Source organism: Cupressus sempervirens, chromosome 2 (assembly GCF_028749045.1).
Source record: "Cupressus sempervirens isolate cs-2001-9-10 chromosome 2, ASM2874904v1, whole genome shotgun sequence".
Lineage (NCBI taxonomy): Eukaryota > Viridiplantae > Streptophyta > Pinopsida > Cupressales > Cupressaceae > Cupressus > Cupressus sempervirens.
In genome coordinates this window covers 429200716-429272804 of record NC_143119.1, presented here as the reverse complement: position 1 = coordinate 429272804, position 72089 = coordinate 429200716, and the positions used below count along the sequence as shown (strand labels likewise).

At 33.7% G+C, this 72089-nt stretch overlaps 1 pseudogene; it reads left to right on the top strand.

The window, feature by feature from the left end:
• Nucleotides 1–35313: 35313 nt before the first annotated feature.
• LOC149572921 (ABC transporter G family member 11-like) lies at nucleotides 35314–63918 on the top strand (annotated as a pseudogene).
• The last annotated feature ends 8171 nt before the right edge of the window (nucleotides 63919–72089 follow it).

The following is a 72089-nucleotide window of genomic DNA, read 5'->3' as shown; positions in this document are numbered from 1 at the left end:
CACTACATTGGTAGATGCTCATGATATTCTAAAAGAACTTATTAAAGGAGAATCCTACATTGAGGATGATGATATGATTATCCAAATCAAAGATGTTATAGGACATCTCCACGAGAAGGCAGGAGATCTTCCAATGATAGTAGAACAACAAGTTCGAATGAGACCTCTTGAAGAGGAAAATAAACTCATCTAGAGAAGAAAGGAGAACTAATGACACTCAAGGATGAGATGTTGAAAGCTTTGAAGGAAACAACTCCAATAATTTAGATACTAGGCACGTAATTCACCTTAGCATGTGATCTTGAGTAGAAAAGGATAATGACTTGAGAAGAACATGGTGAAGCTTCCCAAGCCTATGATTCACTCTCTAGATCAGCAACAAAACATATCACAAAATCTAGAATACTATCTATCTAGTACATTAGCTATGAGTAGAAGAAGAGAAAAGAGCTATCTGACTGATGGAACTTCAATGTTTCTTAACTCCAATTATTGGAATCATCAATGCATATTTGAAGGAAATAGAATCTTAGATTTCCATGCCACTGGAGAGAGATACATGACACAATCTACAAGCAATTGGCAGAACTCAAAGTGTAGTATTTGTACTCAATCACTTGAAAGAGTCATGGGAGACTCTTTTGAATTTAGCTCGAGAAAAATACAAAGATATTTTGAAAGTTGTAGAGAATATGAAAAAATAGAGATCAACATCACAAGGGTCGCATGAAACTAAAAAAAAACTCTCGCTGATACCCCAGATCTACCCATTATCATTCATGACAAAAAGGGGGAAATATACATGAATACATAGTATATAAATGAGATGAAAAGGGGGAGTAGAATTGAACACAAAGAGGGAGAAGTAGAAGAACAAAAAAAGGGAAGAACAAAGATGAATAAGGCACTCAAGAAAAAAGGAGAAGGAGAGTAAAGATAATAAATCAATTTGATAGAGGGAGTGTACTTGAAAAAGTCTAAAGCCACAAGCATGCAACATGAAGAGGTAGCATGAAGACATGTTAAGTCTCAACCTAAAATTTTTGTTAACCTATGAGATTTATATCTAGAAGGTTTTTCCATCAATGCCAGAGGGGGACATTGTTGGACTAAGTTACATCAACTAGGCAAGAGGTGAGTGAAGAACTCAAACATTTAGTTAGTGGGATGAGTTGTCATTGATTGGCAATTGGTTAACAAGAAGTAATAAAGCATTGCAAGTGCAACCATCAATACACTGGCATATTGATCATGATAAAAGAATGAAGAAAGGCATAGAAGTACAATAGTCATAGATTTATCACCATTGATGTGATGATACAAGAGAAGGTTTGAATGCAACAAAATACACAACAAAGGAAATTGGCAAAATGCAACTAAAACATGCAAGGTTCTAGGTCTAGATGTATACTTACAAATGAGAAAGATGGCCTATGAGCATAAGAATCTACAGATACATAATCACGAGTGCCTTGTGACTCTATTCACCGTGTAATTCAAATTTTGAATTATAGTTTGAAAGGGATAACTTTTAGGGAACTTTGTATCTGTAATTAATGGCTATGATTTAAAAGATCACTTATAACTCATTTTAAAGAAGTTGGTTGAGAAAAAAGGAGAAAATTAAATTGTTATTTAGGGTAAGAGCCAAGATTGTTGTTGTAATTCGTTGAACCATAGAACATAAATAGACAAAGACAATTGTAAATAATGTGTGACAATAGACACGTGTGAAATGCATGAGAATAAGAAGAGTAGAGAGCAGAGGAAGCTAACCCAAGCCAAAGTAGTAGTGGAAGATCACAACATCCTCAAGAAGCCTCTCCAAAGGATCTACTTGGCAATGTGTGCCAGATACTTAGATATAATACTTTATTTTTCTTTCTAACCATAGAATATATCATAAGGCTTTGATAGGGTAGACTTGTAATAAGTCTTTGAAATCCTCTAACAAGGTGGCTCTTAGAAAGAGATCCAAATCCTCTAACAAGGTAGCCTTAACATGATGTTGTAATCCTAGCATGTTACTATCATTCCTAAAAAGATGCCTTCTCAGAAGGAACAAATGCAAGCCTTTAACAAGGCACCCTTTTTCTTGCAAGGAAAGACTAGTGGGTATATTACTCCCACCATGGTTTTCACCCTCACATCAGGGGTTTCCACATTAAAATATATGTGTCATTGATGTATGCTTCTGTGTGGGATATTGTGTTGTTTTATTACATAACTTTTATCATTTTATTAATAGTTAAAGAGGTTGTAACTAAGTGTGTGATAAAGCTTGCTACATTCACCGATAGATTTTGTAAAAGTGATTGCATTGATTTGCCCCACCTCTCAATATCAATTGGGACCAACATAATAGTCCTCTTTTGGATCCATACAAAGAAGCTAGATTCAATAATACATTTTTATCCATAAAATTAATCAAGCTTCGAGAAGACCAATAAATCATAATACAATAACATCATGATCACCATATACAAAGAAGATCAAGAAATACACATTTATCAACAAGTTGATATTCAACCAATTTCAACCATCAGATATCTAGGAACATTATTAGGACCAACATGTGACCTCAATTACTTAATTAGGTCCAAATCCAGTCCATATATATACAACATGAAACTGCATAATGAAAACATCAAATCATAAACCAATATCCATGAGACATTAAATTCAATAAACATATCAAACCCCCAAGCCTTTAGTATTTCTACAAATTACCATTCACTCTGATATGAGGGAAAATAATCTATCCAAACCAATTATAACATAGCGAGGAACTACAAGTCCAAAATAAACATTGAGCAATAAAATTGGGAGAAATGTCATATGAAGATGAATGGTCACTAGAGCCTAATCACATAATCGTACCATGGCAATAATAAACCAAAAATATCCAACATGACCATAAAAATTTGACAACTTGGCTTACAAGTCCAAGAAAATACACATGCCAACCCTCCAACCTCAAGCATCCACAAGATTGAACATTGAAATTCAAATACTTCTAACCCAAACAATAAAACATGAAAAGAAGAACATCTATAATAGGAAAAATATTCACACTACATTATCCACATTTTTATAAATGTAAAAGGACTATCAATAGGAAATAATGTCTGCTATTCTAAATAAAATAAGTTAAAAAAATCAAGATGCACCTTTTTTAGCATACAAATATTTCTCTAATTGATCTTCTTAAATTTCGGCCATGTGGAATATAACTCCTAACTAAGTTAGGCACAACCCCAATTGGATGAACACATTATAATTTTCTACCCAAGAAAATAAAGAGAATCATTTTTCCTTAATTGTTGTAGGATAATAATCTAGTCAATATATTCATAAACAAGCTAATTAATGTTTAACTACTATTATCACCATTAAAACTAATGGTGTTTTTTTTAAAGAATAGTCTCAACGAATCTTAAATTGAGATTACGATTAAATTAACTAAATAACAAAATTAATTATAACTAAATACACTCACTTTGAAATTCTTATAAACTTATGTTCAATTTCAACATATGGGAAGAAGAATTCACTTTTATTAGAATATACATAATAGCACAATTTATTTGTTTAGCTAACTTCTATCAATATTAATAATAATATCTATCGACAATAAATAATTAAAAAATATATTAAGCTCCTAAATAGTAATAAAATAATAGATCATTTTCATTAATATAACATAGATATATTATTATTTACTTTTTAGCATATTTCTTCAACAATTTTTCATAAAAGACAGAGATAATTAAATGTGACCATATAACACATTCCCAAGTTAAAGTTTTAGTATTTAAATTTTCTAATTTTAATCACCCCCAAAACATCTTAAATAAATTTACTTAATCAAATCCTTCTTTAAGTTATATGAAATACTTGTAAAATATAACATAGAAATTACCATCTGTAGCATGCAATTTCTATCCAACAAAGGTTTTATAAAATTTTAAACTAAATAACTTTAACCTCCTTTAATAGTCCTAAATAGTCAAATTTTCAAACTAATTTACCAACTACAAACCAAAGAATTTTTTTCAAAATATAAAAAATAAATAAATTAAGAAGAGACATTATTTTTGATAAAAGAACAATGCAAAATCTTTAAGTTTCTTAAGGAATCAATTCTCTTACATAGGAGGTGATTTCTATCCCAAGTGTTTTCTAAATGAAATGTTAATTCTTATCCACATAAGGAGATCACATTACCATTTTTAGCAAATTGATATAAAATCTAAGGTATTGCGTTGTTCAAAAATAGAATTTTCCCAAAACCAAAGACTTAAACAAGGAGTAGTTTCACTGGAAGAGGTCACTCGAGACCAAATTACTCTACAAGAATCCAATATGCATGCAAGAGGAAGGAATACAAATAAATAGCTTGGATAGCTAGTAAAATACATGCCAAGACATATGAATGGAAAAGTCCAACTGAATTTGGAGTTTAAAAAAGAAATGCCAGGGTAAGGAGTTATTCCAAAGAAGGTATAAGATCTCAAAATCCAGACCATAATGTTGATCATGCCAATGATTAGCTAGTACATGCACCTAAATTAAACATCCTAGAAAGAAATGATCTCTTGTTATTAGCAAGCACATTCTGGAAAATATCGTACACCTATAGAAATGACCAAAGTCAAAATGCAATAAGACATAGATATGCAAGGTAGATTAATGAGAATTGAAGCATTGTATAAGAATTTCAACTCACTACATAGGCCAAAGAACCCCACATGCATGATAAGACAACCCAAAATATAGAAAACTCATATTGTATTTGTCTAGAAAGAATGAGGTAACTGCAAGGAGGAACAATTTAGAAGTTCTATGCCAAAACAAATGAATATTCTATGTTATTCTGAGTTCTCATTTGAGAAGACAACACATGTTATAACTGTTGGCAATTTGGCTAAGTAGATATTAAATGTTGTCATTTGTGGAAAAATATCTTTAGTATGAAGAAGACAAACCTTGAAGATAAAGTTATGGTATTCATACTTAGAATTTTTTAAAAGTATTAGTTAGTTTATCTAGCAGAGAAGATACAATTTTGGTATGTATAGTTGATTGAGACATTATTGACATGTGCGTAGTTAGGTATGGACAAGACAAAGTGTTAGGATGATGTTTTCAAGTGCGTGAGTTAGTACAAAAGAAGATAAAACAATTTTACCAGTTGTGGTAGTATACAAACATAACAGAGCATGACAAGAAATAGTTAATTGTGAGTTAAGGAATTATTTTATTTACGAAATAACTACTTGACTAATTAGGGATGACATCCTAGATGTTAAATCTAAGAGGGAAAGAGTTAATTTTGTATTTTGCAAAGCGTGTGAAAGCTTGAAGACTGTCTAGATAAAGTTTTAAGAACTACAAAGGTATACAGGAAAGATTGTAAATGCAAAGTTAAGTGTGCTTCTAAGGAAGACTATGCAAACTTTATGTGATGTAAATTCTAATGTATGATCAGACAGCTGTAAGTTTTGTGAAGGTAATATATTAAAGATATCAACAATAAGCAAGAGGTTTTGTCTCTATCTTTTTGTATCAAGGAATTATATTGTAAGTTACATGTTTGGGCAGTGGTCTCAGCTTTTACAACATTTTGTATATGTATATGTACCAACTCCCAATAGTTGTTGAGGCTTATAACAAGGCCTAAGTCCTCTAACAAGGATTGAAATGCTATATGCATGTAATAGACTCCTAAGAGGGTCAATATCTTTAACTAGATACTTTTTATTAGTGGATCATTTTGTGGATACCATACCCACTGAGGTTTTCCCTTGGCTAGGGTTTCCCTAGTTAACAAATATGGTGTTATGAGTTCTCTTATTGCATGGTTATTTTTACTATTTAGTATAATTAGTTTGATTTCATATGCAAGTTATAAGGTAATTAATAATATGCAGTTTTGGGCTAAAGTTTGTAGATTATTGATTCAACCCCCCTCCTAGTATTCCCTATTTCTAACAATTGGTATCAGAGCATAGTTACTTAGAAGAAGCTTAACAACTTGAATAAGATCCTTATAGATATGGAATGGTTACAAAAGAACCTAGAAGAAGCTATTGAGCAGATTGATATTCTTACTGAAGAAAGAGATAACTTGAAAGTAAGATATGAAGATGCAAAAGACTACATGGGAAGTCGAAAGACAAGATTGATCATCTCAAATCCAAAAATGAACCTAAAGATCAGACAAAAGATAGTGATGAAGTATCAAGATTGATGAAAGAAAATGAGATCGCAAAACATGAGTTGAAAATCATCGAACAAAAGCTAAGCTTGAAGAAAGATGATAATCAAATCTGAAATCTGAGAATGTAGATCTAAGATTCCATCTTTCAAAAGTTATATCTAAATTTGAATTCACCAAATTAGAATATGCAAAACTTGAGAAATACAACACTACTGTGAAAGGAGAGATTTAACCCAGACTAAGCAACAATTAGAGAAGTTTTATTCTAGTAGTGATAAAATTGATGAACAATTATATTTTTAGAGACTTTCTTATGATAAGACTACTCTTGGATACTTTATTGGAGAAAAGTTAGTCGAGAAACCTAAAATAAGAAAGGAACTAGATCCAATTGTTGAGCATCCTGAACATAAGAAAGATGACCAGAATAAGATTGAATCAAGTCAATCTAAACATACATCAAAAGAAGTTGGTCAAGCAAATCAACTTGAGAAAATTGATGAACCTAAGAAAACTAAGCAAGATGAACCACCCAAGGAAGTGAGATATGAATTTAAAGTTAGATGCTTTGCATGTAATGAAATTGGTCATATGAAAAGGGATTGTACAGGTAAGTCTTTCAAACCTATTTCTAATTTTTATTGTTACAATTAAGTCTTTCAAACCTATTTCTAATTTTTATTGTTACAATTGCCATGGTTTAGGTCATAAAGTAATTGATTGTAAGAAACCTAAATTTGATAGTAATAATAATAATAGTAGAATGTTTAGAGGCATTAACCATGCAAGAGAAAGAAGGAGATCTAATGATGTAACCAATGGAGCAAGGAGCAATATCATATGTTACAAATGTAACAACTTTGGACACATTGCCAGAAATTGTAGAGTACCTCTTATCCAGGTTGGACCTAATTACAGATACAATGCACCAATATATGATGCAATGCAAGGCAAGAGAATCCCCAAAGGAGATGACCTAGCCCCCAACAATATAACCACATAGTGGAAACATGCCACAAGATAACAACAATGCAAGATCTGATACCAAACCACAAATCTTTAATTATAAAATAACTATTTAAATGCAATATGTCCAGCTGTAAGGCCTTCTAGGTTAGAGCCAAATACAATAGCAAATATAATAACATTGCTGCAAGATCCCACAAGATCCAACTCACAACACTAATCTCAATTAGTATAGATCTGCACTCTAGTAGAAACCTTGAAGGAAGATCTCAACTTGTGCTCGCAAGCCAACCAAGCATTCCCCTTGTTTTCCAAGCCACAACTACCAACTCTTCAAAGTTTGCTCCTACACTTTTTTCCTTTTCACCCAACTACTCTAACTCTAAGCCTAAACAACCTATTTATACTTGCCAAAATTGCTTACTAAACATTCTAGAACATTACAAAATAGAAAGGTCAACCCAAATATGGTTTGTACACATCCCAAGACAAGATCTAATCATAAATTCTGTAGTCAGAATTAATCTTGCAATTTGGCTCATGTTAAGAAATAAAACATAGAAAACGTGTCCAAAATGTTGACACTCGACATCAATAGGAACACTCGACACATGAAGGATCACTCGGCACATACTATGGAACTCAACACACACTGTGGAACTCAACACATACTATAGAGAGAGATGGGATAACACGCTAAGCTGAGTATTAACATAACGTGGGATAACTTCAACTTGGCTTATACTGCAAAATTATTGGCACTCGACAATTGCTACAACTTGGAAATGACTATAACTCAACAACAACTGGTAGAATGAACACAAATGAGAAGGATAACACGTCAACCCAGGATGCTCCTGCATCAGACACCCCAAGTTTGAAAAGATGTTCTAGAAGCTAGAAGAACATCTTTTGGGATTCAACACATAAATTACAAATTGGTTGTTCATATACATGTCCTCCAAGTCTTCAACTTGCACACACTTTCCCTTATTTTTCTTCTTCTTCTTCACATCCATCTCAAGTGTTCCATAGGTCTTCTTTCCATGTTGATCTCCAACCTTCTTAGAATCTACCAATTCAACTTGGCTGCCAATACTTAGGTTCCTCTAACTGAGCTTTTCATTTTGTAAAGGAATCAAGGAAAATGTCCTACCACCTTTTTCAATAGTAAACACATTCTTGACACAATCATGCATAGCCCTGCAATCATACTGCCAAGGTCTACCAAGTAACACATGACAACTGTTCATATCCACAATATCACACAATACTTGATCCTTATACTGCCTAATCTGGAAATCAACATGGCATTGCTCCCTCACTTCCAAAGCATGTTCACCTTACAATTAACCAATCCTATAAGGATAAGGATGTCTCACTCTCTTCAAGCCAAGTTTCTGAACCATCTCCTTAGCAACAAGGTTATCAGTACTACCACCATCCACAATCACCTTGTAGATTTTGCCACCAGACTTACAACAAGTCCTGAAAAAACTAGTCCTCTGATAAGAATCTAATGTTCGATGACCCACCAGTGCTCATCGAGCAAGCAAATTCTCTCCTTGCTTAGGCTGACTATCCTAGAATTCAACTCCATTCACAACAAAAATTGTCCTACCAATTGAACATTCAAAAGATCTATGCCCTTCTTTTCCACATTTGAAACAATTACCTTTGAATACACCTCCACCTATCCTCCTTTTCTAATCAATAGATTTTTCTTCACCTTCTACACTCGGTTTAGCTTGTACCAAGCTATCTGTAAGGAAACTTGGAAATAAAGAATATAACCGTTTCCACATAACCCATAATAGATCTGAAATAAATACGAAATTAAAATCCACATGCAAGAGAATAGACAGCATACCCACAAAATTGTGACACAAGATATACCCTGAGAAACCCTCATTGAGGGAAAAACCCAGCCTCCAAAAGCATCCATCACCATGTATTATTCAGCAAAAATACCATTGTCATACAACCATGGAAGTCTTCATGGCCATAACCACAACCGATCAAACTATGTGAACAAGCATGAATCCACACATCCCATGCCATGCTTCCAACCTTCACAAATGCTCCCTTGGCTAACCTGTCAAGCTTTGTCCTGCTCGACTCTTGCCTTTTTTTCTTCTCCTTGTCACTCTCTCATACTACAACAACTACCCTTGTGGCTACTTATATAGTAGCAAGTCCCACAAAACCATCAAGTGGTATTACATAAACCATGTGCTAATACCATGTGCTACCTAACCCACTGACCCCACATTTAATATTGGGCATTTAATTCTTTTCCCCAATATTAAATAATTACATGAAATATTATTACAATGTTACAATACAACTCATCAAGAATATTCCATGGGAATCTTTACATGTTGCACGTCCATCTAGGCACAACATTACATAATAAAAATAAAATAATAAAATAACAATATTATGCAATGTGTGCAACACCCATTATCTCAACAATCTCCCACTTGTTGTATACATTGCATAGGGTCAATCTGTAGCCACATAAATGAACAAGGGAACAATCCCTCCCAGCACATCCACCATCATGGATCAAAATACACCAAGTGCTCCATCCTGGTACTCGCAACAAAATCGAAGTATCCAGCATCTCAAACATGAATGATCTCACCTCCTATTATGCCACTCCCACTGGACATACATAGAAGCCATCCAAAGAGAAAGCCACCCAACCTGTCGCATTAGAAGATCATAAAATCTTGTACCAACTGAAATTCCAAGCACAAAAAAACCTGATCCAAAGGTAATCACATGTATCCGTAGTTGTCAAAATATCCATAGCTGAAATAGCACCCACAACAAAGTGCCAACCCATCCAACTATCCATACCTCAAAGGTATAACAAGTGAATCTCATATCACCGACATATCCAATCTATAACCTGCAATCACAAGCCTCAACAGCAATATCTGCCACATATACCAAGAAGCTCCCACTGCAAAAGATAATGTCAAATCTATAACCAATCCGCTCACAACATCTCAAAGAAGTGAATCCATGTAGTATCAAGGACATCCACAATACATAATCCAATATCCTGCAAGAATAAATCTCATAACAAGTCTCCAATAGTCTCCCAAATAATAACCATGTCATCTCTCACATGACATACATGAGCACAAACCAGTGATCACAATCTCCAACCAATCTCAAATCCAATGTAGGCAAAACTGAACATCCAAGAAGATAACCAAGACCAGAGAAACCATGCAAATCATAACCTGTATCATGTCCTTCTACACACACCTCTAGATGTAAACTGAGCAAGTATGATCTCCTCCATTAAACCCCAACAAGAAGCCTCAACAACACCCAAACCAAACCATATAACTAATCATGGACGTAAGCCTCTCACAAGAAGATCAAACTCAATAAATTCATTCCTAAACCAAGGAATAACTATTCCTAATCCAAGGAAAATGCCCAATATAAAAACATCTCTCAAATGAACCCTCTAGAACTAACTCATGTACCATAGCTCAAGATCCATATCCATGAAAGACAAGCATAAATATAATGCAAATGAGAGAAAATAATGGGCTATACCTCTCAAGTAGCAAACCGCCAAGTAGACCAAGAGTGGGGAATGAGAATGCTCATCAAGATACCCAAGTCTCCAACCAAGACTCATCTAAGAACAATCTCCTCTCAAGTCCATATCAGGTGACTGCCCCTTGGACTTCCTGCTGAAACCATCAACTGTCCCAACAAATACTTCTCTAATCCAAGAGAAATCAGCGTCACCACCGTCTCTAAGTATCCATGAGCACCTGTAACCAATCAATCCATGCCAACTCCAAATGCAACATAGCAATATCATGAAGTATCCAGCTTATGATCAGTGTACTCAATACCAAGAAACTAAACCAAGATCAATGTCAAAGTTCCAATCATGGCCTCAGGAACATAAATATGACAACATGATCTTACCATCTCAACTAAAGAGATAACATGCTCCACATGAACATACCATAACATGTCACAACTCTACATGCGTATCAAGAGTATACCATGACATAATAATGAAACCATCCTCACACCAAGGATAACATGTCAAATAGAAACATAAACCACACATTTGCCAAGAACCCTGCGAGTCCTCAAGATGCGACCATCTCCACACACCATGAAGAAAACCATCTCCACATACCAGGAAGAACCATCTCCACATACCATGAAGATAACCAAGAACTCCATGAGTCCTCAAGATCTATCCATCTTCACACACCATGAAGATAACAAGTGCACCATGCAAATGTCAAAGACGCTTTTGCAGCAACAGGATCTAAGACAAACTTCCAACATCTGCAAACACTCAATAAATATATCAATGCCAACAACTCCCACTCAACCATGGTACCAAGTCACCTGTGGCATCATAAAATCCATCTCCTACTTGAAGATCCAAACTAAACCAGGAACTAATCCTGCACTGTCACCCCATCACTGTCACAAGCTCCCACTAAATCGTGTATCCAAGCTATCCATGACATAATGATGAAAAAACCATCTTCTAACCATGAGAATCAACCAAGGCATCAAACCATCAAAGAACTCAAAGTGCACATCATGAGCTCCTCAAAAGAAAACCAAATAACCATGATCCTCAACCAAGAAGATATACCACCATAACCAAATCAGAAAATCCAAGCTAATGAACATCAAGGATGTACCTGTATAGTCAATCATGTCATGCCAAAATCCATGGCACCATGATCACATCCATGAACCGAGCATCTGACTCTCAAAGTATGTCCAACCTGTCAGCATAGTCAACTACAATCCTCTGCCATGACTGTACCTGGTAACAACATCTCATCCCTTCTACATGAAGAAAATAGTAGATCATGTGACTTAGGGCATAGACAACCCAAATCCAAGCCACCAATCTGAATATGCATAAATAATGAAAGATCAATGGGCAAAGACAAACCATAAACAAGCTATAAATGCAACCTGTAAGTATAGACCGCTTACAACACTGCAAAACTTGTAGATCCAACAAGTCATCATGCATATCCAAATCCAAACATTGATAACCATATCATCATGAGACCAATCTGAAATATGAACTGAGTATACAATGACATCAAATCTTAAATCTTCCAATGCCATAAACTCACAATGTTACCATAGTCAAAATATATACCATAAACTGTTTAGATAAATATATCAATAAATAAATTATGCCAAACCTGCACCAAATCTGAACCAATGTGTAGAGCTCTCCAAGAGCTTTTCATTGACTACTCGAAGTCCAAAATCCGACTCCGTATGCCCAAGTTATGCCCTAATCCATGCTCAAAATAAACAACATCTGACTTTAGGGCTCTAAAACCTGAGAAAATCTCAAAATCATAGAACCAAACCTACATCATCTTGTAGTGCTCTGAATTATCTTTCCAACGCCTATAAGAACTCTGAAATTCGATATTCTGAGAGAAAGTTATGGCCATTTTACTAAGACAGTCTTTTTACCATTTTCAGTATGATTTTTCATTTTTAATTTTTTTTTCAGTGACGAAAATTCCGACGGGATTAAATTTGAAGACCATCATGGGCTGAAACCAAAAAACTCTTCCATTTCTTCTGAACATGGCCAAACTAGGGCATATTATACATCAAAATTTATGGAAATGTCGACCCGGATCCAATGGTGAGGTCTGTTTTTACCCAGGAGGTCATTTCTGCAAGTTACTCCCAAAACCCTCATTTTAAATGAAACATCCGGAAAATCTTTTTGTCCAACAATTTCACATGCCCAAATATTTTAACATCCCATCATAACAGCAAATCCAAAACCCTCAGATCTGCAATAAATCATTCATATATCTTGCCCTTTCTTTTATCCTCTCATGTATTCCCATGGATTCAATCTAGGGTTACAATAATAAAACCATAGCTCTGATACCACTTGTAAGGAAACTTGGCAATAAAGAATATAACTGTTTCCACATAACCCATAATAGATCTGAAATAAATACAAAATTAAAATCCACATACAAGAGAATAGACAACATACCCACAAAATTGTGACACAAGATATACCCTGAGAAACCCTCATTGAGGGAAAAACCCAGCCTCCAAAAGCATCCATCACCATGTATTATTCAGCAAAAATACCATTGCCATACAACCATGGAAGTCTTCATGGCCATAGCCACAACCGATCAAACTATGTGAACAAGCATGAATCCACACATCCCATGCCATGCTTCCAACCTTCACAAATGCTCCCTTGGCTAACCTGTCAAGCCTTGTCCTGCTCGACTCTTGCCTTTTTTTCTTCTCCTTGTCACTCTCTCATACTACAACAACTACCCTTGTGGCTGCTTATATAGTAGCAAGTCCCACAAAACCACCAAGTGGTATTACATAAACCATGTGCTAATACCATGTGCTACCTAACCCATTGACCCCACATTTAATATTGGGCATTTAATTCTTTTCCCCAATATTAAATAATTACATGAAATATTATTACAATGTTACAATACAACTCATCAAGAATATTCCATGAGAATCTTTACATGTTGCACATCCATCTAGGCACAACATTACATAATAAAAATAAAATAATAAAATAACAATATTATGCAATGTGTGCAACACCCATTATCTCAACACTATCCTACTTCTCCTTCCCTCTAGCATTACCTTGACTTTTCCTTTTCAACTTATCTTCTACCTTCAAAGCATACTAATAAGCATCCTCAACTAAATAAATATTCAACATACCAACCTCATCTTGAATATTGAATCTCAAACTAGTAATGAACCAAGCTACCTTCTCCTTTGACAATTCTCTATGCCCAAACCGAATAGTCAACTTACAAAACTCCTCAGTATAATCCTTCATAGTCATATCCTTCTATTTCAGATTCTACAACCTCTTAAACAACTCAAGTTCATAATCAATAGGAATGAACTTAGCCTCTAGTTTAGTCACCATCAATCTCCATCTAGAAATCTTCATTTCACCTTCCTCCTCTCTATCTCTTTGTAGTTCCTTCCACCAAAGAGCAGCATGTCCTTTCAACTTAGTTTGTACCAACCTCACTCCGAGTCGATCCTCAATATCCTCAAGCTCAAAGTAGTCTTCCAATTCACCAATCTAATCAATTAAGTCTTCAGGATCCAAAGTACCTAAAAATTTATAAACCTCCATCTTATGCTTTAGCTTTAACTGAGATCCAGGTCGAGCAAATTGACCAACCTTAATTCCAATAGGTCTCTCCACACGATCAATTCTTTCCTCACCACTCGATCTAGTAACTTCAAAGTCTTTGGCAACTTCCTCATAACTACCTTTAGTACCCACATGCCTAGGTATGCCACCTAAAGCACTCACGATTTTAACAATCATGTCACTCTTCATCAATGCAATCTTAGATCTAAACTCTACTCTCATCTTCTCTGAGATCCGTTTTTCCACAACATCACTATGATCACTAATCACCCTAGGGTCTAATCTTCTTGGAGGCATCTTCCAAGATTTTTGCAAACCCTGAGCAATAGATCCACAAATCTAGAAGATCAATCAGCTCCACAAAATCAACCTTCTCCAATCCATGATCCTGGTGCAAATTTGCCTCAGCTTCGACGATTTGTCTACACGCTTAAAAACCTTCGCTCTAATAACACCTAATATAGTGCAAGGCAGGAGAATCCCCAAATGAGATGACCTAGCCCCTAACAATATAACCACATAGCAGAAACACAACACAAGATAACAACAATGCAAGATCTAATACCAAATCATAACTCTTTAATTATAAAATAACTATTTACATGCAATATGCTTGACTATAAGGCCTTTCGAGTTTGGGCCAAATACAACAACAAATACAATAATAGTTCTGCAAGATCCAACTCACAACACTAATCCCAGCTAGTCCAGATCTGCACTCTAGTAGAAACCTCCAAGGAAGATCTCAACTTATGCTTGCAAGCCCACCAATCATTCCTCTTATTTTCCAAGCCATAGCTACCAGCTCTTCAAAGTTTGCTCCTACACTTTTTTCCTTTTGTCCCAACTACTCTAACTCTAAGCCTAAACACCCTATTTATACTTGTCAAAATGACTTACAGAACATTCTAGAACATTAAAAAATAGAAAAGCTAATCCAAAGATGGACTACACACATCCCAAGACAAGATCTAATAATAAAAATCATGATTAGAATTAATCCCACAAGTCAACTCGCGTTAAGAAACAAAACATAGAAAATGTGTCCAAAATGCTGACACTCGGCATCAACAGGAACACTCAACACACACTGTGGAACTTGGAACATACTATAGAGTGAGATGGGATAACATGCTAATCCAAGTGTTAACATGACATGAGATAACTTCAACTTGGTTTATACTACAAAATTATTGGCATTCTACAATTGATACAGCTCGGCAATGACTGTAACTCAACAACAATTGGCAGAATGAACACAAATGAGAAGGATAACACGTCAACCTAGGATGCTCCTACATTAGTATACCAGCTATGAAATAACTTTGATCATATAGCAATATTTTGGAGAATGGATATGAGGAACATCAACAGGAACCCAAATTTTAGAAGGAACAACAACATAAATGTTAAAGAAGGATTGATAGCAACAATAACAATTAGAAAGATGAGTTGAGTCAGCATGTGGAAGTATTCAAAGAAGTATTTGTTAAAGAAAATGATCCATCAAGCTTGCATGTAGTATTGGAATAATAGTCATTTGATGCACCTGGTGGAAGGCCAAAGTCAACAATTGTATGTGATTCATCCTATTTGAATTGAACATCTTTTATAACTGAATTAGCATCAGAAAGATAGAAAAGGTAGCAGAAGGAAAATTATGACCTATGTAGTTAGTATGAGGTATTTCATGATCCATTGAAGCTATGGTTAAGAGTGCATGTGATTTGGAGATCGTATGCATGTGCACAAAAGAAAACAAGTTGAGTGGTAATCAAAAACAACTTTTTACGAATTGTGTTCTTGCATAATTAATGCAGAGATCAATTTGGTAAGATTTAAAGGATGTGAACAAGATCTTTTGTATCATTTGAGTGTGTGAAGAGTTAAGGAACAATAAAGAACGAATTGAAATTGAATTGAAAGCTAATTGAAGGCAATTTGAAGTGCAAAATTTAGAAAACTCTACATTCTACGTAATCAAGGTATTTTCTTATTTTTGAGAGTTTATCTATGAAATTGAAATCAATGTTTGTATCAACCATGGACAAGTCTTTAAAATTATAATGTTGAGGTAGAAGCAAGACCCAAGTTGAAATATAATCTAGTGAAACCCTTAGTAGATGACCCTAGTGTCGCGTTTTCAAAAGTTCCAGAAAAAATTATTCACTTGGAAGATATAAGTAGCTACACCAGAAGAAAATTTGAAACTATAGTAGAAGAACATATTTCAAAAGATTTTAACCTAATCTATAATCAAGATATGAGCTTTAAGCAAGAGTTTGAACATCTAAAGGACAATGACTTAGTCAAACTTCTATTTTTCTATGAGTCTGACAATGAAGGATGGCCTAAGGTCATACTTAGCAGAATTCATGATGGGAAGTTTTGTTTAGGGGATAATCTAATAGAAATCTTAGCTAAATTGATTTGTGAAGTTCCTGGTTTATGCAATGAAGGAAGTATACCTGTAAATGAGAAGAACGTTAAGAAGCTAGTACTTGAAAATACAAAATCTATCTATAATGGAAGAGGAATAGTGATAAGAAAATCAAACAAGATGATGTAAGATTTCTGAGAAGAACCATTACAAAAAGATATTCTAGTTCAAGAAATGATGACATGGCAAGTAGATTCATACAAGAATCCTACAAAGTTTGCACTGAGAGAGAAAAAATTAACTTGAGAAAAATTTTAAGAGCACAATTGGTTGAGAACCTTGAAAGGATCAAGAAAGTTAGGAGTAGTCAATTCAGAATTCAATCATTGGTAACTCACATGTTTTTCCATTTGATCAAAAGATTTCTTTTCATGTCAGTAGCTAAGTTACCTAGCGGTGATAAGTGTGCCATGGAAAAGATATTAGAGGTGCATAATAAGCATCCTATTGATAAGATCATTGACAACACAAACCTTATCCTTTCAGAATGAAATGATAGGAAGATATAGAGTATCACCTACTATGGTAGAGAAGTACAACAATGATGTTTGTTTCATGATTGATACCAATTTTGCATATATTGAGGCAATTGAGCCTAGAATGTTGTATGTTGAGCCACTTGGCTATGAATTAATAGAAAAGGAAATTCAGGGATATACAAAAATAATCCTTAAATCTAACAAGGATGAAGAATTTGACAAGCTTGGAACATATGATGAATTGATGCAATCAACAAGTCAAGCATCACTAGAGAAGTCAAATCAAAAGAAAGTTCATTCAATGTTAAAGAAGTAAATGTTGGAAGAAGGCATGGCTAAAGAAGAAATAAGTGTTGTGAAGAAAATGATAATAGGGATGAAGCATATTGGTTAGCAAGGGATGATGTATTTGCCACCCTTGACATCAATTGGACTATCTGAAGGTGTTACCATTGCAGTTACATCTATGACTACACCCATAGAAACTTATGAAGTTGTATCATAGGATCAACCACCTGTTACACCTACCATTCCACTCTCTAAGCCATCTAAAGAAAAATAACTGAAGGTAAAAAGAAAATCAGTCAGATTGGCTGAAGTAAAACAAGAATCCCTTGATTCTCCTAGAAAGAAAAGGATGAAAGCTATGGCAATAGGACCTGGAAAGAGGCACAAGGAAATAATGCCAAATATACCTAAGAAGAATATGCGAGGTCAAATAGAGCTTGAAAAGTCGGTAGAGAAGCAACCAGAAGCTATGAGCATAGGAAGAAAGGCATGGAAGCCTAAAATTGAGAAGCTAAACAAAACAATCATTGATGAAGATAATTTTGTGCAATTAAACAAGTTTTATCATCTATACACTATAATTGATAGGTTGGAGCTTGAGAATACCATTATTAGACACTTGATATTGTCTAATAAAATATTTGAAGACATTAAAGATGAGATTCCAAAAGATCTCTATGAGAGGTTAATAAACAAAACAAAACGAGTAGTAGTTGAATACAAATGAATCAAAGAAAATCAGCTGAGAAAATTATGTCAAATTTATAGTGAGGAGCACCCTACAAGTCTTCTAAAGAGTCTTGAACCCTACCTTAAGAACAATGATAGAAGTATACTAATTATGGGAGGTAACCATCAGAATTCAATGAAAAAACATAGAATTTCATAATACAAACAATGAAAGAGCTAACTAAGGCAGCAACAACAATACCTCATATTACCATTGGCAAAGACACAATGCAGATTGACAACACAAAGGTCACAATTGACACAACAAAAGATCCATTTAATGATCATGGCCCTAATGTTGGCAATTTGACCAGCTATACCAACTTAGAAAAAGAAGAAAAGAGGAACGAAGAAAAAGGAAGATGAAGAAAAGAAAAGGAAACTTGAGAAAGAAGAGGAAGATAGAAAGAAGAAGGAGGATGAACAAAAGAAAAGTGAGGAGGAAAGAAAGAAATTATAAGAAGAGAAGAAAAGGAAGGAAGAAGCAAAGAAGAAAATAAAGGAAGAAGAAGAGAAGAAAAGAAAGGAGGAATAGGAAAAAAGAGGAAGATGAGAAAAATTCTAGTGTACCTAGTTCATTTGGGACACTCCTTACCTTAGCTACATTAATAGGATTAGATGATGCTGATCAGACTGAACTGATCTCATCACTCAGCAAGATCATCAAGAAAAATAGAAAGGTAAATAGTCTATAAAGTTCTTTGATGGACATAATAGAGAAACTGTAGAAAAACTTGATTGTAAAGATGATTGAGTCAGATCTCCAGGACAGAGAAAAAGCTGTAGTACAAGCTTTTGATGCAAAACTCACCAATTTATCTAATATTGCAACCATTCAAGCATAGGCCAAACATGATGCACAAATGTTTGACACTGTTTGTCTAGATATCAAAAATGTTTTGGGAGCTCTTGATGCATGTAGCAAGGCACTGAGAAGATGTGAACATGAAGGAAAAGTATTATATGCAAAATGTGCATTAACATTTAAGTTCACTAGAGACAAACATGAAGAGTTGATGAAGAAGCATGAAGAACTTGAATTATAGGTAAATTAGCTTCAGTAGCATAATCATAAAATTGAAGATATTGAGACAAAGATTGGAAAGATTTATGATGAGATAAGTCTTATTGAGATGAGTAAAGAGAGAATTGCTAGAATATTTTCACTTCTCATAGAAAATCTGTCTTTGAAAATAACAACTCTGGAAAGGCATGTTGAAGAATGCCTTAATGCCAATACATATTTTGAAAAGTTTGTCTACTCAGACTTAAATGTAGTTGAAATTGCATCCTATGGACTTTGCACCCTTCTTAGCATATCTGAGGAAATTAGAGATTCATAGGAGAAGAACTTCAAGAGTCTAAAGACAAGTTTTGATGACTGTATAGCCTAACTATCCACCTAATGCAAAAGTATAGATCCAAATTTTGAATTTTATATATGTTTTTGACACCTTTGTCATTGATGCCAAAGGGGGAGAGATAAGGAGAATTGTATATAGGTATATATGTGATATAAGACAAGGGGCTAATATATCAAATACAACTATAGTCTAAGGGGGAGTTATGAATTATAAATTGGAGATATAAGAAAATATGGTTAAATACAATGATCCACAAATTTTAAATTTTGAAATTTTGTTAAGGCCAAATTTTGTAAGGTTTTGATGATTAAGAGTTTTTGGGACTTAGCCAGTTTTCCCAGATGTTGCCATGAATGCCAAAGGGGGAGATTGTTGGCAATTTGGATAAGGTAGATATTAAATATTGTCATTTATGGAAACATATCTTCAGTATGAAGAAGGCGAACCTTGAAGATGAAGTTATGACATTCATACTTAGAAGGTTGTCTAAGTATAAATCAATTTATCTGGCAGAGCAGATACTATTTTGGTATGTACAGTTGACTGAGGCATTATTGGCACTTGTGTAGATAGATACATATATGACAGAGTGTTAGAAATGACATGTTCAAGTGTGTGAGTCAGTATAGTCAGTATGGAAGAATATATAATAATTTTACCAGTTGCGACAATATACAGATAGTTTAAAGCATGACAAGAAATGGTTAATTATGAGTTAAGGAATTATTTTGTTTACAAAATAATTACTTGAATAATTAGGGATGACATCCTAGATGTTAACCTTAAGAAAGCAAGTTAGTTTTGTATTTTACGAAGAGTGTGAAAGTTTGAAGGTCGATTGGACAATATTTTGAGAATTACAAAGGTATAAAGGAAATATTGTAAATGTGAAGTTAAGTTTCTTCTAAGGAAGACTATGCAAACTTTATGTGATGTGAACTCTAATGTATGGTTAGACAATTGCAAGTTTGTGAAGAGCAACAAGTGTTATATCAAAATTTTGAAGATATCAGCAACAAACAAGAGGTTTTGTATCTATCTTTTTGTATCAAGGAATTATATTGTAAGTTACATGTTTGGGAAGTGGGCTTAGCTTGTACAAGATTTTGTATACGTATATTTACCAAATCCTAACAGAGCTGAGGCTTCTAACAAGGCCTAAATCCTCTAACAAGGACCAAGACACTATATCAATGTAATAGACTCCTAACAAGGTCAATATCTTTAACTAAATACTTTTGATTAGTTGATCATTTTGCGGGTACCATCCCCATCGGGTTTACCCTTGGCCAGGGTTTCCCTAGTTAACAAATATGGTGTTATGAGTTCTCTTATTTCATGGTTATGTTTATTGTTCAGTTTAATTAGTTTGATTTCATATGCAAGTTATAAGGCAATTAATAATATCTAGTTTTGGGATAAAGTTTGTAGAATACTAATTCACCCCCCACTCTCAACATTCCCTATTTCTAACAGTAACATATGATTAACAACATACCTCAAACCTTGAATCTTTGAATTAAACCAATTTAGAATTGCAACTTGAGAAAATTACCCAAATTCAAAACTCCACTCCTTCCACACAACCGTTGAAAAATCCATTGTTCCTCTAACAAAACCCTTCCCATTTGTATGCTCAAACCTTAAATAGAATGAGTGGTTCAGAAGATTTTTGCTAAAACAATAGAGGTACTTTTACATTCCATATTTTGGACAAATGAGAGTGGATATGGAAAATCCATGATATGGATTTTGGTGTAGAGCTGATGACTTAAGTTCTCTAGCAACTAGTTTTTTGAATTTTGCTTCTATTTTTGAAAAATGTGTGGTTCTTTAAAAAAGTTTTTGTAGATTCAACATTGAAAAATCCAAAATAAACATCTCTCATTCCCCTTTCCCCCTCATTGCTCAAATCCAAAACTCACTAAAATATGGAACTTCTTTTAGCTAGAAAATTTCCAAAAAGTGAAAATAACAAGAAGTGAAGAACTTATCAAATCAACATCCATGGAAAATTCCAATATTAAATTAGAAGAATTCAATCGATTATGTAAGTTAACTACATCAAAATTATAGAAATATCCATTTGACATGTAAAGAATTGAAGCTAGTCCTTCCATATTTGAAATCTCATTTATCAACATAAATACTTTACTATTGTTTAGTGTTATTGAAAACAATTTTGAGTTCAATGTATGGGTTATTCAATATTTATTATTAATTAGTGTTAATAAGTTAATTAAAGATTCTCCTCGAGGAATTATTTCCTCCTAAAATATATATCTTATATGATAATTTATTTATAACATTAATCATTTAATGATAATTAAATAATGACCAAAAATATACTACTATCATTTATACAAATAGACACAACAGAAGATCCATTTAATGATCATGGCCCTAATGTTGGCAATTTAACCAGCTATACCAACTTAGAAGAAGAAGAAAAGAGGAACAAAGAAAAAGGAAGATGAAGAAAAGAAAAGGAAACTTGAGAAAGAAGAGGAAGATAGAAAGGAGAAGGAGGATGAACAAAAGTAAATTGAGGAGGAAAGAAAGAAATTATAAGAAGGGAAGAAAAGGAAGGAAGAAGCAAAGAAGAAAATAAAGGAAGAAGAAGAGAAGAAAAGAAAGGAGGAATAGGAAAAAAGAGGAAGATGAGAAAAATTTGAGTGTACCTAGTTCATTTGGGACACTCCTTACCTTAGCTACCTTAATAGGATCAGATGATGCTGATCAGACTGAACTGATCTCATCACTCAGCAAGATCATCAACAAAAATAGAAAGGTAAAGAGTCTATAAAGTTCTTTAATGGACATAATAGGGAAACTGTAGAAAAACTTGATTTTATAGATGATTGAGTCAGATCTCCAGGACACAGAAAAAGTGGTAGTACAAGATTTTGATGCAAAACTCACCAACTTATCTAATATTGCAACCATTCAAGCATAGGCCAAACATGATGCACAAATGTTTGACACTATATGTCTAGATATCAAAAATGTTTTGGGAGCTCTTGATGCATGTATCAAGGCATTGAGAAGATGTGAACATGGAGGAAAAGTATTATATGCAAAATGTGCATTAACATTTAAGTTCACTAGAGACAAAGATGAAGAGTTGAAGAAGAAGCATAAAGAACTTGAATTATAGGTAAATCAAATTCAGTATCATAATCATGAAATTGAAGATATTGAGACAAAGATTGGAAAGATTTATGATATAAGTCTTATTGAGATGAGTAAAGAGAGAATTGCTAGAATATTTTCACTTCTCATAGAAAATCTGTCTTTGAAAATAACAACTCTGGAAAGGCATGTTGAGGAATGCCTTAATGCCAATACATCTTTTGAAAAGTTTGTCTACTCAGACTTAAACGTAGTTGAAATTGCATCCTATGGACTTTGCGCCCTTCTCAACATATATGAGGAAATTAGAGATTCATGGGAGAAGAACTTCAAGAGTCTAAAGACAAGTTTTGATGACTGTATAGCCTGACTATCCACCTAATGCAGAAGTATAGATCCAAATTTTCAATTTTATATATGTTTTTGACACCTTTGTCAGTGATGCCAAATGGGAAGAGATAAGGAGAATTGTATATAGGTATATATGTGATATAAGACAAGGGGGTAACATATCAAATACAACTATAGTCTAAGGGGGAGTTATGAATTATAAATAGGAGATATAAGAAAATATGGTTAAATACAATGATCCACAAATTTCAAATTTTGAAATTTTGTTAAGGCCAAATTTTGTAAGGTTTTGATGATTAAGAGTTTTTGGGACTTAGCCAAATTTCCCATATGTTGCCATCAATGCCAAAGGGGGAGATTGTTGGCAATTTGGATAAGGTAGATATTAAATATTGTCATTTATGGAAACATATCTTTAGTATGAAGAAGGTAAAATTTGAAGATGAAGTTATGACATTCATACTTAGAAGGTTGCCTAAGTATCAATCAATTTATTTGGCAGAGCAGATATTATTTTGGTATGTACAGTTGACTGAGGCATTATTGACACTCGTGTAGTTAGATACATATATGACAGAGTGTTAGGATGACATGTTCAAGTGTGTGAGTCAGTACAGTTAGTATGGAAGAATATATAATAATTTTACCAGTTGGGACAATATACAGATAATTTAAAGCATGACAAGAAATGGTTAATTATGAGTTAAGGAATTATTTTGTTTACAAAATAATTACTTGACTAATTAGGGATGACATCCTAGATGTTAACCTTAAGAGGGCAAGTTAGTTTTGTATTTTGCAAAGAGTGTGAAAGTTTGAAGGTCGACTAGACAATGTTTTGAGAATTACAAAGGTAGAAAGGAAATATTGTAAATGTGAAGTTAAGTTTCTTCTAAGGAAGACTATGCAAACTTTATGTGATGCGAACTCTAATGTATGGTTAGACAATTGCAAGTTTGTGAAGAGCAACAAGTGTTATATCAAAATTTGAAGATATCAACAACAAAGAAGAGGTTTTGTATCTATCTTTTTGTATCAAGGAATTATATTGTAAGTTACATATTTGGGAAGTGGGCTTAGCTTGTACAAGATTTTGTATATGTATATGTACCAAATCCTAACAGAGTTGAGGCTTCTAACAAGGCCTAAATCCTCTAACAAGGACCAAGACACTATATCCATGTAATAGACTCCTAACAAGGTCAATATCTTTAACTAAATACTTTTGATTAGTTGATCATTTTGTGGGTACCATCCCCATCGGGTTTACCCTTGGCCAAGGTTTCCTTAGTTAACAAATATGGTGTTATGAGTTCTCTTATTTCATGGTTATGTTTACTGTTCAGTATAATTAGTTTGATTTCATATGCAAGTTATAAGGCAATTAATAATATCTAGTTTTGGGATAAAGTTTGTAGAATACTGATTCAGCCCCCACTCTCAACATTCCCTATTTCTAATAGTAACATATGATTAACAACATACCTCAAACCTTGAATCTTTGATTAAACCAATTTAGAATTGCAACTTGAGAAAATTGGCCAAATTCAAAACTCCACTCCTTCCACACAACTGCCTAAAAATCCATTGTTCCTTTAACAAAATCCTTCCCATTTGTATGCTCAAACCTTAAATAGAATGAGTGGTTCAAAAGATTTTTGCTAAAACAATAGAGGTACTTTTACATTCCATATTTTGGACAAATGAGAGTGGATATGGAAAATTCGTGATATGGATTTTGGTGTAGAGCTGATGACTTAAGTTCTCTAGCAACTAGTTTTTTGAATTTCGCTTCTATTTTTGAAAAATGTGTGGTTCTTTAAAAAAAAGTTTTTGTAGATTCAACATTGCAAAATCCAAAATAAACATCTCTCATTCCCCTTTCCCCCTAATTGCTCAAATCCAAAACTCACTAAAATATGGAACTTCTTTTAGCTAGAAAATTTCCAAAAAGTGAAAATAACAAGAAGTGAAGAACTTATCAAATCAACATCCATGGAAAATTCCAATATTAAATTAGAAGAATTCAATCGATTATGTAAGTTAGCTACATCAAAATTATAGAAATATCCATTTGACATGTAAAGAATTGAAGTTAGTCCTTCCATATTTGAAATCTCATTTATCAACATAAATACTTTACTATTGTTTAGTGTTATTGAAAACAAATTTGAATTCAATGTATGGGTTATTCAATATTTAATATTAATTAGTGTTAATAAGTTAATTAAAGATTCTCCTCCTCGAGGAATTATTTCCTCCTAAAATATATATCTTATATGATAATTTATTTATAACATTAATCATTTAATGATAATTAAATAATGACCAAAAATATACTACTATCATTTATACAAATACACATTGTTTTAGATTACGGTAAAAGCAGGTTTTGAAGGGACCCCGAAACCCTTTAACAAAAAATAGAAAGATAAAGCAATACAGCTGAACCAGGAAAAAACCTGCAACAAACTGAAGAACAAAATCAAAATCAGGTTTTACAGGGACCTGAAACCACTAGAAAAGTCCAAGAACAAACTAACCCAGGTTTTACAGGGACCTGGAACCACAAACAGTCTAAACTATTAAAAAAAACTAGAAACCAGGACCAGAGACCCCAACCAGCGACCAAAACCAGACAGGCACCAAACCAGAGAACCCACCCCAGAGCCACTATTGTAGCTCCAGGATCATTTTAGCTGCTTCCTTTCCAATAGCAGCAGTCTCTTGAGTGGATACAACATCCATAGTAGCAGCAGCTTTCATAGCACTCTTCCTGGAGCTCTGCCTTGTTCTTTTGCTCGAACCCTTAGCCGAAATGATATCTTCATTCGCTCTTTTGCCCAGGTTAGCAGCGGCTGCCCAAATACTCGAGGTGACCTGTTCCATTTTAGTGCTACTCTACAAATACACATTGTTGATATTCTCTCACCTAATGTAAAACTTTATCTATAATAAATATTTCATTAATGTAAAATGGACAGTTTAATGAAAAACTACTAAATAACATGACATTAAATTAATGTACATTAAAACCAACTCATGGTATGATTTAACAATAATAGTAATTATTATTGAACTTCATTAAATAAATACCAATAATAATTACTATGCATATATGCATGCATACATATTGTAGTCTAAGTAACACTTTTAACCATAAAATAATCGCAGTACAAAACTTTAATAACTAATGTGATTCGATGTTTAAAAAACCCAAAATTGAACACCTTGTGGAAGTTGGTTTGGCTGACTCTAAGAAAGCTAATGACGGTGGTTGTCGGAGGTCTAATAGATTGGTTAAGAGTAAGGTGAGGTGGAAGTAAATGGCCAATAGGAAGAAGAAAACCGAAGATGACGATTTAGGGTCAAGGGTGAGTGAAAAAAGGAAGAAACTGAGGTAGAAGGAGAAGACACTTAGGGAAAAGTATGTTCAGGAGGATGAGGTGGAAGAAGAAGAAGAAGTGAAAGATGAGACTTTAGAGTCAGAGGAGGGTGAGGTTAAGAAGAAGGAGGAGGCCAACCTTGATTCTACCCACGTGTTAACTAGTTTCACTATCAACATTATTGATTTCACCTCCCCTAGCCCTCTGATGCTCAAATCACAAATAATACCTCCCTCATGACTGTAAATTCCCTGAAGGGTACCAGAAAAAAAAGATAAAGAAAAGGTTTTATCTAACCCCAATTTGCTGCAGGTCCAAGATATTGTGATGCGTAAGGGAAAATGTGTAGGTTGTTAGATTCTAGAGAGTACCATGGAGAAGGGCAATTGTGACATTGATGCCTTGAAGGCCCAAATTACCACCTTGGATGAGAGTTTCAATACCCTAACAAAGTTTGATGTTAAGGTGATGCATGCAACAAAAACTATGTTACAATTGCTCCAACAAGATAAGGAGGATGAGACATAGGGAGGTGGGGACCCCAAGAAAATTAATGAATTTCTAGCTGATGACTAGGCAAAGGGCTTACTAGCAAGGTTAGGGAAGGAAAAGGCAGAAAATTAAGCCATCTATTTTTTGTGTTTTGTTTCTTGTGTTGTAGATCCGCTGCCAAGACCCAACTATGAAAACTTTGGACTACCTCTGTGTGGCCTTATTAGGTTTTAAAAACTTTAATAGTAGTTTTTAGGACTTATCTTTTATTCATGTTTTTATGATGGATAATGCTATGGACATAATTAGTATATTGTTAGATAATTTCTCGATTTGTTTATGTGGGTTTTGTGGGACAAGTTTTAATATTATATGTTGGGGCTGTGAATTTGTCAGTTATCGTGTGGTTGGTAGTCCATTGTTAATCGATCTGTCATTGTTTTGATCTTAAGGGCCAAACCCCTTATTTTGGTTGCTTTAATATAAAAAACTACTATGATCAGATGACAAAATATAATATTCCATAAACACCTTGCAAATAAACAAATCCTAGTTGCATCAACACACTCATAAGAACCAACCAGAAATCTAGACCATGGAAAATAAGCATAGTTATACGGGATGACATTACATATCTTTAAATACAATATTCAGACAAAAAATAAATTAAACATGTGTAAGATTAGCTCGTAATATCAAAGGGCATTTGGTGTAATGACAAGGTCCATGTTGTGGACTCCTAGATAGTATTGAGTTCAAATCTTCAACCAATACAAAGAGAAAAAAAGTCAGAAAAAAATAAAAAATAAAATACAAGCATGTGTAAAATCAACTTAGAATAACTTAAATTCAACTTAGAAAAACTTATAAAAAATTATGGACAAGATCTAATTTAGAACTTTCAAAATCATATAATAGATAACCTAGGTCGAGGTTGCACATATAGATCCACTCAAAACCAAGAAAAGGAGGAAGCTCACAAATTATTATTCACACTAAACCATAGCACATATTTTAAGCATTCCAATGATAAAAATGATGTCATAAAACCTACTACCTACTTGTTTCCACCATCAAAATGGAATGAAAAATGATAGGACAAAGGCATCGTTCTCTTTGTTTCTTCCTGTTATGAGTGGACAAGGAGAGATTTTGTTTGGTTTGAGTGGGCATGGAAAGTGGTGAAATCTCCATGTGTAATGTACCTAATGATGGACTCTATTATAATTGCACCAATGCTTCCAAGGAAAGAAAGCCATAAATAATAATAATAATAATACCCTAAACAAAAGTTTGTGCCCCCCATGGGGATGGATGAGCTGTAAAGAAATTCAAAGTACCTATGGATGGAAGGGTTGAACACTTTGGGAGGTGGATGAGATATCCCGTACCACACTTGGGATTGGACCCTGCAATTCATGTCGGCTGACTCATTCATGTCTTCAAACTCCAAAACTACAATAATGTTTTATCATGGAATTTTGTGCTAGGTGAAGACAAAGTTTTAGGTTAGCGGTGTTGTTGACTTGACAAACAAATTATCTCGTGAACATTTTATTTTTATTTTTTATTTATTGGAATTTGGAGGGCATTTAGTGCAAGTGTTTGCTTTTTACAATGCAATGAATGCGCCCCGGGTTGCTCGTCCCACCCGTGCATGTAATAATAGTTAGCATGCATATGTTTAATTTAATAATACTTTTTATTAAATAAGTCCACAAGATTTTTATTTTCACATAAAAATATAATACCTACATTACTTATAAGTATAATCAGCTTGTGTATACTTAATTTAATAATAGTATTTCTTAAATCAGTCGACAAGATGTTTATTTTCCCATATAATATAATAATAGTAGATGTCTTATAAAAATAATTAGCCGGTATAAGTGTTAGACGCTATGTATTTTTTTATCAAATTTTTACGTAATTAATAGATGTCTTTTAATTTTATATTTTTAATTTGTCTACCCACGCGTCAAATTGGACACCTGTTCACCTAACTTAGTTGGACAATTTAAGCGTGGATTTTGCATGAGGTCGTTCTCTCCTTTCACGTGCGGTAAAGGAAGCTTACGGTGGAATGCTACAGTTATAAAAAGTCAATGGAGATAAAAAGACATTATAAGGAAATGAAATAAGTTGTACACCCATGCCCTTTAAGTCCTTAGGTTTGGAGTTGCCCTTTATGTTCATCATAAGTACATAAATGATGGATTTTAAGTTTGAGCATGGAAACAAATCTTATGCTATTATTTGTTCTTATCTACATTTATGATTACAAGCTATTATGGATTTTCATCATTTGATTTGAATTCATGGAAATTATGTTTTATCATTTCGAAGTTCACACAATCAATTTTTCTAGTTTTAAAATATAAAATTTAAAGTTTATAAAAGTATATAATCTCAATGTTAAATTTCATTCATTTTTCTAGTTCTAAATGTAATAGACATGTTGAAGAAATGTAATAATTTTGTTGAAGATGTTCTAAAAAAGGACTAAGAGTCTTGACGTGTTGAAATTATTCAAGATAAACAATAGTAATTAGATTTGAAGGAAAAAATAGAATGGGAATAACATTGTTTTAAATTATTTTCATAAATTGTATAATAATAAAATGAAAATGTTTGACCTTTATGTTCAAAATAGGTGTATAAATGATGGGTTTTGAATTGTATGAGCACAAATCTTGGATATTTGTTCTTATTGCATTTATTCTTAGCTATCTGATTTAGATTTAGATTTTGTTTATTTACATTTGTAATGATGTAAATTATTGTTCATCATCTGCACATATATTACCAAAAATATCTTTAAATTAAAACTCTAATTTTGGATTATCACAATTTATTTTAAATTTGGAAAAGTGGACACTTTTACTTTTAAATTTTCCTTTCTTTGAGTTAATGATTCCCTATCACTTTATTGTTATGCTCCGACAGATTCTAGGGGGCTCCAAAACCTCATAGGGTTTGCTTATTAATCCCCTATTTCATTTGGTATTGTGCACTCTGTTGTTGCATCTTAGTTGCATTAGATCGATATCATTTCCTCTCTTACATTGTGGGTGGAGAAAGGAGTTGCATTGAATCGAGCTCCTCCCCATATGGCAAGAAGGATATGGGGTCAAGGGCAAGTTAATTGAGGGCAATGCCACTCTGTATATGGAACAACTTCATAGTGCTAACCCCTAAGCTACCAAGGATTTTATGAAAGGTAGGACTATTTATGTCTACAATATGGAGTTAGTGATTTTTGAAGACACAATTAAGAAAATTAAGGGCCTTTTTAGCTTAGGCATGATGATTTTTAGGGACCATATAGCTTCTTTTGCAATGACGAATAAGCTCTTCAAAAAAGGAGAGAAAGACAAGCTTGAGAGGACTTCTACTAGGGGATATGACCATAACACTACAAAACCCTATTAGGCAGAGGTTGTTGAAGAGATAATCAAGTATTTCACTTTGGATGGGAGATTTTCCAGTTTATTTAGCCACCCTTTCATTCACTTAAAATTATTTTCATTGTAAGAAAATAGTTTCTTTTATGTTCTATTTGGTTTCTTCCTGGAGGCATGGATTAGGGATTATGCTAAATATGCTACATTTAATTTTACACAAGGGTTTAATTGTTTTGATCATGGAGTATGCAAAATCCATTTCTATTTTGGTAAACCCTAATCAATCTAAAGCCTTTTCTTGTAAATGTGACTAATTGACTTGTATTTATTATTCTAATATGACTACATATACTAAGGATAATGCCTTAGGTGGTGAAGAAGAATTGGTTATAAAGGGTGATGAAAATAAATCCTCTTTTTCTAAAGACACCTATTAAAAATGCATTTTTCCCCATGTTTGGGGTGGTATGATGAATCCTTCGCTTTGGAAGGATTCACCTTCTAAGAAAAAACAAAAAACCTAACACTAATAAAGGAATGATTGAAGAGAAGGTTGAAATTACAAGGAAAGAGAATGGGATTTTTTTCGAGGAAGATTGGGTTGAAGAGGATGCAAAAATGAGGAAATTGAGTCAATTTCCCTTTAAGGAAGCTTGATCAAGGGGAAAATGTGTAGTTTGAATATTAAGCTAAGGATGTACATTTTGACCAAGAAAAGGAGTACATATTTGGTCACAAATGCAATGTTGATTGTATTACATATATTATTCAAATGGTCAAAGATTTTTCTCTTGGGAAATGCCAAATTATGTATTTTTTTGGGTAAAATTAACCTTATTCATATGATATTGTAGGATTTCTAAGGCAAGTTGGGAGAATGTTGAATTAAGGGTTGCTCCCTAGAGAAATAAGTATGACAACTCCAAGATGTTGCATATGTTGGAGAAGGTGATTATGGACATCAAGATGTTGAGGAATGACTATGAAAGTATAATAATATATTATCATCAATGTGCATCGAAAACCAAACACCATTGTCAACACCAACAAACCCTCAATTCAAAACAATGCTAAGGGGCTTCAACTACTCAACATAATATTAAAGAACTGGAATGTTGTTGAAGAAAAAAGAGGTACTACCAATGGTGTTGACAATGTTGAAGTTGGTAAAGGTCTTAATTATAATGTTGACACTTTGGAAGCTAATAAAGAATTTATTTTGTATCAAGGTAAGTGCACCAAAATGGTGAAGAGGTTATGAAGGATGCTCCCCTTAATACCACGAGCACATAACATAAATAAAGAAATAAAAACAATTTTCTTGAACAAAATATGGGCTTCTTATTATCGTCATAAATGTAGAATTACAGAATTTTGAAATACAATAGGCAAACCCACGTGGGCACCTACTTTATAATAATTTGTAAAACAAAGCTATGAACTATCACCCAGAGCTGTCCTAGACAATGTATGGGCATTCCTTATATAGGCATTTTTACATCGCCCAAGAAGTTTCTAGACATCAAACTCTAACCCTTGAGACAAACTAACCCTAAAATAACATATAGAGTCAGCCCAATACACCTTTGGCACTTATTTTAGAAATTTTGGTCGACCCAACTTTAGAATCTAGGGCCTCTAAGGTCTTCACGACTGAACCTGAAGTTTTTATACCAAAATTACACACCAAAAATCCTCAATAACTTCACAAATGCTCATGATATGACATTGAGCCTGAATTGGTAGGCTAATAATCCAAGATGAACATCTACCTCTGAAATTAGGACATTCCAAGCTTGTATGACTGACTTACTAAGTAGCAAGCCTCCAAAAACAACAACTCTACACTAAGACAACCCTTATTCAAGAAACAAAAAGGAAACATTTTTGGGTGTTGCAAGATTTCTCTTACACCCACTATGCTCTTGCATCAAACACCTGGGGTCATTTGAAAAGCGATCCATCACGTCTCAGGTGTTTAGAGGAAAACCAAGATGGTTAACCTCCTCCCTTGCTAGCCATGATGAATCTTCTACTGGCCTTCCTTTCCATTTGACCAGGTGCTCTTCATAAGCTTTATTTTTTGTACTTTTGCCAATATGATTGTCCAATATCTCATCAATCTCCTTTGTAGCCAAACTAGCTATTGAAACTCTCCACTGTGCTTCTGCAACTTCATCTCCATCACCTCCTTCATGATATTTTGTTAGATCCAAAATGTTAAATATTGGTGAACTATTCAGTTCAACAGGTAGCTCTACTTCATAGGAATTTCTAAAATCATACCTTTTCACTATTTTGCATGCTCCAAACTTCTTCATTTTCATCTTATTCTATGTACCCCCTAGAAAATGCTCCTTTCTCAAATGAACCATGACTTCATCTCCAATCTAAAATTCCTTATACCTCCTTTTCACATCTTCCTTAATCTTGTATTGTATATTCATCTTAATAATGTGCTTCCTCACCTCCTCATGGATGTTCTTCAAATGTTCAACAAAATCTTCCGCTTCAACACTACTTATTTCTCCTTTATCCAACTGCCTCAATTTAGAAGCATTTCTGAGACTACTCGCATATACAATCTAGAATAGCGATTTACCAATACTCCTATTGACAAAATTATTGCGTGCAAATTTTGCCTATCGTAAAAACATATCCCAACGCTTTGGTTTATCTCCAACCAAGCATCTCATCGAATTTCCCAAACTCTGATTCACAACTTCTACTTGTCCATTGATTTGTGGATGATGGGATTAGCTGAAATTCAAATATGTCTTCAAATTCTTCCATAATATATGCCAGAAATATCCATCAAACTTGGTATCTTGATATGAAACTATGCTCTTTGGTAGACCATGTAGTCTCACTACTTCCCTGAAAAAAAAAACTCTACCACATGAACATCATCACTAGTCTTCTTGCAGGGAATGAAATACGCTATCTTTTAAAAAAATTCAACCACCACAAATATCGAATCATTTCCTTAGTTAAATAAGAATGATATCCATGCTAACATCCTCCTACGACTTCTCTAGTAAATATAATGGTTGATACAACCCAATATTTTTCTTCACTCCTTTTGTCATCTGATAGACTCTACAAAAACTCCTTCACATCTTGTTGCAAATATGGCCAATAATAATTCTCAACAACTAAGGTAATGATTTTATCTCTACCAAAGTGTCATGCTAATCCTCCACTATGCTTCTCCTTGACGAGAACTTCATGGAATGCACAATTGGCTTCCTTTGAACAACATACCATCTTGGATTGTGAAATCCAGCCACTTTTTGCTATCAAGTGTAACTCATTCTGTACACTCCTTCCAAACTTCACCAAAATCAAGATCCTTTGGGTACAAATTCTTAAGTTCCTTGAACCCAACCACCTCATTCTGCATCCATGTCGGAAAAAGGTTTCTTCTACTAAGAGCATCTTTAACTCTGCTAGAATTCCCACTCATGTGTTTCAAAATAAATGTATAATTCTGCAAAACTCAACCCATTTCAAATGCCTTTTGTTCAATTTTCTTTGACTGCTCAAATATTGCAAAGCTTGATGATCACTATACATAACAAACTCCTTAGGAAGAAAATAGTATCTCCACTTCTTCAATACATGAACTATAGCATAAAATTCTTGATAATAAATAAAATATTTTCTGGTGTAGTGGCCCAAGGTCATGACCAATCGGGTCAAACAATTTTTTTGATGTGTTAGGATCGTACTAAGTGTCTAAGATTGACATAAATCAATATGTTAGGTTTCAGTCATCTTTAGTGTTCGTTTAAGCAATTTTGTTCATGTTTGTAATAAGACCTATGTTTAAGGTTTGAGTCAGTCAATGTTGGGATTTGACGAAAAATATGCATTTTCATGTTTGTAATAAATCTCTTCTGTTTTAGCATGGATTTGAATACATTTGAGGGTATTTAGAGGTTAGAAGCATTACAAATGAAAAAAAGTTGTCAAAAATATTGTCAAACAACAATTTTTGTTGCTGAGCAATTCTGCAACTTTTTTGACAATTTTTGGAAGGCCAACAGTCATGGCCATTGAATGATTGATCAAACGTGTAAGAAGGTGAAAGGTCCAATGATATGACCTATATCTTGATGTATTCCAACTTATATGACTAGTATAAGATAAATCTTGATGGGGTCTCAAAGGGAAACCCAAGAATTGTTGGTTGTGGTATCATCATTAGGAATATAAATGGGGATAGAGTGGGTCAAATGGCCATTCCTATTGGGGTTCAAACTAACCATGTGGTAGAAGCAAGTGTGGTCCTCTATGGTCTTAGCCATGCAAAAAACTTGAATTTGAATAAGATATGGCTTGAGGGGGACTCCCTTAATATAATTAATTGTCTTAATAAAGTTACTAATCCTTCTTGGACTATTAATAATATTATAGGTAAGGCCATAGATCTTATAAAATTCTTTGAAATTTGTGTTATCACTCACAACTATAGAGAAACAAACATATTTGTTGACTGGGTGGCTAATGTGGCATGCAAGAGTGATGAAAAGTTAAGTTGGAATCACAATGATATCACCCTTATTGAGGGGTGTTTATTGATCGAGCATGACAAAGATAGAAGTAAACAAAAATGTTTCATTAATGATGAATATGCCAGTAAGGAGTAATTATTATATGGGAAGAATTGGGAAGCGACGGGTTATTATGAGAATGACAATGTATTACCATTCAATATCACACGAATTGTGGGTCTTTTTCCCACAAATTTCCTTGGCTGCAATTTCGACTCTGATTTTCTGTTCCAGAGGGTTTTTTTGAGAAGAGAGAATCTCATTTTAGACACAAGAAGATGGGACGAAGGAGAAAAAGAATTGAACTGGAAAGCTACAAAGAGTGGAGAAAGAAGAGTGAGATTTGGGATCTACTGGAGCAAGGGAATTTTACTGGTTATATGGAAAAATTGAAAGAAAGCAACCTTGCAATTACCCATAAATTTATCAAAACATGGAAAGATGAGAGTGTTTTGGTGGGGAATCAAAGGATGGAGGTTTTTGAAGATATCATAGCTGAAGTAACAGGGCTTGATACAGAGGGTATTAACTTCTACCAGGATAGGAAGCTTTCAGATCGGGCAGTTGATGAGTTTGCGGACTCAGATAAGGAATGCAACAAACTGGTGAAAATAAGTAATTCCTACTTTAGCCCTGGTTCCATTTCGTGCCCTAGAGATTTGTTATGTTTGTGGTGATTGAGTATCTTACCTTAGATGGTCGTTTCACTAAGATATACAGTCACCATTTCATGTTGGTTAACCATTTTTGGCATAAGGTTAGGATAAATTTACCTTTTTACCTCAGACAATCTCTGGGTAATTTTATTTAGCCTTTCAAAATGATCTTAAGGGAGATCGCACCTGCCATGAAGGGTTAATGGTTTTAATAATGAACCTACTAAAGTCAAAAAAATGTGAATAGGCCCAGGCAAAGTAAGAAATCTATTGATTATGAGACTAAGGGTAGTGATTCTCAGGAGGAATTTGATGAGGAAATAGAGGATGAGGTGGATGAGGTTGATATAAAGAAGAGAAAGAAAAGTAATCTTCAAAGCTCTTCCAAGAAGAAAAGGAAGGAAAAGGAGAGTCATTCGGAACAAGATAGTGATTCTGAGGAGGAGCAGAAAAAGGGTTTTGAGAAGAGAAGAACTTTGGGAAAGGTTTCAGGAAATAGGGGAAAGAATGTTGAAAGAGATGTTGTCCCCTCTGATGATGAACTCTTAATCAAGTGGGTAGAATGAAAAAGAAAAAAGGAGTTTTCTCAGGATGTGGGCAATGAGAATGATATCAAGGAGGTGGATCTAGATAGGAACAAACAGGGGGATCATGAGGACTACTTTGATCATAACAGGGACGAGGATGACAGGGGTTCCTAAAGGGAATCATGGGTAACCCGGGGATAATGATGAAGGATATTAGTACCCTAAAACAATAAATAAAGGATATATCAAGGGACTTTTCTTAGCTCAGCAAGATGGCAAGGCGGGAGAGAACACTAGGTCAACACATTGATAGACTCTTTGAGGTTATTGGCAATACAGAAGAGGTAAAGAATTTGATGAAGCATGTGCCAACAATTGAATCCAAGAATAGGATCTTAGATTAGTTAGGCAAAGATCTACAAAAAAGGATGGATGGTCTAGATACTAGAGTGAGTAACATGAAGAAAATAGTCAAGAAACTAGCAGATCAAAACTACATTATTTTGAAGACTGTGGCTGACAACTTTAACACCCTGCTGAACAAGTTGGAACAGAGCAAAGGCCAAGACTTCCATGCTATGAATGAGGACTAGGGCCTGAGCAAGTGCACAAGGGCTAATTCCAAGAAGAATGAAGGAGTGGAAGCAATAAAGCTAAATGACATGAAAGCTTTTGTAAAAAATATGAACATCCTGGCAGACCAAGTAGCGAACCTTTTGAAGACTTTGTAGCTGTCTGGGGGTTATCTTTTTATTTTTCTTTTGTTGTCTTTTAGTGCATAGTTGTATTCTGGCCTCTTATTTTTTGGCTTATTTTGTCTGTTTTCTTTGGCTTTGAGGCCTTTTGTTCTTTGAACTTTTATGTTCTCATTTCTCTAATACTTTGTTAAAGGTTTTAGATCCTTTAAAACTTGTTTTTACATAATCAAAACATCATTGCATCTATTTACTGATAAACATATGCATATAAATTTGAGTCATAAGAAATATCATATGAAAGGGAAATACTCATTTTTTTCAACATACGTGGGCTAGCCACTTTTTATTCATTTTATTCAAACACCTGATTCAAGAACTCCCTCGGGAAAGAACCAAGGAAGAAAACGGAGATCATAATCATTTCATAAATAAGGTTAACAATAAATTTTTACAACAAGATCATTATCCTGAAGAGAAGTCTCTGATACATTTGAATTGAAACAACAACTTGGAATTCATGCTTGGCTCTATATCAAGGTAGCCACTATGAAATTTGCAATTTACATCAAGGTAACCATGGAGAAACTGAAATTGACTAGGAGACAATCAAATTTGACACAAGGACACATACAACTAAATACTCTCATCCCAAGTTTACACAATAAGTTCATTAACAAACTACACTAGGGAGAAGGTGGATTTTTCTAGGGTAGGAGAAGTCGGTCACAACAACATAACAGATGCCCCTTTAGAGGTTATAATCACAAGAACTTCTGTTCTTTCACTTCTCAATTTTCAAAACACAAACATGGTTTGTACTGACGAGTAAGGGCCCATATCACTCTACTATCTCCCTCTCCTCATCATGAGGAGAGACTCTACTCTACCTGGAGTCCAAATGAAGCCCTCCTCTCATACATGGCCACTTCTTCCCTATCCGAGGGTGAGTAATGCCAACTCTTATAGTTTTCCTCATAAAAAAAATGTAAAACATGAAGAGAAAACAATTAAGAAACCCATCACAATCCCATCCCTTATATGTTTCATCATACATACAAATACACACACATGCAAAAAGCCTACTTAAACAATGAAAACACAGTATAAAGACATGAACTTGAAAGATTCCTACCTTCACAAATGGTTATGACAACTAAAATTTTGAGAAAAGTTATCCCTTCTTCTTCCTTTAATCTTGACTTTACTCTAACTCAACCACCTAAAAATTGCAATAACTCCAAACTTGACTAAGGGATTCTAGGGTCTTCTAACTTAATCCTATCATTAAGGCAAGTTTATGGTGGAGTATAAACTTGTAAAACTCATGGTGAAGTTCCAATTTTCGCAGTAAGGTAAAAATGGGATATTTGGGTGGTCACCAAAGTCAACAAAAGCGTCTTGAGGGGTGGAAAATGCCCCCAACCCATACATATACCCCTAGGCACTTAATTTTCATTAATTATTTGCCTCTAGGATTATTTTAGGACCTATTAATTTGCTTAAAATATTTGGACTTTCTAAAAACTTTAGGAAAGCAAACTTACCACTAAACTCTAATTAGGGTAATTAATCTTGATTACCAACTAATTAGTCTTAGGTTACTAACCTAGTCCATCTCAGATTAATTAAGTTTCTCGACTAACCCTAATTATCATGCTGATATACATATACAGATTACTAGTGTCAAGTGACACAATAAAATAATTGTTACAAAGCATTAAACACTTTACAATTACAAAATGATACACACATTCAATTTATAATACAAATAAAATACGAAACTATAGGGTATGCATCTTTCATTAGGCTCAACCCTAATTTTCACAAATTGTACATGAGGTTGAGTTTTGATTCTTTGTTAGATTTCCCGGCTAATAATCCTGCACACTGAATTCAAACATCAATAGTTCGAGAAAAATCACATGCATATATTTAAAACTCATCTGGATAATCACATTAATCATAACATCAATCTTTCATATAAATAATTTCTATCTCATTTCTGCTCATTTATTTAGCCATTAAAAATTGCATAATCAAAATATTAATCATATTCCTAATTTTGCATTCATTTACTGTATTACATCATCAATATGCATGTTCATAAAACATTATATAACATGATTAAGCATCTCAAAGTAAAACATCACACAACATAAAATAACATAATAATGTCCAATCCATCTAACAATGTCTCGACATATTGAGTCATAATGTATCAAAATAACAATATATTAGTTGTACTATGATAGGTTGGGGCGAGGCCTCACAACTCCTTAATAGTACTTAATGGAGGCAAAGTTATTTTTGGGTGAATTGTTGATGTTTGATGTTAAATAGTATTTTCTCTCCTATGTTTGGTTGTAGGCATATGTAACTTGAGATGATACTTTGATTGGGACCTTGACCGTGAGGGAGACTATAGCATACTCTACTCGTTTGAGACTCCTTGATAAGATGCCCTAGTCAGAGAAATTGGTACTAGTGGAGTCTCCACTTGTTGAAATGGGTCTTCAAGAATGTGTCAATACTCCCATTGGAAATTGGCATTTGAGGGGAATTAGTGGTGGAGAAAAGAGAAGAGTTAGCATTGGCTTGGAAATCCTCATGAGGTCAAGGTTGTTGTTTCTGGATGAACCAACAAGCGGTTTAGACAAGTAAGAATCAGTCACTCTAATTCTTAATTAGTGGCAAATCCTGAATCCAAAATAACATCAAAGAGGGTTTTAATGGTTTTTTATTGTTCCTCACAGACCACATAATACTCCATTGATGAATTTATTGTTCTTTGCATACCATAGAATACGAATTGCTAGTGGTTGTTGTAGAAGTTGTGAAAACAAACTTCACAGATCGCCAAGAACACCTACATGCAAATAACCTATGATGAAGAGAAACCAGAGAAGGAAAAAGTAGAGTTTGGAAATCTCAACGGTGTGTGAGCAAAATTGTATTCCAAGTTATTAAAAATAAAAAGTACAAAAGTTCAACCTTAAAGGTGAATGAAACCCTAAAGGAAAAGAAAACTAGGTTTGTGCATTATAATTAATATAAAATATTAATTATATGCACCTAAGAGAAAGCTTAAGTAGACTAGAGTAATACATGACTTAATTAATTAAATCAAAACAATCTAATTAATAAACGTAAATAAATAATTACTCTAACACCCCCCCTTAAGCGAAGCTCAAGAGGTAAGCTAACCTAGCAAAGCTATGAAAGTAGTATAAATGGGTCCCGACAACAAAGCCTGATCAAGTACCCAAAACAAGGAAATCTCTGTAAATTGGATACAAAGGAGAAAACCCAATGGGAAAAACCCCTCTCCAAAAAGAGATACAACAAACATGCTAAAAAAACATGAAGGAAGGAAGGCCTCAACAAGACCCCCCAAGGACAACTTCGGTAACCCCAAGCATAGATTGTAACTAAAGACAGCGAGGCGATGCAAAAGACTTGGTGAAGATGTCGACAACCTAGGCATCAGTGGAAATATACTCCAAAGAGAGAACACCATCCTAGATTAACTGACAGATGAAATTCATACGAAGCTCAATGTGTTTAGTTCATTGATGTTGCACCGTGTCACGAGAAATATGAATAGCACTCTAATTATCACACCACAGAATAGTGGGATGATCAAGAGGAAAACCAAACTCAGTCATCAATTGCCGAAGCCATAAAATCTTTTGACTAGCAAACACTGCTGCTCTATACTCAACCTCTGTAGATGAAAGTGTGTGAGCATGCTGCTTCTTGCATGACCATGTGATAGGAGCAGAGCCAAGACAAAAAACAAAGCCAAAAGTAGACTTCCGATCATCAACAACATTGACCCAATCAGAGTCAGTGTAGCCAATAATGCGAGGAGTCCTTGATGTGTAATGAATGCCATACATAAGGGTACCCTGAATGTATCTCAAAATACACTTGGCAGCTTGCCAATGACTCTCATGAGGCTCATGTGAAAATTGAGAGACAATACTAGCTGTAAAGGAGAGATCAAGATGAGTGTGAGTTAGGTACAACAAGCTGCCAACCAACTGTCGGTACAACGTGGAATCCACTGAAGGCAAAGTGCAAGAGGTAGACAAAGTAACAATCGACTGAAAAGGTGTGTGAGCAGGCTTGCAATCAAGCATGTCAAGAGCATACTTCTGTTGGTAAAAAAAGATTCCAACAAAGGATTGAATAATTTGAAGACCAAGAAAATAGTGTAAGAGACCAAGATCACTCATCTCAAACTGTTCCATTAATGCTTGCTGAACATCCTGAATCTGAGAGGACAAGCTACCTGTGAGAAGAAGGTCGTCAACATATAGCACAAGGATCAAAACCTTAGCCCCAAGACTTTGAATGTAGACTGTAGGATCAGAATGACAGGGTGTGAAGCCTATAGAAAGCAGAAAAGATTCCATCTTCTCATACCAGGCCCAAGGGGCCTGTTTGAGACCATACAATGAGCGTTGAAGTCTGCAAACCAAGGAGGAATCCTGCACAAATCCTTGAGGCTTCTCCATGTAAATCTCCTTTGTGAGATGACCATGCAAGAATGCACTCTTCACATCCATTTGAAAAATGGGCCATCCCTGTGAAGCTGTGAGGGATAAGACAAGGCGAATAGAGTTCATCTTGGCAACAGGGGCAAATGTCTTAGTGTAGTCAATACCCTCAACTTGCCAAAAACCCTTCAAAACAAGACGTGCCTTGTGCTTATCAATAGAACCATCAACAACAAACTCAGTATGATACAACCATTTGCACCGCACTTTCTTCCCTTAGGAAGAGAACAAAGATCCCAAGTATGATTCTTCATCAAAGAAGAATACTCCTACTCCATTGCACTGTCCCACTCAGAATATCATGTTGTTGTTGCAAATGTTTGAGGATCATCGCAAATAGCATGACTAAGAAGACTAGAACCCATAGTATGAGATCGAGTGCAATGGGAAGTGGAAGTGTCACTAGCTAGAGATCTTGCAACCTCAACTATAGCTCGAGCCCATTTAGGTATCTGGGGAGGATCTTGTGGCGGAAGTAAATGGGGATCACCAAGATCATCGTCATCATCATCCAAAACAGAGACTGGAAAGGATGAGGGAGTAGTTGTACGTGAAGTAGGCTCTTGAGATAGGGTATCTACTGCAGGAAGGCGCTCATCAAACTAGACATCCCATCAAAATAGGACCTCTCTAGAATTAGGATCAAACAACCTATAGGCCTTAAAATCCTTGCAATAGCCAACAAAAAATGAGGTGTCGGCTCTTTTGCTCCATTGCTCTCGTCTGAGCATCTGGGACAAATGTCCATGCTTCACTACCAAAAACTCAAAATGAAGATACATCAAGCTTCACATGAGACCAAGCCTCCTCAGGAGTCATATGTCGAAAAAATTTTTGAGGCATCTAATTTTGAATATAGTTGGCACAATTGACCGCCTCTACCTAAAAAGATGAATCCATGGACCTGGACTGAATCATACAATTAGCCATCTCCCGATGTGTTTTCTTTTTCTCTGCCACACCATTCTACTGAGGGGTGTAGGGCACTAAAAAATGATGCTGAAGACCATTTTTAGAGCAAAAATCCCTGAAGGTTGGTTCACATACTCCCCCCCATTATCAGTGTGTATCCTCTGAATAGAAAGACCAGACTACTTCTCTACAAATGCCTTAAAGATTCGAAATGAATCAAAGACATCAAACTTGTACTTCAAAAAGTACACCCATGTACATCTAGAGAAGTCATCAATGAAAGTAAGCACATATCCGGTACTGGAAAAAGGAGTGGGAAATGACATGAGGTCACTATGAATCAAATTCAATGGTGCCAAAGCACGAGTGGCTCATCCATGTGGAAAAGGATCCCTATGTTGTTTGCCAAGAACACAACTTAGAGAAACACCATCTATGTAGGAAATCTGGGCAAGCCCAAGAATAAGTGCCTGTGTGCTCATCTGCTAAACATATCTGTAATTGACATAGCCCAAACGCTCATGCCAAAGTCTGCTTACTGAATCTAAATGTGCTACAAGACAGGAACCTATGTCATCAGAAGACTCAAATCCATCAAATTTGTAGAGGTGAGATGCAGAGTCAACACTCCCAATAGCCACAATCAACTCAGAATCAAGTAAGCCCCAAATAACCACATCATGTGGTGAGAACTCAACTGTCTTACCAAAACCAGAGTGTCAAATCTGATAAATAAACAATAGGTTCATCGAGATGTCAGGGACAAAAAGAACATCCTAAAAAGAACTTCCAACTAATGCAACAAAACTAGAACCCACGACTGAAAGATGTGATGAGTTCCCAACAACAATCTATGAAGTAACACAAGGAGCAAGTGAGGTGATCAAATATTGAGTGTTTTTCATATGGTGAGAGGCACTAGAATCAAGAATCCAAGTAGGCCCAGAAGTCATAGCTCATGCAGTACGAGCGTGACCTTTACCTACAGGGTGGGATGTAGACTTAGGAGCTGAAATGTGATGCTCTTGCATGGCTTCCTCTAAATCCTCCAAATGTTTCCAAAACCTAGAAACAGGATGTCCATCCTTTCCACAAAAACTACAGGTCTCAATTGCTTTCCTCTTAGTCTTGGAGGTAGACTCAATAGACTTCAAAGTAGATTTACCCTTGGAAGGGTTAGCTAGAGGTTTGGAATTAGTTTTTGGTTTATCTTTCTTGGGTTTCGCTTTCTATTCTGGTTTTCCCTGAGAAGTCTAAGCAACCAATGCTTGGCTGGAAGAGCCAAAGGCATCCACCTGTTGGATCTTAGCCTATTCCCATGTCAACTAACACAAAATGTCTCAAAAGAAGGCATATGATGTCTGTTACCCAAGGCATCCATAGTGGAGTAGAAAGTGGAAGAAATGTTCTAATACTATCCTCACAACTTTGAGAGCATTAAAAAAATACACTCATCATCTGTTTTGTTTTTCCCACATCCTTGCAAAACTATATGCAAAGGTTTAAACTTCATCAAGAAGTTCTCAATGGTGGGGAAGCTAGTAGGTGTCAAAGAAGTCAACTCTACATCAAACTGTAGTACCCAAAACTCATTCATTGTACCAATCGAATTGTGAGACTTGGTCCAAATAGCCTAAGGAGTGGTCAAACCATCAAGGTGAAATAGTAGACTATCGGAGATGTTCAGTGCAATCAATCCCATGGTTTCATCCATTTTGTTCTTGTGCTAAAGAACCTCAAAAGGGCATTGTAGGATAGGTTGATTCTCATCTAGACATGACCATAAGCCAAATGACATAAGAAGCCGAGTCATGTGTGCTTTCCAATTGTGATAGGTATGTGGTGTTAGTCGAGCCACAGAGGGGTCCGAGATTGAGAGAAGACAGAAGTAGAAAGGTTAATTTTGAAGTAAATTACAGAAAAGAAAATACTCCCCACCACAACATATAAATATATCCCTCAAAAACCAAAGAAACAACTACTGAAAGCACAAAAACTGAGAAAAATATTGTACGCCAGATATAGAGAGGGAGGAAATTGAAGTCTCTACTTCAACACCAAAAATGGGAGCTCTAATGGACTTAGAACAAAATGAAACCTACACCATTATCTCCATCTCAGAACCATATTTTCGACGCTTCTTTCGGATTGAAAAAACACCTTTGTATGCTCAAGTTATGGCCAAAAAATGTACTGTTGCTCCAAAATCAAGCTCACTGGAAAAATACAGTCACGGGAAAAAATTTGACGGTTGTATGGCTGTCAACAGCTCATTGTAAAAAAAAATCTAGTAGCCAAAAAGATGATGTCAGTAGCGAAAAAGGTGATGTCAACACACCAAAAAATGACATCAACAAGAGCAAAAAATGATGGGCAAAATGATGATGTCAGCAACTCGAATGTTGATGTTAGCAGTCAGAATATTGAAAACATGGACCAAGAAATTGTGTCAGCAAAACAACAGCCAGGCACTGGCGTCAGTGGTCGTAAGGCAAAGTTGCGTCGGCAGAGGTGGCCGAAGGGCGGCTCACCGATGGCGACGGGGCGCAGGCCATGCCGCGGGCGATGCGCCAGTTGTGATTGAGCGCGGGCCAGGCATGAGCGATGTCGAGGTGGCCAATGGGCGGAGTGGCCCACAAAACAAATTTTTTTTTTCGAAAAATGTGTCCATATGGCCTTCCGGGGGGCAAATTTTTTTCAAGAGCTACAATGACCAAAAATAAAAAAATTTATATGATTTTTTACTGTATCGGGCCTTTTGAGCACGATGACAGTGTCCATTTTTGCCCAAAGTGCCCCAAAAAAATGTGCCTCCTCCCAATTGAAGGAAAAACCTCAAAAAAGTTGGGGTTTCTGTCTCTGAATCATGACTTCAAAATCTCCAAGTCAAGAAGCAGTAAAGACGCTCTTATACCATGTCAAAGTTGTGAAAACTAACTTCACAGATCACCAAGAACACCTACACAGATCACCAAAGACACCTACATGCAAATAACCTATGATGAAGAGAAACTAGAGAACGAAAAATCAGAGCTTGGAAAATCTCAACGATATGTAAGCGAATTTGTATTCCAAGTTATTAAAAATAGAAAGTACAAAAGTTCAACCTTAAAGGTGAACGAAATCCTAAAGGAAAATAAAAATAGATTTATGCATTATAATTAATATAAAATATTAATTATATGCACCTAAGAGAAAGCTTAAGTAGACTAGAGTAATACATGACTTAATTAATTAAATCAACACAATCTAATTAATAAGCATAAATAAATAATTACTCTAACAGTTGTGACTAATTGAGTAGACTATTGATTATCACTAATTCAAAACTACATGTATTGATATGTGGTGAATTGTCAATTGCAACACATCTACATTTTTTATTACCCAAACATTAAGAAGTTTGGCCAGGGATGGGCATACTGGTATAGCTTCAATTCATCAACCAAGTAGCAAGGTGTTTGAACTCTTTGATAGTCTCTACTTGCTCTTTAGAGGGAAAACTATTTACTTTGGCAAAGCATCTTAGGCATGCGAGGTAAGATTACTTTGCTATAATGGTTGGTTGCCATATTTAAGAATACTATAGTTATTGTCACCAAGCTTAGTTAAATGGTAGGTTGTTGTATTTAAGAATATTTGAGTTATTGCTCCCAATCTAGGAACAAGATTTTTTGAAGTTGTAAAGGAGTTAAAGTTGGATCAGAGTGTAGTTGAAGAATAAGTTGATGGAAGTCTTTCTGTCACAAATGAATTGTTTGGAAATTTCTATTGACAATTGAGGTTGTTGGTAGATACATTCAATGGATATTAAATGTTTCTATACCACTAAAACTAAAAGGCCCACTATGCACTGTACAATGGCTTCCCTCATTTATTAAACTATATTTCCTTTTCACCTGAAAATGACAAGATGAACATCAATTATGTAAACTATTTGAAATGAATCAAAACAATCTAATAGTATTGTCAATGATGGTCAACAGTCATATTACTGAGACTGTTCTTTATATACATACTTATGTTACATAAGTAAACATTCTTAATATTATCTAAAAAATATTTGTATTACATAAATCAAAACTACTTATCACTTATGAAATAATAACACACATATTAACAAGGAAAAAAACATCTAGAGAACACTCAAACCTGTAGAGTGGTGACCCAGCTAAGGTCTGAGCATAAAAAATAAAAACAAACACAAAAACTTTAGACAACTAAACTTATTATTTTTAAATGTATATCCCTAGATGGAATGTTCTTATTTAATACCCTTCATATGAAATTCCCCATTAAAAAAATTGCTACATTAAGTGATGAATCTTGTGGTATTGAATACTGATATGAACTAGATTCATAGATTCTCACAAATAATAATTGGTGTGATGTTTGTGGTCTTTTGAGCAAGCGAGATTTGCTCACCCACCTTTCCGGAAGCCATCTGATCACTTTCTAAGATGTATCAACTCAAATTTTGACAAAGTGAAAGCTACACTGAAAGGATCAATGAGACTGCAGGTACTTTCTACGTCCTGGATCTTAATTTGATGTTGTGAATCTTACAATTCATTGAAAGGTGTTTGTTTCAAGAGATTAAGCTTTTTTTTCATGTGATTACATCAACAAATTAGATGACCCTTTCAACAAAATCACAACAAGCCAAGCTACCCAAACTCTTGTGGAGAAGTACTAGCACTCATAGCATCATCAAGTAGCATAGGCCAAAGTACATGAAATATCACAAATTGTAAGCTCCCTTGTTTTGAATCTTACTACTTTGATATTGAAGGAAATGAATTTGTAGAAGCATTTTGTGATTTGAGGTTTTGATTTGCAGAGAGGAACGATGTTGGATTTAGGGGGTAGCCAAGCTAGTTTCTTGATGCAGTGTTACGTTTTAACAAATAAGTCATTTATTAATATGAGCACAGATGCTACATATTATTGGCTCAGGCTTGTCATCTACATCTTTGACAAGCCAGCTATTGAGGATTTTGCTCATCATTTTCCTTGTGATTAATTTTCCCTCCCAAATAGAGTTGAGAAGTATCTAAAAAAGTTCAATATAACTCTCTTATCAGGGAATGTTCATGTTGGTATCACGATATTTCAAGCTTCCAAAGGATATTCCAAAGCCTATGTGGCGATATCCCATGTCTTACATCAATTTCCATTGTTGGGCATTGCAGGTAAGAAAACCTTGCCTAACATTATTATGATGCATAATTACCAGTTGATGCAAATTTTCACTTCGAGAACTATGGAATCCCTCCATATATGTGTTGGCTTATAAGCTGCAAGAAATAACAAAAAGATTTTATGGGATTTTCTAAAATGAGTATCTTTGACAATTTAACAGGGTTAGTACCAAAACGATTGTTAGGTCTAGAATTTGATAGCCAATATCCTGAATGTGTGGTTTCCACAATATTTCAAATAGACATTAAGCTCTCAAAATGGTGGGATCTTTCAATGATATGGAGCATGATTATTATTTACAGGATTATATTCTTCATAATGATCAAGATCAATAAAGATGTGACTCCATGGGTCAGAGGTTATTTTGAGAGAAGGGCTTTTAAAAGAAAGCAAAGTAGATCAAAAAACAATGGGAAAGGAAGTGCTCAATCTCAACCTTGTTTTCTCATAATATTCTCGTCAGGGAAAAAAATTGGTTGTTGTGATCTCCCAAAAGATCTGAGAACTACAAAGAAATTAATGTATTTGACAAGTCAAATGCACCAGACAATTACAAAAGCTCCTCCCTCATCACTTTAAACAATTTACCAATGCCCATTGATCATCTCGGTAGACATCGATAAAGAAAAAGGCCACTTTGTAAAGGGAAAAGTGCAAAGTACACCAACTGAAGATTGCTCAACACCAAATTGTCTCGTACATACAACAAAACTGAAAGACCCAATTTTTGAAAAAAAAAACAAAATTTGTGTTGAAAAAATAAAATAAAACTCTACAAAAATTGATAGTAGCCAATCAAATAACAGTAAATAAAGTACTTTTTTTTGCCCGTGGCTATACAGCCACGAAAATGCACTTCCTTCACATTGCGTTTTCTAACCTTTTAAAAAATTGACCAAGTCCTCTCCTTCGTATGGACTTCCATGAAACGTCTTCATGATCAAGCATACATTGCTATGCCACAAATTGGGGGGAGAATTCCTCTTTATTCTAGTGTAGAATTTATTTAAATGTGAAGCTTGAGATTTATAACTCCACTATTCAAAAGAGTGTGTAACAAGTACATTTTAATTAGACTTTAAAAAGTAGATTTAGCATCAATAGTACTTCTAGTTAGGAAGTCCTAAAACTCAAAGGAGTATGTTTCTTTGTTATGCCCCACTAGACAAAGGTGTAGAAGAATTTATTAAATTGTCAATTCAATATATATATATATATATATATATATATATATATATATATATATATATATATATATATATATATATATATATATATATATATATATAAGCTTAGTTTGTTTATCGATTAAAAAAGTGTACAACAAATTTGTCTTTTTGATATCTACTCTCATCTACTTGATTTTTACTACTTTAATTATGAGAACAAAAACTAAGTGCAAAACTTTGTTTTAACATTATTTGTGCACTCTACATTTTGATAGTCAGGAAATCTGAAATCTCTTCTAGAATCCAAGCCTTTCACTTGCAAAATCAATTTAAGTTTGATTTTGTAATGGCTTGACAAGACAAAAGTCTCATTTGTTAGAGAATAAAAGCACTTGATTATTTCAATCAAATGTTTTTAGTTTCAAGATGAGTTTCTTTATTGCTCATACCTCTATGTTTTGAAGGTTAGAGATAGAGCTAGTCTTTAAATGTTTATTGTTGGTAGCTAATCTATCAACAACAACAACAAAAACATTGTGTTTCGAAATTTTCTTCCATTTTCTTTTGGAACATCTTTTTATAAAAATAAAACTTTAGAGTTTTCCTTAAGTATAATCACTACATTTTAAAGTTTTCCCAAGAGATTCTAATGAATACTTATTTTTACTCTTGCTACATACATACTCTATAAGTCAAATCAAAATGCAATTATCTAAAATTTCAATTAATGCATACATCTTTTTGGGGAAAAAATATGATTATCTTTATTAAAATGTAGTCATAAATCAAATACATAGATAACTATTTATTCTCTTACTCCATATGTTTGTGTTTTTCCATTGTTGGAAAAAATGTTTTAAATTTGAAGAGGTAAAAAAAATTCAAGAACAAGAAAGAAACAAGAAAAGGCCACTCCACAAGAAGCTTAAAGAACCCCTAATCCTACAAGGCAATTGCCCCTTATCCACAACATTTCAAGATTACATTTGATTAGAAGCCCATTTACCCAAACAATCAACAACCACATTTGAATATCCTAAAAATAGAATTAAAAGATCCACAAAACCAAATATTTTGCCTAATAATCAATTGTAACTAAATTGGTAGCATGTGTCCCATAACCTAAAAAATATTAAATTGAATGTGTTTTTGTGCTTTATGAATTAATTAAGAATTTTACTCATTGAAAATACCCTAGATTCTCTAAAATAAAATTAAAAAATTATGTATTATATATAGCAAATAAATAATAACTTGTCAACATGCCAGTTTCTTTCCTTAATTTCTACGATTATATATATATATAACTTTAGAAGGATAAATACCTTTATGACTATATACCTATGTGTAATAACATTCTACTTTGAACACTTATAAAAATAATTATTCTTCTACCAAACAATTTTAAGCAGCTAAAGAAATTAACAATAACATTCTACTTTGAACACTTATATAGTAATTCTGCTAGAATTAGATTGTTCAAAATGATTAATCCAAAGTGTTATCTAAAATATACTTATTGGTGTGATGTTTGTGGTCTTTTGAGCAAGCGAGATTTGCTCGCCCACCTTTTCGGAAGCCATCTGATCACTTTCTAAGATGTATCAACTCAAATTTTGACAAAGTGAAAGCTACACTGAAAGGATCAATGAGACTGCAGGTACTTTCTACGTCCTGGATCTTAATTTGATGTTGTGAATCTTACAATTCATTGAAAGGTGTTTGTTTCAAGAGATTAAGCTTTTTTTTTCATGTGATTACATCAACAGATTAGATGACCCTTTCAACAAAATCACAACAAGCCAAGCTACCCAAACTCTTGTGGAGAAGTACCAACACTCAGAGCATCATCAAGTAGCATAGGCCAAAGTACATGAAATATCACAAATTGTAAGCTCCCTTGTTTTGAATCTTACTACTTTGATATTGAAGGAAATGAATTTGTAGAAGCATTTTGTGATTTGAGGTTTTGATTTGCAGAGAGGAACGATGTTGGATTTAGGGGGTAGACATGATCAAGCATACATTGCTATGCCACAAATTGGGGGGAGAATTCCTCTTTATTCTAGTGTAGAATTTGTTTAAATGTGAAGCTTGAGATTTATAACTCCACTATTCAAAAGAGTGTGTAACAAGTACATTTTAATTAGACTTTAAAAAGTAGATTTAGCATCAATAGTACTTCTAGTTAGGAAGTCCTAAAACTCAAAGGAGTATGTTTCTTTGTTATGCCCCACTAGACAAAGGTGTAGAAGAATTTATTAAATTGTCAATTCAAAATATATATATATATATATATATATATATATATATATATATATATATATATATATATATATATATATATATATATATATATATATATATATATATATATATATATATATATATATATATATATATATATAAGCTTAGTTTGTTTATCGATTAAAAAAGTGTACAAAAAATTTGTCTTTTTGATATCTACTCTCATCTACTTGATTTTTACTACTTTAATTATGAGAACAAAAACTAAGTGCAAAACTTTGTTTTAACATTATTTGTGCACTCTACATTTTGATAGTCAGGAAATCTGAAATCTCTTCTAGAATCCAAGCCTTTCACTTGCAAAATCAATTTAAGTTTGATTTTGTAATGGCTTGACAAGACAAAAGTCTCATTTGTTAGAGAATAAAAGCACTTGATTATTTCAATCAAATGTTTTTAGTTTCAAGATGTGTTTCTTTATTGCTCATACCTCTATGTTTTGAAGGTTAGAGATAGAGCTAGTCTTTAAATGTTTATTGTTGGTAGCTAATCTATCAACAACAACAACAAAAACATTGTGTTTCGAAATTTTCTTCCATTTTCTTTTGGAACATCTTTTTATAAAAACAAAACTTTAGAGTTTTCCTTAAGTATAATCACTACATTTTAAAGTTTTCCCAAGAGATTCTAATGAATACTTATTTTTACTCTTGCTACATACATACTCTATAAGTCAAATCAAAATGCAATTATCTAAAATTTCAATTAATGCATACATCTTTTTGGGGAAAAAATATGATTATCTTTATTAAAATGTAGTCATAAATCAAATACATAGATAACTATTTATTCTCTTACTCCATATGTTTGTGTTTTTCCATTGTTGGAAAAAATGTTTTAAATTTGAAGAGGTAAAAAAAATTCAAGAACAAGAAAGAAACAAGAAAAGGCCACTCCACAAGAAGCTTAAAGAACCCCTAATCCTACAAGGCAATTGCCCCTTATCCACAACATTTCAAGCTTACATTTGATTAGAAGCCCATTTACCCAAACAATCAACAACCACATTTGAATATCCTAAAAATAGAAGAATTAAAAGATCCACAAAACCAAATATTTTGCCTAATAATCAATTGTAACTAAATTGGTAGCATGTGTCCCATAACCTTAAAAATATTAAATTGAATGTGTTTTTGTGCTTTATGAATTAATTAAGAATTTTACTCATTGAAAATACCCTAGATTCTCTAAAATAAAATTAAAAAATTATGTATTATATATAGCAAATAAATAATAACTTGTCAACATGCCAGTTTCTTTCCTTAATTTCTACGATTATATATATATATATATATATATATATATATATATATATATATATATATATATATATATATATATATATATATATATATATATATATATATATATATATATATATATATATATATATATATAACTTTAGAAGGATAAATACCTTTATGACTATATACCTATGTGTAATAACATTCTACTTTGAACACTTATAAAAATAATTATTCTTCTACCAAACAATTTTAAGCAGCTAAAGAAATTAACAATAACATTCTACTTTGAACACTTATATAGTAATTCTGCTAGAATTAGATTGTTCAAAATGATTAATCCAAAGTGTTATCTAAAATATACTTATTACTAGCACTTGCACCTAGAGTAGGTGCAATGGTTTCATCGATGGTAATATATATGCATTTAATAATATTTTCTAACCTTTGTGCTCTCTTTAATGGAATCCACAAATATTAGAAAACAATCAAACATAAAGGTTTTAAAGGTTTCGGGTCCTTAAAAACTTGTTTTTACTTAATCAAAGCATTTAAGAATTTATGTAGTTATTTAAAATAAAGCTATAGGTCCGAAATGATCTTAGATCTTGGATGGTCCAAAATGAGCTAAATACCTAGGGAAGATTTCCAACAATATGACAGAATTAGAAGCCCTCGTAGAAGGCTTAAGGCTAAGTTTGGAGGGAGGTATTTCTATGTTAATAGTTGAAGGGGATTCTCAAATTATCCTCAACACTTTTAAATAAAAAAAGCATCCTGAATTAAATTTTACATTCTAAATGGGAAGAATTCATTCAATTATTGGATAAATCCCAGAGATGGAAATATAGAAGTTGATGCTTTGGCAAATTGAGGAGCTGATGGGGAAGATATAACGTTAAGAATAGCAACCAATCATGTAGGAAGTAATCTAAACTAGAATCTTCTATCAAATTAGTAATTCCAAATCAATAGGTTTAATTTTAAGAATCATTCATTAAAAAATCCAATGCTTGACTTTAAACGCATAGAAATCTAAACAATGTTTAAGAAGTGCTTTAAATAACATACAATGTAGAGGAAACATTTTCTTGTTAAGGAGTATTTTCTCAGTTTACTCACAAGATTTGGATTTTATTTATCGATCAAAAGATATGGATTTTTATCTAATAACGATCTTGGTCAAGATAAGTTATGTTTTGCAGTTATTAAATAAGTGAGGGAAAATATTCTTACATAAGTGCAAAGGATTCAAAGAGGGAATAGGAAGCTAGAATTCAAATGCAGTGAAGAAAAATTGAGAAGGTAAAGAATCATCTCAGAAAGAAGATTTGAGAATATGTGAAAGCAATTGTATATACCACTTAAACTTTAAATTTTTTATTTTTTTTTATAATTAATCAATCGTGTAAAAGAAGGTATGCCTTCCTAATCCTTCAAATATGTATGGGAAGAAAATGTAAGGGAGGGTATGCTATCTCAAAGACTTTTGGCCTACATCAAAGGCAAATGTATCTACATATATACAAGACTCTAAGGGTCCATTTGGTTCCTGGAAGATTATAGGAATTGGCTTTTTCAAAATTCAGATTTGAAACTTTTTTGCGTTTGATTCAAAATTGGCAAAATGGAATTAGCATATCGAGCTTCCAATTTTGCCTTATTTTCCAACTTCCTACTAGCAAGTAGGAATTGAAAATCAAAACTTGGTTATGTTTTTTAAGGAGTGTAAAAATAATAGATTGGACTACATTTTGAAATTTGCCTTCAACTCCAAGCTTACACATAAAAATGTGTCTTCACACGAATCTTCCAAGTGAAACAAACAGTTTAAGTAAAATGCCAAAAATCGGAATGAAGATTTGCAAAACCTTGATTTGGCTAAACCAAGGTTTGTAGAAATCTCGATTTTTTAAATTCCACCAACCAAATGGACCCTAAATGTCCTGGGCAACACTAGGGGTTTTCTTCCCCATTCTTTTTCCCCCAGTGCTTGCACTTTGAACAAAAGTTTTTACTATTTAATATACATAGGACATTAAGTCTTTTACCAATAATTTTTTTTATATAGATTAACATATATTTGAAAGATATAAAATACTTGAAAAACATACAAATTCAATATAGAATATTAATTTTTTTATTAAAAAACTATTTTTTTTAAAGAATATTTAATACCTATATTAAAAAATTTAGATTTAAGAATTATCAACTACATTTAATAAACACTATGGAGGATATAAGTGGAATAATGATACTAGACTTCATTAAATTTTTTTTTAAAAGCAACTCAAGGCTAAGGAATTTATTGGCAAAGTATAAAACACAAAACATGGTCAAAAGCATGACATAATAATTGTGATATTGCTATCACAATTTAACTATGTACTTTTTGAGTCAAACTCATTGACCCATATTTCATGAGTAGTGATTCAACGCTAATTCATCTCTCATGAAAATAAATGGAATACTTAACACTCATTAGATCTAGGTGATACTTGGAAAGGCGAAGCACCAAAACTTCCTAGGAGATCCGCGATCCCGATCCCAATATAATTAGGTAAAGCATATTTTTTTGCCTCGTTGAAAATCTTTCGGTCTATTTTAGTAAGAACTTCTTAAACTCCTTTGTTTCACTAAATATATCAAGTTAAACAGATGCAATGCAACAAACATTTGGCAGGGAAGAGCCCCACTCTGCTCCATCAACACCCAACTCTCCCCTTAAGAATCGTACGCAGAGCATACAACAATGATTCTGTACTCTTTCATAAATGTATTCCATCTTGCAATGGAGCTTCAGACCAGTCGTTAACGGTGGTCGTCGTACTAATTACCCTCAAACTCGATTTCTCATTGTCACCATGAATTCGCATATGCCCACTCAATTTGTTCTCTCACTATCACCATCAATTCTCATATGCTCACTCGAATTTGATTTTTCACAATTTCCATGAATTTTCGTATGCCTAGTTGGATTTGATTTCTCATTGTTGCCATGAATTCTCATATGCCCATTTGGATTTTATTTTTAATTGTCGTCATGTATTCTCATATGCCCACCAAGAGCCCTTCCACATGCAAATTGTCGCTCACATATCTTACAGAAATCTTCCAATTTTGTGTTGTTTCAATATGTACTCGTCCACTGAGTTTCCCATTTTGCAGAGACATTGCACAGTTGTCTTCACCGCCAAAATTTCACCTGTCAAACTCAGAGAGTCGTCTTGTTTTCCAAAGACATTTCGTTTGTCTTTATATTCACTTAATCCATAAATTTGCATGAGCTGTGCGGGTCCCTTTGCAATGGTTTCTTGAAACGGAGATTATCTTTTAATTGAGTGATTAATTAGTCGATAGGCTTTTAATGTGGGATTTCTCTTAATCTACATCATATGAAACTACTATGGGATTTCTCTTAATCTACATCATATGAAACTACTAGACACAAAACAACCTTTAAAAATACATAAATCATTTTTTCTATTTTTTAATGAATAAAATAATTATTACTAATTATCTTTTCTTTTCAATTAATCAATTTTAAAATTGAAATAAGAATGAATAAAATTAATTCTATAAAACATAAAAAATTGTATTTTTAGGTAAAAAAGATATGTATTCTTTTTTTCATAAATAATAGTATAACAAGTTTATTTCTTTTTTAATTTAATTATATAATTTTATATATATAACAAATTTCCTTTATTTATTAATTAAAAATAATAATATTCTTAAGTGAATAAAATATATATATAAATGCAATGATAACACTTAAAGAAAATAAACTTTAATAATAACTTAGATAATTAAATTAAACTTTTTATATTAAGAATCAAATTCTATCATCTATTTAATTAATTTAAAACTTAGTATACTAAATTTCAGATTACTTATTCTTATAAATAAATAAATAAATATTCTTTTCAATATTTTTATCAAATAAAACAAATATCGTATATTTAATTATTTTTAAAAATAATTCATAAAAGTTAAAACTTATATTTTTTGGATAAAAAAGATATGAATTAATCAAATAAAGTATTAAAATTACAAGGTATTATAATTGTAAAAAAAAATTCTAATTGAAATAATATCTTTGAATGAATAAAATAGATAAATCTAAATGCAATGTTTAAAAAAAAAAATTGCAATAATACTTGGAAAAATTTATATACTAAATTTAAGATAACCTTTTTTATGAATAATTAAATAAATAGTTTCTCAAGATTTTAGTTTCATTAAAAAAAAATTTATCATATATTTATTTAATTTAAACAAACTTAAATTTATTATTATTATTATTATTATTTTTAAAAAATTGTTCTAAATGCAAAGTTCATTGCTCTACGAAAATGATGAAAAAGGCAAAATTTCAAGCAAAATTTAGCTGCCCTAATTCAAGATTCGTTGCATACTAACAAAAGACAAGTTTGTAGCCTCCTTTAGCGACTAGTAACAAATTCGAAGTCCTCTCACAACGAAACTTTGATCAAGGAGAAATTCGTGACACAGGCAAAAACAATTTTGAAACATTCGTCAAACAACACTCCAAACGAAACAAGGAAATTCATGACAATCAGACTCACAAAAAAGAAGATGGATGACACACTGTGCATAAAAGAAGAAAGCAGTCCCAAATCCGGTATGATCAAAAGAGAATGGAGGAAAAAATACAAAAATAAAGAGCTTTCTATAACAAAACCAAATATGCGTCGAAACTCGAGCCTAACCCTATGTAATGCCTTGCCAAGGGATCCAAAGAATTAATCTAAAATTTAACTAAGTTTGCCAAACAAATTTTTTTTTTAAAACATGAAAGTTAAACTACCACGTACATAAAGTAACGTAAGCAATAGCAACAATTCAATAAAAGTAAACATAACATACATAATAGGTTTCATTCTTTATGGATCCCTTAACGTTGAATCACATCTAATCATAACTATTCATCTAACATCACATCCTTATGAAATAACAATGATACATCCAATGTTCTTAAACAATATACAAGTATCCTTTTTGTAATTACATTTTAGATTGCTCAATCATCCACTGTACATGTCACAGGGTATAAAAAGGCTTAAAAGAATAAACATCCATGTAAATAAAGTTCATCATCATCCAATATTAATCCATGATGCAATTAAAGTAAATGAAACCACATATCATACATGATACATCATCACAAAAGATATAAACATCCATCATAAAAGATAGCCATGATCATAAAACACATCTAATCTAAATGCACGGTTCCTCCCAACCGTAAATAGCATCATTAGACCATCGTGGATCCTAGCCATCCCTCCATGCGTAACATTCCAAATCACCGAAGAGATCATCGGTATTAACATAGTAGGAATGTCACTCCTAAATCAGACTACATCATATGCAGAAAGTAATCTAACATGCAAAGTAAAGCATCATCTAACATATGCAAATCATCAATGTAAAGATACATGTCCACCATCAAAATCCATGAAGATAGAAGCCAACAAAGAATGCATCAGCCACGGTGTCTCAAACGGATCTCAAATGATAAGAGTGGAAATACACTACCACCCGACCACGTGGAACCTAAGTGGTCCACTCCCACCGTGCTGAGGAGATAATCTCAAGTCCCAAACAGGCTATCAAAATCACAAAGTATAAATACTCTCTAAGTACAGGAATCCTAAAAGTATACTAACTCAAAAGTTCCAATCACAAAACCAACATCTACTTCCCAGAGGCACACAATGACATGTAGGAAACCTACTCTGCAAGCAAGAAAGTGTCATCACATATATCGTGTAGAAGTTACCTTGGCAGTTAGCTAAACTCAATAGGTCCCTACTGATCCTCATGTGACCACTAGTATCCTCTCATACTGACAAGGCATACTATGGAATGCAAGGTCGCAACCAAACGTTCTCTCTACTCCCATCCTAGTCTGTACAAGCACTCGAGGCATGGGCGAGAACAAAACAATTATCTTTTTAGGTTCATTTAATTCCCATTTAGTGTAAATGTTATCACTTATTAACAAAACTTACAATGAGTTACCCGGGCAGCCACTTAGGGCCCCGGCCCCCATTGCAAGCCACTTCCCGACACTACAAGTAGATAACCTACCCTAAGCTCATGGAATCATAAAATCACCACAGTCCTGTACAAGTGACTGGAAAGAAATACCAAAAGATAGTCCACAATAAGAATCATCAAATATCCACAATAAAAGCATCAAATCTCCATGAGCATCTGAAAAGCATCCATAAATAATCATGACCACAACAGTTCTCTATTGGCAACTAAAGGTATCACTGATAATCAAAAGTATCTATTGGTTCTCAATAACCAAAATATATCTCAAAATCATACTGATCGAAGACTCCAAAATGGTCGAGTCAAACATGTCACAACATGACATCATCAAGAAATAAATCAACACTTCAGTCTCATCATGGTGACTGGAAAGTAATCCAAGGATAAATGATCGATGACTCAAAAATATGGTTAAGTCAAGTGTCTCAGATACAAATAACTCAGCTTCACTCAAGAAGACTGATAAGTAATAACAATCAGTAATTACAAACATTTCATAGAGCATTCCATCACATAACCATGGTTGGGTTTAGAAAGATCGAGACCAAATAAGATCAACATGCCATCACATTCGCATAACTCCCAAGCCTTTGGTAACAACCTAAGATTGGTCAACACTAGTCAACCTAAAAACGCAAAACAAGAAGCATAGAGAAAACACAATGCAGACACATATTTTGGTTTAATAAAATCACATAGCTAAATAATGTGTGGAGTTTCAGTTTCTGTTTACCAGTATACTTCAAGTGTATAGGATTTATCATTTGACCTACAAGTCAACCTGTTTGTTCCCCGATAGCATTATCCTTCCATTAATTAATATTAATATTCTAAGAATAACTTAAGGGTAAATACTTTACTCATTAAATCATTTGACACTTAATAAAATCATTTGCTTTATTTTGCTAAGATCAATGTTCTAATCGAATAACACTTCCTTAATGTTGCTTCATCTTTTCAACATAATCAAAGGATCATTATTTGTTAAATTATAAGAGAGCCAATTATCAATCTTCAAATAAGAAGATTATAACTTTATTAAAATGATCAATTAAATCAATCAATTAACATAGGTACACAATCCATGATCTTTTAACATTCTAATAGTTCTCAATTAAATATTACTAAGTCTCACCATTAAAATATCTAAGGTCATTATTCAAGTCATTAGAATAAGACTTATCAACTTTGATGTAAATAATTTACAACTTTACTAAAAGAATCGATATTAGCATATCAATTAAAACTCTATTACATAACTTAATTATTAATTAAATTTAATTAACTCTAATTAATTAATTTAGTTAATAATTACATAACCATACCAACAACCCAATAAATATCAGTTGATTAATAACTAACTATAATTTGTACGTAAAAAGTCAACTATAATCCAACTCTCTAACATTAATAGTTCAATAATGACCTGTTATTATTTAATAGCAAGTTATATTGGAAATTCCTATTAATAATCTATAATGACCACATTCGTCACTCTTTCAATGAATACTAATATTTCCTTAACAAATTTGTATTATCGATAATCATTTAAACCATTATACTATTATTTATTAATAATTTGCTAGACCCAACAAACATTAATAAATTCACTCATCAAAACTATAATTAATCGATCTAGAGAAACCTTACAAAAACTTCATTGGTTAATATCTAACTAACTCTTACCATGATCAAGGTATATCAATAATATATTTAATAATAGATAACGTATTAATAATACCATAGTAATTCAAATTCCCATTACCAATAATCAATACATAAACATAGCAATGTTATAACAAGGTTATAACATAATAATGAATTTTATAATACATTAACCTTAACATATTAACAATATATTTCATTGAATAATAACTATTATCAATGTCATATCACAAAACTTAACCAATTAATAATTAAAACATATCATATTAATAACATTTAACACACACACACACACACACACACACACACACACACACACACACACACATTGTAATGATTAAATAAAAACGAATTAATATTTAACAATATACATAAAACAAACATATATTAAAAAGTCGATTTCAAAAATAATATGTATCATAAACGTTTAATAAAACTTATCAATGTTAAAACAAACTTTAAAACAAACTCAAAATGCGATTTAAATATAGCTGTAGGCCTTCACTAGTACGGGGTCTACTTGATCACAGGTACCCTGCGATGATGCAGGTACTCTGCGATCACGCAGACCTACGCCATCAATGTCGTCGAAAATAAAAGGACGGGGTGCGAAGGGTATACATCCCGCCCACCCAACGTAATATATATACAAACATTTTTTAATAAACACCATTCAAAAGCGATTTCTCGTTTTCAAATAATCCAATTCGGATTTTATATATATAATTTCCACTGCGATTTTAAAAATAAGTGTTTCAATAAATAAATAAATAAATAAATAAATATATATATATATATATATATATATATATATATATATATATATATATATATATATATATATATATATATATATATATATATATATATACGCAGAGATTTATTAAGCACTATGATATTTTTTTTTAAATAATAAATATGTGTGTGTGTGTGCGCGCATATTCATATATTTAAAAAGAGGACATATAGCCCTTAAACAAAAAGGGTTTCTCAATTCTATAAATTAAGAATCTTTTTTTTTAAAAATAACTATTCTCTAAATATGTCCATTAATCCATCTAATAGATTTGTCCATACGCATCGTTTTGACCTTCCAGCCATTTTTCCTTTTGGTGTTGTCTGATCTATCTTCTAGTGCGGTGGGATGTAGACTGAAAATAGAATAACAAAAAGCAGAGAAGAACCATTGGACAATGGAAAAGAATTGGATAGATTGATGGGAACAGAATGGAAAGATAATATTAGCTATCAACATTCTCTAAATAAATTCAAGAAATGTAGGGACTGTCAGTTGGAAAAAGAGGTCATTGAAGAAATGGACATGAATATCATTAAACTAAACAAGCTTCTACATGAAACGCTCCTGATCCAAAATGACCTAATAGACCAGTCTATTAGCAAAAGAAATTCACAAGGAACATAAAGGGAAGAGGATTAAAGTTACAGAAATAGGGGAGACATTAGGATTTTGCACAAATCAAATAGAGGATCAGAGGCAGGAGGACGAAAATGATCACATTAAACTGACTGAAAGGTCAGAAAGAAGAGAAGAGCAAGATTCATAAATCTTGCAAGAAGTAAATGCTCAAAAGGAAAATCCAGAGCAAGAGGTTATGATCCCACCAGTAGACACTGCCCAGTGGAGCAATACAACAATCATGAAGAAAGGGAAAAAGAAAAGCTATAAGTTCTAGCGAACACCCAGTAATGGTAAAGACATGTTTGCATTAGAAACAGAGAATACTGGATCAACTCTAAGAGAGTCACTCCACTTTGCAGACATAGAACAAAACTAGTGGAATGAAGCAATAAGCAACCCTAACAAAAAAGATAGCAGCAAAGAGGCCGAAGTAACAAGGCCTATCCAAACCATAAATGGAAAGGACCAACAAATTAGCAAAATATTGATTAAGGAAATCATCTTAGAAGAAATCTAGGAAGGTAAGGGCTCAACTATTGCTAAAAAGGTATTAGAAGAGCAAAATCTTGAAAGAATAGGTATAACGGTGAACCAAGAGGGAATGAAAACACCAAACTATGGAAAGTCAAAGCAAAAACATGGCAGGAAATCACTAAAAGAACTAAGAGAGGCTGCAGGGAAGGTCAAGGATCAGACTAAGATTTTTGATATACTTTACAACGGGAAGAGGAAGATCCTTCCCAAGGAGCAATGAAAATAACAACCTGGAATGCTAGGGGCCTTAATGCCCCTAGCAAAAAATGCTTGTTAAAGAGTAATCTCACCTTATTTGATTCAGATATTTCATTATTACAAGAAACTAAACTAAATAAAGAAGAAGGAATAAAGCTGAGTCATAAATTGGGAAAATGGAAATTAGAATTTCCGCAGTCACAGGGAGCCTCAGGAGGACTTGGAATAATATGGAATCCTCGACAAATCAATATTGAAGTACTCTCCTCACAAACAAATTGGATGGGAGTAAGAGTTGTCAGTATAAAATCAAATTTGCATAGTTATAATTAATGTTTATGGGCTGACTTCAACAGAAGACAAGCTAGTAATCTGGAATGAGATCAACACATTTATCAACTCTATGCCCCAAGATACAGTCATTATAGGAGGAGACTTTAATGCGGTCTTAAGCAAGGCAGAAAAACAGGGAGGGAGAAATCAAGTATGCAGAGCTATGGAAGATTTCAAAAGTGGATTCAAAAGGACTCTCTTATGGATATCAAAACAAAGAATGGCATCTATACTTGGAATAACCGAAGGAAAGGATTCTGTTATATAGCAGAACGATTGGACGGATTTCTTCTAAAAGGAGAACCCAGTATGGATAAACTCATTAATGTGGAAATATTACCAATGGCTGGATTAGATCACTTCCTAGTAAAAATAGAAATCAAAGAACAAATCAAACCTAGCAAGAATCCCTTTAAATGTGAGAAAATGTGGTTTATGGATAAAACTTTTACGGATCTGATTAGAGATTGGTGGTAGGAGGAACAGTTCGAGGGTTCAAAAATGTTTTGTCTAGTCTCCAAACTGAAAAGTATAAAACAAAAGATTTTAAAATGGAATAACCTACATTTTAAAAATATTTTTAAAGAAAAACTAGAAATTGAAGAAAAAATGAGTAAATTAAATAAATAAATCCTCATGAAAGGAAGGAATAATGAATCTTACCAACTAGAAAAAGAATACCTTTTAAAACACGAAGAAATTCTAGCTAAAGAAGAAATATTCTAGAGACAAAAATCCAGAGGAAAATGGCTCCTAGAAGGGGATCGAAATACAAATTTTTTTCACAACAACACTATTAATAATAGAAATTACATTTATATCTCAAAAATTAGGAATTCAGTGGAGGAGAAAACTAAGAACCTAGAAGAAATTGTTGATATTTTCATCAAGCACTTTAGTGATACACTCAACAATTTTGGCTCATCAAATAAAATAGCCCAAGATGAGATGCTTAAACAAATCCCAAAACTGATCTCAGAGGAGGACAATAAATTCCTTAATGAACCCTTTACCCTTCAAGAGGTCAAATCTGCACTCTTCAGTATCAACCCAGATAAATCACCAAGTCCAGATGGCTTTCAAGCCTTCTTCTTCCAACAATGTTGGGATATTCTAGGAGAAGAGTTGTAGAAAGCCTTAGAAGCTACACACAACATAGGATCAATATTAACTGAAATCAATCACATGTTCCTTACTCTCATCCCTAAAAAGAAAGAAAGTATAGTGCTTGGAGATTTTAGGCCTATAGCTTTGTGTTACACTATTTATAAGGTGTTCTCAAATTTTTTAGCCAATCGTCTCAAAAGATTCCTCCCAAAACTCATCTCGGAAGAACAAACCGGCTTTGTCCCTGGTAGATCTATATTAGACGGCATCTCTATTATACAAGAAACTATACATTCGACAATTAAAAATAAGGAAGCCTATATGTTGCTTAAACTAGATATTCAAAAAGCATATGATAAGGTAGATTGGAGATTCCTCTGTAAAACCTTAGAGGCCTTTGGCTTCTTTGAACAATGGATCAATATTATTTTTCAATCCATATCTACTCCCAAAATCTCGATCCACATCAATGGCACTCTGAAAGGGTTCTTTAACATTTCTAGGGGTATCAGACAAGGAGACCCAATCTCCCCATTTTTGTTTATCATAATGGCAGAGGCATTGGGAAGGGCAATTAAAGCAATGCAAGTAGAAAGTAAAATTAAAGGGGCGAGAGTTACGAATGGAGTAGAAAATACCACCCACCAACAATTTGCTGATGACACTATACTTGTTGGAGTCGACACCCTACAAGAGGCAGATCATATGCAACATATATTGGAGGCATACACAAAAGCATCAGGGCAAATGACTAATGTTGAGAAATTAGAAATCTTCGTTTTAAATACTACCAAAGAAGTTGAAGATCAAATTTGTCACAAATTAGGATTCAGAAAAAGAGAGTTACCATTCAAATAACTAGGAATGTATCTCGACAAGAGCAATCATACTAATCCAGGCTGGGAATATATTCTTAGGAAAATTGATAGCCAAATAGAATCTTGGAAAGGAAGATGGTTAAAAAGGCGGGGAGAACTACAGAGATCAAAGCAATCCTGGCAGCTATCCCAACTTACCAACTTTCTTTCTCATATCTACCCAAAAATATTAACTCTAAACTGGAAAAAAAACTGCGCAACTTCTTCTGGAAAGGATTAGAGGAGAAGAAAAAAGCAACCTTAATAAGTTGGAGTAAAATCTGCAAACCGAAAGAATTTGGTGGATTAGGAATAAAAAATCTAGAATGGAAAAACGAAACCCTAGGTGCTAAACAAGTATGGAGACTATATCAAGAAAGGGATAGGAAATGGGCTAAAATCTTATTTAATAAATATCTTAACCCTTCAGACAAAACTTCATTATTCAGAATCAAAAACCCCCCCAAAGGCTTTGCAAGTTGGAACTTCCTTATTAATAATCATAGTCTGATCTCCAAATACCTTACATGGGATATAGGGAAAGGAGATGAAGCTTTGTTTTGGGAAGGCTCTTGGAACGGACATCCCCCTCTGATTAGTTTAGACTTATGTTCAAAAGTAATATCTCTCCTTAAAACATTAAGGGGAACAAAGGTGAAAGATTACATAGAGGAATCTGACTCAGTCATGGGTAAGATATGGAAATGGAAAGAGTTACCTGAATGCGGAATTAACCAATTAGATAAGGAGAGATTAGAAAACATTCTAAAGAACCAAACTATTACAATTAAAGATAGGGAGGACGAGTTAATTTGGGTTGCATCAAAAGATGGGACATATAAAGTTAAAGAAGGATATAGAATGATTACAAATTCGCAGAATTGGGAACTCAATACCCTCCACATAAACTTATGTTGGGATCCAACGAGTCTTCCTAAAGCAGGAATGTTCCTCTGGGCAGCCATGCAAAAGAGAATATTAACAGTAGATAGAATTAGGAAAATGAGATATGAAGGGCCCTCACAATGTATTTTATGCAAAGAAGAAGAAGAAAATGCAGAACACCTCCTATATGCATGTAAATTTACGCAGGAATGTTGGAGGTGGCTCCAAAGTAAATTAATGTGGACCTCCCCATTAGCAGGCAAATGGATAGATCACTTATTAGGCTGGCCTAAAGATGCCTCTAAGAGAATCTATGGTAAACTTTGGAATATCTTCCCAGCGATTTCCTTATGGGAAATTTGGAAAGAATGAAATCGTCAAATTTTTTTAGATCAATGTCTCACTGAGCAATCTCTTTATGCAAAAATAGAAGTGGCGATTTTGGAAGTCATGAATAATGATCTCAGGAAGAGACCAAGAGAAGAAGGATCCTTCTCTGAATGGGATGCAGAAATCAAAAAACAATGGCCTCTGTTAATCAACCCTCCCCTCTATTACAAAAAGAAGAATGACCTAGCTAGACAAACTTGTAAATGGGAACCCCCCCCCCCCATCGGGATCGAAGAAGTTGAATTTTGATGGGGCTTCAAGAGGAAATCCAGGTAAGGTTGGAATTGGATGTATCATAAGGGGTGAATTTGGTAATTGGATAGTAGAAAGATCCAAATCTCTAGATATGGCATCGAATAACATTGTACAACTCGAAGTAGTAGAAGAAGGAATTAAACTTTGTATAAAACTTAAAATTAAAAAACTTATGATTGAAGGGGATTCCCAAATTATTATTAACGCTCTCGGAAAGGGAGCAACCCGAAATTGGGTATTAAATTCTAATTTAGAAGATATTATCAAAACACTTTCAGTATTCGAAGAAGTAAGATTCTTGCATATTTACAGAGAAGGCAATAAGGAAGCCGATAAATTAGCCAATTTGGGAATTGATGGTTTTAACACCTTAACATTTAATCATATCTTTAATTCCTCATTGCTTTCAGAATAATCATTATCACCTTATTTCCTACGTGTGAATTGATTTCATACAAATTGGGCAGAGTACCCAACTTTGAGGGAAATCTAACTTGTGAGTTTTAAAATCTTTCGCATGATGATTTTGAGTGGAACCTTAATAATCATTTGGACGCCATCACCGTTATTACGCATCTAGAATTTTTGCCTTCTCATATATATAAATAAATTTGGGGCTCATTCTCTTCTTAACTTAGCTTGCGAATTGGTCTCAACTGAGCTCTTGATAGTGGTCTGGCTTAGGTTTTCATGGATTCCAATATCTGCCTTTTCCATGCTTACAAAAACTGTACAATGCCCTTTTGTGGGCCGATTAAACAAGAGAGATGGAATTGGCTCCTTTGGCCAATAGATGATATGACTCGAGTTGCAGTTAGTTAGGCATTAGGAGAGGGGACATTCAGTTATGAATACTCCAAGAGGACTAACAGCGACATCGTAGGGCTCTGGGTAGGTTGCTTAGCTAGGGCTAGAGTGGAAAAATGGGATATCATCAAGCTTACCCATAACATTTTTGGCCCCTGTTGGATAGTTGGGTTGGAAATTGCAGTTGCCAACATAGATGCTAGGCTCTGAATCCCTCTCCAAGAGGCTTACATGGAGTTTGAAGTGAATAGCCTAGAAATCGGTAGAAGCCTGAGGCACCCATGCTTGGTAATTAGGGATAATGTTCAGTTCTTCCGTGAATGGCCAAGAATGGAGTCAAGCATCAACTTCTTGTTAAGGTGGAGGGGAATCGTTGAAGACCCAGGTAGGGACTGTCTCACCAACTATCTAAGGGCGTATGATGCTTACATTCATCCAGATGTAGACCTTTCCAACCTGGAGGACGTAGAATTCTGCTTGCCTAATTATGACAAGACGAGCAGGGGAAGATCAACATATGAGTTTCCCCTAGGCTCAAAGGCCACCACACTGCATGAAGCCGCGTAAATCATAATGGTTTTTAATAAAATATGATAAATATATGTAAGTTGGGTCATTTTGTATAATACTTCGACCCAAAATTTTGGTTCTTAGCGCTCTATGATAGGCATGGGTACTCATTTGTAAATTGCTACCTAGCCTTCACTTTCGGCCAAATAGTAGCATGCAAGGCACGTTTTAATACTGTCTCCCCTTCAATATTAATCAGTGATATTTTGTTCTATACATTTCGATACATATATAAATGATAATCATTTTATAGCTATAATTTAGCCTCTAAATCTGGTTTAGGTTACAGCCTTTGGATTTCATTATCATTTCGACTTTACCTTATTATTTATTTCTTCCTGGTTTTGTGTGCATGCTTTAATTTAGAGCATTCACTTAAAACTGTGAATAAGGAATGCGTAGCCAATTTGATTACCCTCTGTTTTGGCTCATTGTATCACTCCTACAATTAGACCTTTGTTCTATGATTCCTTTACTTCAGCTCCGTCTTAGTTTGCTCCCCCCAAATTCATTATTAGATCTATTTAATTTTGCTCTTTTCTCCATATTATTGACTCCTATCAACTTAAAAAACTATCTACCTTAAACACATTAAGTTGTTATGATGCTTAATCCTAAACATTTAATATTATTAATTAACTTAATTTTACACAATCCTTAAAGTTATCAAGTTAGCTAAGATCAACTTAAAAATTATTAGTGGACTATTAGGTTTCAATGGATTTTCTTTATCTACTAACCCTTAATGTTTTGTCGGTTGTGGTGACATGTATCCAGAGACTTGGTAGCCATTCTTTTCTTCATTTTCGAGCTTCTCTTGAAAGATAACTAGCTTATATATACCTCTATATATATTACGCTAAGAGTAATCGTTCTCGAGGCACCTATTTCATCTAATCCCAAGGTTATTTTAATCACAGTTGGGATTTATGAAAATGAAAATAGGCGCCTCGAGAACGATTACTCTCGGCGTAATATATATAGAGGTATATATAAGCTAGTGGCAATCACGACGCAACAGGAAAAGTATTTTTTTAATTTTTTCTATTTTTTAAAGGTTAGTGCTGAATTATTTCTTTCTTTTTAAATACAATTGTATAAACTTACTATAAAATTATTCTTGAATATTTTATTTTGAATTCTATATATGGTGTTTATTTGCATCACTTTAATTCAGTTTTATTTTAAGCATATTGTTACGTAAAATGTTATATTGAAGAGTAGAGTTATAGTTAGGGTTAGGGTTAGTGTTAGGGTTGGGGCTATTGTTAGGGTTTGAGTTATGGATAGGGTTAGAGTTATGGTTAGGAATAGAGTTACAATTAGAGTCAGGATTAGCATTAGGGTTAGAGCTAGGGTTATTTTTAGGATTACAAATCTTGTTAGGGTTAGGTTTAGAATTAGAGTTAGAGTTAATGTTAGGATTAGGGTTAGAATTTGGGTTACAAATATAGTTAGGGTTAGAATTAGAGTTAGGGTTAGGGTTAAGGTAAGGGCGAGGGTAAGAATAAGGGTTTAGGTTACAAATATAGTTAGGGTTAGGATTAGAATTAGAGTTAGGGTTTGAGTTAGAGGTAGAGTTAGAATTGGAGCTTGAATAAGGGCTAGAGTTAGAGTTGAAATTAGGGTTAAAATTAGGGTTAGGGTTAGGGTTAAAATTAGATTTACAGTTAGAGTTAGAGAAAGGGGTAGAGAAAGGGTTAGTTTTAGGGCGATGGTTAAGGTTAGGTTTATATTTAGAGTTAGGGTTGTATATAGAGTTACATCAGGGTTAAGGTTAGGATAAGGGTTTAAGTCAAGGTTAAGGTTAGGGTTAGGGTTAGGGCTATGGTTTTCGTCTAGATTAAAGTAAGGGTTAAGGTTAGAGTTAGAGTTTTGAGTCAGGGTTAAGATTAGAGTTAGGGTTAGGTTATGGTTTTAGTGAAGGTTAAACTAAGGATTAGGGTTAGGATTAGAGTCTAATTATAGTAGAGTTAGATTTATAGTTAGGGTTATATGTTAGAGTTAGGGGTAGGATTATGGTTAAAAAAAAGGAATTTTCCTTTTGGCATATTGTAATGTAAAATGTTATAGTCAAACATAGATATATGGTTAGGGACAAAGTTACCATTATAGTTAATGTTAACCTTAGGGATAGAATAAGGGTTAGGGTTAGCATTAGGGTTAGGGCTGGAGTTAGGGTTAGGGTTTGAGTTATGGTTAAGGTTAGGGTTAGAGTTATGGTTATGGTTAAGGTTTGGATTAGAGTTATGTTTATGATTAAGGTTAGGGTTAGAGTTATGGTCATAGTTAAGGTTAGGGTTAGAGTTATGGTTATGGTTAGGGTTAGTGTTATAGTAAGGCTAGGATTAGGGTTTGTGTCAGGGTTAAGGTTAGAGTCAAGGTTAGGGTTTGAGTTAGGATTAAAGTAAGGGTTAGGGTTAGGGTTAGAGTTTGATTATGGTAGAGTTAGATTTAGGGTTAGAGTTATGCTCATGGTTAAGGTTAGGGTTAGAGTTATGGTTATGGTTAGGGTTAGGGTTATTATAGGGCTCGAGTTAGGGTTATTGTACGGATAGGGTTAGGGTTTGAGTCAGGGTTAAGGTTAGATTTAGGATTACGGTTAGGGTTTTAGTTAGGATTAAAGTTAGGATTAGGGTTAGGGTTAGAGTCTAATTATGGTAGAGTTAGATTTAGGGTTAGAGATAGGGATAGAGTTATGTTTATGGTTAGAGTTATGCTCATGGTTAAGGTTAGGGTTAGACTTATGGTTATGGTTAGGGTTAGGGTTATAGTAGGGCCAGAGTTAGGGTTAGGGTTAGGTTTAGGGTTTGAGTAAGGGTTAAGGTTCTAGAGTTATGGTTAGGGAAAAGTTTTGAGCCAAGATTAAAGTTAGGGTTAGGGTTATGGTTAGAGTCCAATTATGGTAGAGTTAGATTTAGGGTTAGAGTTAGGGACAACTTAATGTTTATGGTTAAGGTTAGTGTTAAGGTGAGCATTAGGGTTAGAGTTAGAGTAAAGGTTAGGGTTAAGGTTAGAATTAAGGTTAGGGTTAGTGTTAAGGTTAGTGTTAGGGTTAGAGTTAGAGTTAGTGTTAACATTAGAATGAAAATTAGGGTAAGGGATAGGGTTTGAATTAGAGTTAGGGTTAGGTTTACAATTAGAGCTAGAGTTAGGGTCAGGGTTAGAGTTACAGTCAAGGTTAGAGTTACAATCAGGGTTAGAGTTAGAGTTAGGGTTAGGGTTAGGTTTAAAATTAGAGCTAGAGTTGGGATTAGGGTTAGGGTTAGAATTAGGGTTAGAAATATAGTTAGGATTAGAGATAGAGTTAGGGTTAGGGTAAGGGTAAGAATTTGGGTGAGGGTTAGAATTAGGGTTACAAATATAGTTAGGGTTAGTGTTAGGTTTAGAATAAGAGTTAGGGTTAGGGTTAGAGATAGAGTTAGAATTAGAGTTAGAATAAGGGTTGGAGTTAGAGTTAGAGTTAGAGTTAGGGTTATATTTAGGGTTAGAATTAAGGTTAGGATTATAATTAGTGTTAGAGTTAGGGTTAGGGTTATGGTTAGGGTTAGCATTAGGGTTAGGGTTAGGGTTATGGTTAGGATTAGCATTAGGGTTAGGGTTACAATTAGAGTTAGAGTTAAAATTAGAGGTAGTGTTAGTGTTAGTGTTAGTATAAGAGTTAGAGTTAGAATTAGAGTTAGAGTTAGGGTTCAAGTTAGAGTTAGAGTTAAAGTTAGAGATATAGTTGTGGTCAGGGTTAGGGTTAAAGTTACCTGATTAGATTTAGGGTTAGGGTAAGAGTTAGGGCTAGGATTAGGATTAGAATTAGGGTTAGTGTTAGAGTTACAGTTATATATAGTGTTAGGGTTAGGATTAGGGGTAGGTTTATAGTCAAAGTTAGGGTTAGGGTTAATATTGGGGTTAGGGTTACAAAAAGAGTCAGAGTTAGAGTTAGGGTTAGAATTAGGGGTAGGGTTAGAATTAGAGATAAAGTTAGAGTTCGAGTTAGGGTTAGAGTTAGAGTTAGAGTTAGATCTAGGGTAAGAATCAGGGTTAGAATTAGGGTTAGGATTAGAATTAGCATTAGAGTTAGAGTTAGGGTTAGAATTAGGGTTAGGGTTAGGGTAAGAATTAGAGTTAGAGTTATAGTTAGGGTTAGAGTTAGGAACAAAGTTATAGTTAGGGTTAGAATTAGGTTAGGGTTAGAGCTAGAATTGGGGTTAGGGTTAGAGTTAGGGTTATATAGGTTCGGGTTAGGATTAGGGGTAGAATTAGAGTTACAATTAGTGCTAGAGTTAGAATTAGGGTTACAAATATAATTAGGGTTACAAATTGAGTTAGAGCTAGAGTTAGGGTAAGGGTAACAATTAGGGTTAGGGCTAGAATTAGGGTTACAAATAAAGTTAGGGTTAGAATTAGGGTTAGGGTTAGGGTTAGATTTAGAGGTAGGATTTGAGCTAGAGTTAGAGTTAGAATTAGAATTAGAACAAGAGTTGGCGTTAGAGGTAGGGTTAGAATTAGGGCTAGGATTATGTTTAGCATAAGGGTTATGGTTAGAGTTAGGGTTAGCATTAGGGTTAGGGTTATAATTAGTGTTAGTGTTAGTGTTAGGGTTAGAATTGGGGCTAGAATTGAGGCTAGGGTTAGGGTTAGGGTTAGAATTAGAGTTAGAGTTAGGGATCAAGTT